The sequence below is a fragment of the Stenella coeruleoalba genome (assembly GCF_951394435.1).
Source record: "Stenella coeruleoalba genome assembly, chromosome: 1".
Taxonomy (NCBI): Eukaryota; Metazoa; Chordata; class Mammalia; order Artiodactyla; family Delphinidae; genus Stenella; species Stenella coeruleoalba.
The window spans coordinates 18,999,165-19,071,253 of record NC_137169.1 but is presented as its reverse complement, the minus strand read 5'-3'; the positions used below and the strand labels follow the sequence as shown (position 1 = coordinate 19,071,253).

General features: G+C 42.3%; 3 protein-coding genes across 17 annotated transcripts in view; 1 reads left to right on the top strand and 2 right to left on the bottom strand.

The window, feature by feature from the left end:
- Positions 1 to 16,813: 16,813 nt before the first annotated feature.
- SRRM1 (serine and arginine repetitive matrix 1) lies at positions 16,814 to 45,981 on the bottom strand. 14 transcript variants are annotated; one of them, XM_079916932.1, is made up of 18 exons: positions 45,705 to 45,981; positions 43,008 to 43,097; positions 42,577 to 42,699; positions 40,276 to 40,446; positions 39,513 to 39,628; positions 38,011 to 38,214; positions 37,354 to 37,548; positions 36,945 to 37,064; positions 34,251 to 34,525; positions 29,076 to 29,156; positions 28,485 to 28,571; positions 27,041 to 27,185; positions 26,631 to 26,672; positions 22,918 to 23,028; positions 20,200 to 20,664; positions 19,426 to 19,621; positions 17,622 to 17,831; positions 16,814 to 17,206 (listed from the first exon to the last, which is right to left on the bottom strand). In XM_079916932.1, the coding sequence occupies exons 1-18, from the start codon at positions 45,723 to 45,725 to the stop codon at positions 17,102 to 17,104; spliced, it is 2,757 nt and encodes a 918-aa protein (XP_079773058.1). In that variant the 5' UTR covers positions 45,726 to 45,981; the 3' UTR covers positions 16,814 to 17,101. The 14 variants fall into 14 exon arrangements, with proteins under 14 accessions (XP_079773058.1, XP_079773064.1, XP_079773065.1 ...); XM_079916938.1 differs by having other exon boundaries at positions 28,485 to 28,568; XM_079916939.1 differs by having other exon boundaries at positions 34,257 to 34,525.
- Positions 45,763 to 58,267, top strand: LOC307175430 (uncharacterized protein; the record flags this gene model as incomplete). Its single annotated transcript, XM_079900534.1, has 2 exons — positions 45,763 to 45,915; positions 57,834 to 58,267. The coding sequence occupies 2 exons, from the start codon at positions 45,763 to 45,765 to the stop codon at positions 58,170 to 58,172; spliced, it is 492 nt and encodes a 163-aa protein (XP_079756660.1). The 3' UTR covers positions 58,173 to 58,267.
- A 13,467-nt stretch (positions 58,268 to 71,734) lies between these two features.
- Positions 71,735 to 72,089, bottom strand: part of NCMAP (non-compact myelin associated protein) — a 42,502-nt gene continuing 42,147 nt past the window's right edge. For both annotated transcript variants that reach the window (XM_079931177.1, XM_079931176.1), the window contains exon 4: positions 71,735 to 72,089. This exon is cut by the window's right edge and continues 2,596 nt beyond it. The gene's annotated coding sequence lies outside the window, so the exon portion shown is untranslated.

Genomic DNA, 72,089 nt, shown 5'->3' with positions numbered 1-72,089 from the left:
GACAAACCAACTAAACTTTCATGCAAGAATGGCCTCAGTTTTTCCATCTGGAAAGTGGAGCAGGGGCCCCGGGCAAGAGACCTGGAACCCAAGAGGCAGGAGAGGTGCGTGGGTGGTGACGCCTCCTGGGCTCCTGTTGCAGGCTGGGCTGGGCTGGGCCTGCCAGCGGGCCTGGCCCCAGCCCCATTCCTGGCTATTGGGCTCCGCAAGCAGCTGGCCTTCACCTGTCACTGCTTAGCAATCCCTATTTGGCCTGGGGGCTGCCCCACCCGCCCTCTGACTCACCCCCTGGGACTTCCCCAAGCCCCTCCTTTGACCTTTGTGTGTGGTGGGATCCTGGAATACCAGGCGGGGTTCAAATGCCAGGACCACCACTTTCTGTCTATGTGACCTCAGGCAAGCTTCTTATTCTCTGTGCCTCCGTGTCTCCCTCTGTAAAGTGGGTATAATAATAGCACCTTATGGGCTTCGCTGATGGCGCAGTGGTTGAGAGTCCACCTGCCGATGCAGGGGACACGGGTTCGTGGCCCGGTCCGGGAGGATCCCACATGCCGCAGAGCGTCTGGGCCCGTGAGCCATGGCCGCTGGGCCTGCGCGTCTGGAGCCTGTGCTCCGCAACGGGAGAGGCCACAGCAGTGAGAGGCCCGCGTACCGCAAAAAACTTTGGCGGGGGTGTCAATTAAATGTGTTTATGGTTTAAGCCACTTTCAGCTGGCTTTTCTGTTACTTGAAGCCGACAGAATCCTGACTGATAGACTCTCCTGAGCCTCAGTTTTCTCATCTGTAAGATGGAGACGATCATTCCGAGCTCACAGAACTGTGAACGTTATAGGAGAGAACATGTGTGGGAAGTCCAGCGGCCTCTACAGAACAGGGGGCTCCCTCCTGTCTTCCTCTGCCCGGCCCAGGACCCGGTGCCCCTCACAAACGCGGCTGCCTCACTTCCTGCCGCTGTGCTGGCCGCAGGTCCCCTATGTGCCTCCCAGGCTTGACGGGGTGTCCCCTGCGGGCCCAGCACAATGGGAACCAACGTCAACCCCAGCCCCGCGGTGAGTCAACGAAAGAGGGAACCAGGGCTGGTTCTCTTCCCAGGCGAGTGGCAGCTGGGAGAGGCAGCTAGACCTCGGGGCTGAGTCAGGCTCTGCCACAGCCTCGGTGTGTCGCCAGCCAGTCCGCCACAGCCGTGCCTCTACGCCTCAGCTATTCTATCTGTAAACTGGGAATAACAATGGCGCCTGCTTCCCAGACGTGCTCTGATAAATTGAGCAGGTGTGGTCAGGTGCTTGGCGGCCACAGGAGCTCGAAAGTGGCAGCTCCCTTAGTCTTTGACTCCCCATGACAGCTTTCTGGTCCTTAAAAGCCTGCAACTCTGGGGATCACGTTATCTAGCTTTTTTTTCTTGCTTTTTTTCCCTTTTATTTATTTTTGGCTGCACTGGGTCTTCATTGCTGCTCGCGGGCTTCTCATTGTGGTGGCTTCTCTTGTTGTGGAGCACGGGCCAGCTTTTTTTTAAATAGTGCAACTTCTTCAGATAAAATCTTGTGCACAGGAACACTCATAGCAGGAACGTTCGTTTGCGATAGCTAGAAACGACCCAAATGCCTGTGGACAGGTCCCTGGGTAAACAATGGTGGTACATCCATCCATACAACAGAACACCAGGCAGCGCTGGAAAGGGATGGACTATCGATACATGTAGCAACATAGATGGATCTCAAAGTAATTATGCTGAGTGAAAGAAGCCAGACAAAAAAGAGTACATACTGTATGAGTCCATTTACATAAAAAAATCTAGAAAATGCCAAATGGCGTGTGGTGACAGAAAGCAGGTCGGTGGCTCCTGGGTAACGGGGGAACTGAAAAGCGGCACGAGGAAACTTTTGAGGGTGGTGGATAAGTTCGCTCTCTTGATTGTAGATGGTTTCCCGAGTGTGCATATATGTGAAAACTTATCAAAGTGTACACTTTAAGTGCGCCAGTTTCTCGTGCATCAGCTCTGCCTCAGTAAAGCCTTAAAAGCAAAACAAAAGTCTCACGTGAAAGCCCAATGCATAAAAGTTGAAAGTGAAGGACAGGGACTTCCCTGGTGGCCCAGTGGTTAAGACTCCGTGCTCCCAATGCAGGGGGCCTGGGTTCGATCCCCGGCTAGGGAACTAGATCCCACATGCACGCCTCAACTAAGAGTTCATACATGTCACATCTAATGAGCCCACCTGCTGCAACTAAGGAGCCAGTGAGCTGCAACTAAGGATCCCATAAGGCACAACTAAAGAAGCCCGCCTGCTGCAACTAAGACCCGGTGCAATCAAATAAATAAATAATTTTTCTTTTTAAGTGAAGGACAGAGCAGCTCTGGGGGTGGGGTGAGGGCTGGAGTACCAGCTCATGCCCTTGGCCTCTCCCCACCACCCAGGAACACCTTCGGCTCGCTCAACCTGGAGCTGCAGGGTCCACTGGGTCTCCACTAAGCACATTTCAAAGAAACACGGACACTTCTGGGAGAGGGGAAGGGCCCTGTATGAAGTCACACAGTCTGAATGGAGTAGAACCAGGGGCAGAAGGCTGGATTCCCCCCTGGGTGGCCGAACTCTTTCCAACAGGCACTGGGAGTGGACTGAGTGTCCATCCATGGCCCCCAGGATGCCCCAGCAGCACAATCAGTAAACGGGTCCGAGATTCACCCTGTGTTCAACCGTATACTAGGCTCCGAGGGGAGCACAGAAGTAAGCAGACCCCAGCTTCTCATCCTTAAGGACCTCTCAGCCTAATTGGGAGCAAGAAAGACCTAGAATTCAGGGAGAATCAGAGACACAAAATTAGAAAGATGGCTTGAGTGTGGAATCCCTGGGCTGGAGGACTGTGACCACCAACCAAGAGGGCAGCACGTGCGCGTTCCTCTGGCGGCCGGGGAAGAAGGGTGAGCGGTACTTTGTGACAGGCACAGCACAGGGCTCTTGCCTCGCCCCAGGGTGAGACTGCAGTATGCCGGTGATGTTCCTATTTCACAGGGGAGACACTGAGGCCCAGAGAGGGGATAGAACTAAACCAGAACCAGAGCCTGGGCGTCCCGACTCCAAATCCCAGTCTCCTTCCAAAGCTGCCCCTCGATAGGGTTGGGCGGGTGGCCATCACTGCTGGGGTCTGGAGTCTGCTGTTCCTCCTGGTAGGGTGGGCACTGGGGGCTGGGCCTTGGGTAGGACAGTGAGATCAGGGCAGGGTGAGGAGAGGATTACAGCCAGCCCTTCGCAGCCTATCCCTGGCTGCGGCTGGGTCAGGCGATGACAGCCTTCCTCCCCACTGAGCCCTGTGGAATGCTTGGAACTCGGTGGTGACGGTCCGGAGTTTCTCTTGCCCTGGAGGGCCCTGGAGTGGAGGGAAGTTCTATATAAGAACTCAGAGCTTTGGCCTTTCCTCCTGCCCTGCCTCTTCCTTTCCAGGGGACTTTGTGTACACCAAGCATGGAAACAGCCACTCTGGGACACTTGGCCTACCCTGGTCAGCCTGCCTACTTCCTTTCCTGATCCAGAATTAAGAAAAACAACGATCCGTAACATTTAGACAGTCCTGCAGTACGAAAGGCATGCTCTCATATACACGCCTTCACTGCAAATGTTTTTCCGCCCCTCCCGAGTTCTTATAATTCAGGTGAGAATCATTATCCCCATTGTAAGGGTAAGGAAACTGAAGCTCAGGGCGCTGGGAGATTTGCCCTGGCCGCAGAACTGGTAAGTGTTCAGAGTTCATTCGAGATCCCAAGTCTCTGGGTTCCTAGCTTTGCCCCACCCTACTCCCACCCCTGTGCTCCTGTTAATACCAAGAGGGAGTGTCGTGTGATGGAAAACACAGGCAGCCTCTGAGACATTCAAGTTTGAATCCCAGCTCCACTGCTTCCTTTTGCTTGCCTTTCCTTGGACAGTTACTTTACCCCTCTGGTTTTCATGGTCCTTTATCTGTAAAAGGGGGTAATAATAGTAACCACCCAGCAGGGCTGACGTGCGAATGGAACGAAATGCTCACACATGAAGTACTTGGCACACGGTGAGCAGAAAATACTCAATAAATGACAGGGGCTATTTTATCCCAGGCCCTGGAGGCAAGACCATGTCTGTCCTGAAGGTCTACCTGGCCCTGTCTCCTCGCTGGCTTCTGGGAGGATCAAATGAGATGGCAGATGGCAAAGGGCATAAAGTGTGTGCCTTTATCTCTGCTAAGATACGAATGACCACACAAGACCCAGATTGTCTGAGTGAGGCTACTTTTCAAATTTCATGTCTCCTCTGGACAGAAGGGAACTAAGAAAATCCTAAAGCATGTTCAGGCAAGTTAGTGTAAACTTCTTTCATAAGGGAGGGCACTGAGGCCCCCAGAGGAGCAGGGACCTGCTCACAGCCACACAGCAAGGCAGGGTGGAGGTGGACCCACAACCCTTCCCACTTGACCATGGGGTTGATTCCTCTGTCCTGCTCCTCCCAAAGGGGCCCGACCTGGAGAGACTTGGAGATTGTTGCCCAACGTTTAAGGGCAGGTCCAGGATGGAAAGGTCATGTCTTAGCAGGAGCCACCAGTGGGAAAATGAATGTGATGGGTCATGAATCAACAGAGCAGTGAGGTTTTCCCACATCTATCTTCACTTGTAGTCATGGAACCCTGGCATGTACCTTGTTTTAGGAAAAGGACTTCTCCTGAAGCCTGGGCCCAGCTCTCACCGCTGTACTTAAGAGGGTCACCGTCAGACAAGGCAGGTCTGGAGAATGAGATGAGGCACTTCCCGTGAGGCACCGGGGGTACTAACCCGGGCTCTTTGATTTGCATGAACCAGAAAACCCAGCTCAAACTGGCTTCAACAATAAGGGGAATAGGACTTCCTTGGTGGTGCAGTGGTTAAGAATCCGCCTGCCAATGCAGGGGACACGGGTTCGATCCCTGGGCCGGGAAGATCCCACATGCCACAGAGCAACTAAGCCCGTGAGCCACAACTACTGAGCCTGTGCTCTAGAGCCTGCGAGCCACAACTACTGAGCCCACGCACCCCCAGCACGTACTCTGCAGCAAGAGAAACCACCACAGTGAGAAGCCCGCACACCGCAACAAAGAGTAGCCTCCGCTCGCCGCAACTAGAGAAAGCCCGCACGCAACAACGAGGACCCAATGCAGCTAAAAATAAATTAATTAATTAATAATAATTTTAAAAAAACAATAAGGGGAATGAACTAACTCATGCATCTAAATTTTCAGAGATGGATCCTCAGGTGTGAGCTTGGTCCAGCAGCTCAAGTGATATCACTATAGTGGTGGGTTAAAACCAGTCCATAATGAAAGGGAACCTTCCTACACTGTTGGCGGAATGTAAATTGGTGCAGCCACTAGGGAAAACAGTATTAAGTTTCCTTACAAACTAAAAATGGAGTTGCCATATGATCCAGCAATCCCACTCCTGGGCACATATCCAGACAAAACTCTAATTTGAAAAGATACATGCACCCCAATGTTCATAGCAGTCCTATTTACAATAGCCAAGACATGGAAGAAACTTAAATGTCCATCAACAGAGGAATGGATAAAGAAGATGTGGTGCATGTATACAGTGGAATACTACTCAGCCATAAAAAAGAATGAAATAAAGCCATTTGCAGCAGCGTGGATGGACCTAGAGATGATCATACTAAGTGAAGTAAGTCAGACAAAGACAAATACCATATGATATCACTTATACTTGGAATCTAAAATATGGCATATATGAACTTATTTATGAAACAGAAACAGACTCAGACATACAAAACAAACTTAGGGTTACCAAAGGGGAAAGGGGGTGGAGGAGGGATAAAGTAGGAGTTTGGGATTAGCAGATACAAACTACTGTATATAAAATAGGTAAACAAGGTCCTACTGTATAGCACAGAAAACTAGATTCAATGTCCTGTAATAAACCATAATGGAAAAGAATATGAAAAAGAATATGTATATATAACTGAGTCACTTTACTGTATACCAGAAACAAATACAGCATTGTAAATCAACTATACTTCAATTTTTTTAAAAAGTATCCATTAAAAAATAAAAAAACAATCCACAAATACTTCAACACTCCCTTCAAACGAAGCCTAATTATTCTCCCTTCGAGTGTGGGCTGGACTCAGTGACTTGCTTCTGGAGGATAGAAAAAAGTGGAAATGAGAGCATGCAACTTCAGAGACTAGGTTCTAGAAGGCACTGTTTTTCCCGCCCCCAACTCTCTGGGGGAAGCCATCTGCCATGGAGAGGCCCACTTGGTGACAAACCGAGGCCTCCTCCCAACAATTATGTACATGAGCCATCTTGGAAGTGGGTCTTCCAGCCCCAGTCAAGCCTTCAGATGAATGCAGCCCCAGCCAACATCTTCCTATAAACTCAGGAGACCCTGAGCCAGAACCACCCATCTAGGCTCTCCAGATTCCCAACCACAAACCGTGTGGAATAAATGTTTCCTGGTGTTTTTTTTGTTTGTTTGTTTGTTTTTTGCAGTACGCAGGCCTCTCACTGTTGTGGCCTCTCCCGTTCCGGAGCACAGGCTCCGGACACGCCAGACCGGGGCACGAACCCGTGTCCCCTGCATCGGCAGGCGGACTCCCAACCACTGCGCCACCAGGGAAGCCCTTTTTTAAAAATATATTTATTTATTTTTGGCTGCGTTGGGTCTTCGTTGCTGCTCACAGGCTTTCTCTAGTTGTGGCAAGCAGGGGCTACTCTTCATTGCAGTGCACAGCCTTCTCATTGTGGTGGCTTCTTTTTGTTGTAGAGCACAGGCTCTAGGGGCATGGGCTTCAGTAGTTGCAGCACGTGGGCTCAGTAGTTGTGGCTTGAGGGCTCTAGAGTGCAGGCTCAGTAGTTGTGGCACACAGGCTTAGTTGCTCTGCTGCATGTGGGATCTTCCCAGACCAGGGATTGAACCCGTGTCCCCTATATTGGCAGGCAGATTCTAAACCGCTGTGCCACCAGGGAAGTCTCATGTTTGCTGTTTTAAGCTCTTAAATTTAGGGTGCTCTGTACACAACAACAGTAACATAAAAGCACAGACCAGGTTCTATTTCTCCATGAAGTCTCTTGGCCCTGCCTTCTGCTTTCCTCCATATATTGGCTTCATCCTCAAAAGGGATCCTCTTTTGGCATAAGAGCGGCTGCACCTCCAGCTCTCACATTCCCTCAACAGACTCTCCAGGGAACAGTATCCCTCCCAGTAGTTCTGCAGAAGCAAAAAGCAGCTCCTCCCCTCTAAAAGCCATGCCGACTTCTGACAAATCACCGGCTCTGGCTGAGGTAGCGTCCGTCTTTGTGACCGAGGATAAGGGAACGATGCATTCCTTGGTCTAAGCCACCAGAGCCCACCCTGGAGCTGCAGGTGCCACCGCAACCCCCAGCCAATCACATGGGATTCCAATAGAGCCAAATATGGCTCTGATGGTGGAAGAGATGAGGAACAGTTGCTGGAAAGCCACATAATAGCCATGACGTCATGGTAGTGGTGGTGGAATACTCAGGAACAGGAAATCTCCCACGGGCCTGAGCATCCTCCAGAGTGAAGTGATAACAGGGCTTAGAGGTTAAGGTGAGGCCTCTGCAATCAGGCAGCATCCGAATCCTGGATCTATACTCACCAGCTTATGTGACCTATCTGGGCCTTGGTTCCTTCATCCATAACATGGAGTTAGAATGCCCAGGAATGCAGGTGGAAGAATGAAATGAAGTGCAGTAAAGGCTCAATAAATAAGTCCTACTGTTCATTCAAATTCTTCACTGAGCACCCACTGTTGCTTGGCTGTCTCTTTCCCTGGCTAGACAAAGAGGCACCCAATGGAAGAGACCGTGGTCATGTCTTTGCCTTGGTAACCCCAGTGCTTGGCGCACAGTAGGCACACACATCTGCAGACCTGAATCATTTGGAAAAGGGAGCATATGTTCTTTTTGGCTCCAAGGGACAGGGCTAAGACCAAGGCCTGTGTGTGGAAGTCCTAGGGATCAGGATTCAATTTGCTCTAAAGGAGAACTTTCAGATAAAAGGAATAGAGATATCCATAGTTATAAAAGAAAATGAAAGGAATATTTATGGAAGACTTACTATGTGCCAGAAACGAGCCTAAGCCTGTTTCTGGTCCTGTTGTGTTTAATCCTCACAAGTCTATGAGGTAAATACTATCATTAACCCATTTCACAGGTGAAGAAACCGATGCAGAAGATGACTGAGTTTGTTCATTTACTCACTCATTTACCAAATGAGTGCCTTTCCTGTGTCAGGCCCTGGGGACTCACCCATCAACAAAGCAGACAAGTGTTTGAATCACCCGCTGAGCAAAGAGCAAAGCTGAGCCATTAGAACCCAGCTGTGTTTGTCTTCAGAGCTCGAGTGCATGACTATTACATGGATTCCTTCCAGAACAGGATTCTCATAAAGTGGTGAGTTTCCTGTCACTGAAGGTGTGCAAGTGAGAACTGGAGACAGCTAGGGGCCAGCTGTAAGGAATTCCAAATTGGGATGGACTGGGTGAGCTGCAAGGGCCCCGTGGCTGTTCTTCAAGCTCTGGAGTCGTCCAGAGAGCCTCTGAGCACTAAATCGGGCCTCTCGCTGACGGGAAGAAAGATAAGGATGGAGGGAAAAGGAAAGAGGAAGAAAACGGGGAAGCGGGAGGGACGGACTAACTTCTAGGGCGTGAGCTCGCGCTGCGGGCACCCAGGGCCCGGGCGCCACCTAGTGGAAGAATGTGAGAAGCTGCTGGAACAGGAGAGAGAGACAAAATGAAGGAGCTGGCGGTAGGGACGTGGACAGAGAAATTGAGAGTGTGACAGATGAACGTGTTCCTGCTTCAGCGTTCCAGACCCTCCTGTGCATAACATTGTATATAATGTAAGATATATGTACATTATAAAATACAATGTAAGCATTTTTTCCTCCACATTTTGACCTCTCTGGAATCACCATGCGTCTTCACAATGAACGGCGTGATATTTAATAGATGGTGGTGCATCCTCCTATTGCCAGCATCCAAGCTTTGATAAAACTTGGCCATAACTCTCACTGATGAAGCCTTCATGATGCTCCAGGCATGAGCTAAGCCCTTGACATACATTATCTTATTGAATCTATGCCCGTTTTACACGAGAAGGAACTGAGGCTGGAGGTGAATCAAGATGGTAGAGTCAGAGGACGTGAAGCTCACCTCCCCACACAACCACAGCAAACATACTGTACCTGTGGAACAATTCTCACAGAAAACCAACCGGAAACAGGCTGAGGGAGGCGAAGTCACTTGCTTAGCCTCACAGTGTGTCTGTGGCTGAGATGCTGCTGCAGAACATTGTTCCTGACCATTGTGGCGCTGCGCTGCTCCCCTCTTTTATGTCCCTGAGCATATGGTTTTATCACTATTTGATTGTCCCTCTGCTCCTACCCCCCCATTCCCGGCCATGTGCCATGAACACCACTGGATCAGGGTCTGCCTTCCATTCATCTCAATTTAATTCTCCTCAGAACCCTGTGAGGTGGGTGCCATTATTACCATTTTATCTGTAGGGTAAGAGTTTAAATAAATAGAAGCATCTAACATTTTTAAAATTATTTATTTTGGGCTGAGTTGGGTCTTCGTTGCTGCACGCGGGCTTTCTCTAGTTGCAGCGAGCAGGGGCTACTCTTCATTGTGGTGTGCGGGCTTCTCCTTGCGGTGGCTTTTCTTGTTGCAGAGCATGGGCTCTAGGCACACGGGCTTCAGTAGTTGTGGCATGCGGGCTCAGTAGTTGTGCCGCACGGGCTTAGTTGCTCCGCGGCATGTGGGATCTTCCCAGACCAGGGCTTGAACCCATGTCCCCTGCTTTGGCAGGCAGATTCTTATCCACTGCACCAGCAGGGAAGCCCTAACATTTAAAAAAAAAAAAAAAAAAAAAAAGACAATAAGAAATATACAAAAGGGAGAACTGTAGCTGTTTTGATGTTGGCATGGGGTAATTCACTTTCTTTTATCTATTTTCCGAATTTCCTGGTTGTACAACAACGACATTTAAAATGTATTCTGCAATTTTAGTTCATGATCTGCCCAATGGAAAAAAGAATATTAAACATTATGTATACATGCTTTGATCCTGATGTTTGTAGCTACATCAGTACTTCTAAATATATGGGGGGGGGAAACCCAGTTTGTTCCATATATTAGAGGAGGGGAGCTCAGGGAAGGTTGAGTGTAGTCAGGTAGAGTACTTGACCTGAGGTAGGTGTCCTTGGTTATATCTGGATGATGGGATTGCCAACAATCTTTTTCTTTTTTTTTTTTTTGGCCATGCCACATGGCTTGCAGGATGTTAGTTCCCAGACCAGGGATTGAACCTAGGCCCCCACAGTGAAAGCGCCGAGTTCTAACCACTGGACCGCCAGGGAATTCCCAATTTGTTTCTTTTTGTTTTCCAAATTCTCTAAAAGTGAATATGTATTTTTTTGAGTTAAAAACCATCATCGTAAATACGTCTCTAAGTCCAAAAAGGATTAGGACATTAGGAGACCAGAAAGGATATCCCAGGCAGAAAATAGCACGAGAAAAGCAAAGGAACAAACGTGGGAAATCACAGGGTACCTGGCGGCTGCTCTGCACATCCTGGCTGTCTGGATGGGTCCCGATGGTCGGTGGCGTGAGCGTCCTCCTCCAGGCAGGGCCCAGACCAGTCAGGCTTACCACTCCCCTCTGCTCATGTTGGCTATGTAAGCCAAAGCCTCCATGCTTAAATTGCTAGAAGGGTCTCTACCCGGTTATGCACTAGGGAAAGAACAGATGTGGGACTTTGGGGTTCACAAAGGCCACTTCTGCACATTGTTTCCTATTTTGGGGTTTTTCCTTCCACATCTCCAATATCCCGAGAGCTACTTCTACCCCTGCTTCAGAGGCACCTGGTTACTCTCAGTCTGTTTCCTTTCGCTACAGCAGAATTAAAGCTGGGTGCCCTCAATAGCCCCCTGGCTGAGGCAGTCTGAGGGGGTGGCATGGCACCTGGGGGAGCCGTGGCTTTACCTTGGGGCAGTCGGTTCCCATGACAAGGCCTAGGCTAGATGGGTGGTTTTCGCATGGTTTTTGGTTGCAGAACCTTTTATCAAAAAGAATCCAACAGGGAAGCTCAAAGTTTAAAAAAAGCAGAGCAAAGCCCTTGCAAAGCTTACCTGTATCATCTCTCAATCCCCCAACAAAGATCAGTACTACTAGTGGCCCCATCCTACAGAGAAAATCTGAATCATAATTCTCCCCACTTAGGACTCTGCAGGGCAGTTTACAAACTGGTAGACTAGGTGACCTGTAAGGTAACGGCTTTCCATTTTGTTGACTGTATCAATCACATTAGAATACATTTTACATGGTAACCCAGTTCACAAGCATACATATGCACACAAGCACACAGGCACACACACACCATGAAATAATACTTAACCTACTATGTGTGATTCACACTTAAATTTACGATTTCATTTTTTTATTTTAATGCTGGTTGCAACTCATTCAATTTTACAATTCACTGCCGAGTCTCAACCTGCAGTCTGCAAAACACTTCCTTAATGAAGTTTCAGATGAAGAGTTGATGACTGGCCTACCTGGTGAGAGGCATCCGTATACTCTGTGCACGTGGCACCACTCTTTAAGAATCAGCACATCAGCTTCTCCTCCCATGATACACCTGAAATAAAAGGCCATCTTGGCAAAAACCTCTTATGATGTGAAGGCCTGCCAACTTAACTATATATTGACAAATGTGGAAGATTTTTGCAAAGAAATACAGGAAAAACCTGTATTTCAGATCCTATCATCTTTCCTTTGAAAACGGATTTGCACGGAAGACCACTTAGGGGTACAGCAATAATTGAGTTCCTAAGAGCCAGAAGACAATGTTTGGTATGAGCTAAGATGGAACTTTCAAATGAAAAATACAGCAAATAAGCTTTCAAAAGGCAAAAACGTCTTACAGACTTTTGGAGCTGGTCTTTCAAAGGAAGGAGCAGAGTTGGGTCCTCAGGACATTAATGCCTTTCAAATTTCAACTTCCAAACTTCTTCAGAGTAATTTTTCAGAGTAATAAGCTCCATCCTTAATTTCAATGCCTTTTGAAGAACCACACATATTTGGGCAGATTTTCTACATTCGTCATCTAACGTGATTCTGTTACAATACCAGACAGGTATATTGAGGAAAAACAGCGTTCTTTATCAGATGGTGGGAGAGACAATATCAACTAGACCCGCATGTACCTTAAGTAAGTCACACTCTCCCTTAGTCTCCTGATCCTCTTCACAAACATGGGAACAAATTTTTGCTTGGCCATAGCCCCCCAGCCCCAGCCTCCAAAATGGGTATGAAAGTTCCACAGAGCACTTTACAAAGGCATTATCAGCTCTACTCTGCAGAAACTCTGAGAGTCCTACAGCCACAATTTCAGAAATATTCTCATACAGATACAAATGTGTTTAATGTGGCACTGAATACTATATATAAAATAGATAACTGATGGGGACCTACTGTGTAGTGCAGGGAACTCTACTCAGTGCTCCGCGGTGGCCTATATGGGAAGGAAATCTGGAAAAGAGTGGAGATATGTATTTGTGTGGCAGATTCGCTTTGCTGTGCACCTGGAACTGACACAACATTGTAAATCAATTATACCCAATTAAAAAAAAATGGCATTGGGGCTTCCCTGGTGGCGCAGTGGGTGAGGGTCTGCCTGCCGATGCAGGGGACACGGGTTCGTGCCCCGGTGCGGGAAGATCCCACATGCCGCAGAGCGGTTAGGCCCGTGAGCCATGGCCGCTGAGCCTGCGCGTCCGGAGCCTGTGCTCTGCAACGGGAGAGGCCACAATAGTGAGAGGCCCGCGTACCGCGCAAAAAAAAAAAAAAAAAAAAAGGCATTGAAGTCTGTCAGCACATGAAAAGATGCTCAACATCATTAGCCGTCAGGGAAATGCAAATCAAACCATAATGAGATACTGGTCCACACCCACTAGGATAGTTATTATCAACATGACAGATAACATGTGTTGGCAAGGATGTGGAGAAATAATAACCCTCATACACTGCTAGTAAGAAGTTCGGATAGTGTAGCTGCTTTGGAAAATAGTCTAGCAGTTTCTTAAAAAGTTAAGTATGACCCAGCAATCCCACTCCCAGGTATATACACCCAAGAGAACATATGTCCACATAAAAACTTGTATGCCGAATGTTCACAGCAGCTTTATTCATAAGAGCTGGAAAGTGGAAACAGCTCAAATGTGCAACTGATGTGGATAAACAAAATACGGCATATCCATATAAGGGAACACCACTCAGCAATTAAAAAAAAAAATGGAGTACCATGGATGAACCTTAAACACATATTAAATGATTGAAGCCAGACACAAAAGCCCACATACTGTATAATTCCAGTGAAATGTCCAGAATAAACAAATCTATAGACAGAAAGTAGTTGCCAGGAGCTGGGGCTGATGGGACTGTCAGTAGAATGGAAAGTGACTGCTAATGGGCAGTTTCTTTTTAGGGTGATCAAAATATTCTGGAATAGGTAGTCGTGATGGTCGCATAACCTTGTGAATATATTAAATACCACTGCACTGCACACTTTAAAATGGTGAATTTTATTAAAAAGAAAAAAAAGAAAAAATTACATTAAATAGGGCTATGATTAATTAAAATCCTTTTTAGACATCCAAACTAAAATTTACCATAGTTACTAGAATGACCACATATTACGTTAGCTAAGAAAATGGGAACCTCTTCGTACTATCATTGCTTTATAGGTATCAACTATCACACTTAACCCTTCAAAAACAACTCTGAAGTAGATTCCACCATTATTTAACTCGGAGAGAAGAAACGGCAGCACTTAGAGGCCAAATAACTTGACCAAGGTCACACTGTAGAAAGCTGTGCTAGAAACCCTGGTCTACCAAACTCTATGTTCTTGTCCACTCCAAATTGTTTGCATGTGTTTTACCCCCAGTGGGCAAATACTAGAGAGCAGCAATCACCATGTCTTCATTTTCTTTACCTCAAGCCCTAGTAGTGCCTTGCAAGTACAGAGGCAATGACGGTCAATTAAACTTATTTACTCATCGGTTCATCGAGCATTTGTCCTTCTACGATGTACCAGGCATTGGGGACACAGTCACATACAAGACCAAGTTCCTAAGGACCAAAAACATCATCTCAGGTGGTAATAATTTCTATAGATGAAAACAGAGGAGACGAAGTTGTTCTTCAGACAAGTGTCTGAAGAAAACAAAGTAAACATGTCAGATCCAGCAGTGAGGACAAAGGCCCCGAGAGAGGTTTAAAGGAAGGGCAAGGAGGTAGGTATGGCTTGAGCAGACTGAGGAGTAGAGATGAAGGTGCCAAACTAGGTGCTACTGGGTCTTGCAGGCCAGAGTAAGAAATTTGGATTTTACTCTGAAGCAGAAAAAAGGAGCTGAGGGTTTTGAGCAGTACTATCATGACAGGCTGCTGGGAACAGAATGGCCTTGTGTGCATGAGGATTGGAGGGTGGACAATGCTGCCACTGACAGTATCAACTCAATTTTGAGTAAATGAGAATGACAGGTACTGAATGGGACAGATAAATCAGAGGATATGTTCAATTCGGTATGCCTTTTAGACATCCAAATGAAGTTATTAACTAGGTAGCTCGATAGAGGTCTAGGTCAGGAAGTCTAGACGGGAAAGAACTTTGACACACAAAAAGACATTTAAGGGACTAGGGATTCAGTGTCCTTGGTGGCATTCCCTACAAACTCCATCACTTCACGTTTCAAAGGATCCACTAGAGATGAAAGAGCTACTGAGGTAGGAGGAAAACTAGCGCTGCATCTAGAAGGTAAACCAGTGTTGCCCCCTAGAACCCAAGAGAAGGAAGTGTGTCGACAAAGGAGTGAATGACTGAGTCAACTCCTGCCAAGAAGGCTAGTAAAGGATGGAGAATTGATCGCTCATTTTGGCAAAATGGAAGTTACTGCTAACCTTAACAAGCAGTTCAGTCAAGTGGAGGAATGAAAGCGTGTTGAATAAATGGGACAAGTGAATAAATGGATTGAATGAGTGAATGGCTAGATAGATTCCAAGTACCCCAGTGATGTTCATTTGTTTGTTCATACTGAAAGGGGTAAATCAGCTGCAACCATCTTAGAAACCGGATATCCTGGGGACTTCCCTGGCGGTCCAGTGGTTAAGACTCCACGTTTCCAATGCAGGGGGCACAGGTTCGATCCCTGGCTGGGGAACTAAGAACCCACATGCTCAGTGGCCAAAAAACAAACAAAAAACAAGCACAAACTGGAATATTCTGTGCATTTCCTACATCACAGAATTATAAAGTCAAAAGGAAGTGATGTGGAAGATCCCTGAAAGCTCTAAGTTGCCGCAGACACATGTAAGATTCTATCAAGGTTGGAGAGTCACTCTAGATACCTTAGTTCAGTCGCTACAAAAGCAGCTTCATTAATAAGCTTTTGCCTTGTTACAAATCACTCTAAAAACCCACCTGTAAAAATAGCCCCTCCATGTCCATATCCTTTAGATAAAAAACTGCCCACTAAGTTTTCCTGAAATTAAGACATGTAGGCATTTTCCTTCTTTTTGCTTCAACTACCAGAAACTATAATCAAATTAACTGCCTATGTGACAACTTGCTAAGCTTAGATTCACTTGCCAAAAATTCCTTCTTTCTTATGAATGTTGTTGTTTTACCTTATACAATGTTATCAACTCCCAAGTTTCCTCAAATTATATTGCTCACACCACACCACACCACACACACCCCCCCCCCAATAGAGGGAGGTTGCTCCAGTCATTTCTTAACCTTCGTTCGCTTCCTGGAATGTGCCAGGCTTCTTCTGTCTTGGGGTGTACAGATACTGTTTGCTCTGCCTGAAACTTCCCCTATGCCTGGCTGACTAGCCCATTATATGTGTTGCAATCTCACTGTGTGCTTTCCCTTCATGGCATTTATCACATTAATTACTAAAATAAAGATGGTAAAACAATTTCATCACCTCGTTTTTCCCTTGTCTAATCCTCACTCTGCCAAAGGTGCCAAGGGGGTAAAGGCACTGTAAGATTTCTAAGGTAGGTTTCCTGCCGTATTGAGATGGGTAAGTAAAAGTGAGTGGCCAACATTTTTAAATTTAGAAATTTATTGTTTAATCCACAAGCTTTATATAGCTTTAGTTTAAAAAAAACAAAAAAAAAACCCAACAAAAACAAAACAAAAACAGTGAAAACAAGACACTATTTCAAAGTCTGGGCCCTTCCAGCTTTCCAAATACAAGAGCTCTGAAAGTTGTATATACCAATCGATAGAACAAGACAAAATTATGAATGGAGCCATGACGTTTCATAAAACAAAATTTTATGTAACTGAAGGATCCTTCCTGGGACTAGTTAACTGCCTTTACAAAAAATAAAAATAAACAGAACAGAGTGAAATTCCAGTGTTCCAAATCAACTTGTTACACATCAATATAAACCCACAGTGTCCTGGCAAACAACATGCTTTCATTTTCTGTCTCATCCTAGAGCTCGAATCCTGATTCATTTCAGCAGAGACTCCACAGGCAACAGGAAAGATTGTGGCATTAAAATATTCATTTATACTTTTGTGGTAGTTCAACAGTGGTCTTATTTCTGGGAAAGCTTGCAAAAACCATACAAGGTTGGAAGCATCATAACTTAAATGGGTGCTAAGACTCAAATGAGAAAAAGGAAAAAAGAAAGAAAAAGTAGAAAGAAAAACCTCTGGGAATAGACAGGGGCATTTAATGGAACCATAAGAATGCCAACAATATTTAAACCCCCTTTTTTAAAAAGGGGATTTTTTTTTTTTTGGCTTAAAATATTTCACTCTAAATGAATTTATGTCAGCTGTCAATGAAAGAATGTCACTAATACACTGTGGACACCTTTTGCAATGTAAATCCATGCCCTTTTTTTTTTACATGGTGAACTTCAACCTAGCAATTATTACAACAAATGTTATAGTCTAAAGCTCAAACACATTTTTAGCAATTTTGAAACTGAATTGCGTACAAACCAAATAAAATTTACATCATAACAAACATTTCCACCTAGGACTGTGGGGACACTTGAGCCTTCCGCATTGATCTCAGGGCCTTTTCACGCAGGTGCTTTTCTAAGTCATCAAGGTTATCTTCAGCCTCACTTTCAGTCTCCTAAAAAAAAAAATATATAAAAAAAAAAAAACGCCAAAAAGGTCATATCGTTAAATCTTGAGACACCGGTGGGAGATGCTGAGTACAGAGAAAAAGAAAATTCTTGTGATGTGTGCACAACTCTATGAATACACAAAAAAACCATAAAATCACTATACTTTAAATGGGTTAAGTCTATGGTATATTTAATTATATTGAATTTCTTTTAAAAAATATACATTAAGCTTTTTGGATGCCATTCATATTCTTATCGTTAGCCTTAGCAAATTCCTGCTCTTGGTAGGTGGTCATAGAGAAACCGATCAGAAAAGAGTTAACAGCTGAGCATCCAATTATTAGAAAAAAATTACTTAGCTACTTCTCAATACCAAATGATTCAGCTATCTGTACACACTGTAAGAGTGTTCGTAAATACCTTCTTAGGCTCTGGCTCTGCCTCTGGTTCTTCCTGTGCTGACGCGGTTGTGGGAGCAGCAATGGCTGCAGGGGTCACAGGAGCTGCAGCAGCTGCAGCTACAGCCTTTTCCTTCTTGTGTTTTTTGTGCTTCTTGTGCTTCTTATCCTTTTTGTGTTTCTTGTCCTTCTTTTTCTTCTTTTTCTTTCCACCTCCTTCTGGGTCTGAATTCTAGAAATCCAGAAAACCCAAAACAATAAAATCAACCTGTCGAACTAAACATTTTATTTCTTCAAGGGAATAAGCAATTGGACTAATCTCAGGATTTCATACGGCTTCAGGGGGGAAAGAAGACCCAGGGCCAATCAATACTAAGAAAAGTACTCCTAAAAGATGGGAACCACCACTGAAAGCAAAGACTTCCAAGAGTTAAAACAGACCTTGAAGATAAATGATTTTTTAAAAATTTCCCCAACTAACTTCACATTAAACCAGGCCTCCCAACCACAAGCTATGAATCAGGTCTCCAAGACTGGCCTGAGTCAGGGTCTACCTCCATATGTAAGGAAAAGCACCATGTGCAACAGGAAGAAAAGTCTCTGAACTCAACTAGACCTGATTTGAATTCTGGTTCCTGAACCTATTAAACTAGTTGACCTCAAATTGCCTGACGTGTTCTGAGGCCTTTTTGTCAACCCAAAATGGGTATAACAATCCTTGATAAAGCTGTTACAAAAGTTAAATGGGAATATCTGTAAATCACCCACAATACCAGCCTAACATGTAGGCTTTTAATAGCTATTATCCTAAATACAAGCGTGTATGAATGCCACATCTCTAATCACTGTCTGATCTATCTCTAGAATGTGGGTATATTGTTCTCCACCACATATATTCCAAATTTAAGCAAAGGGTTGGCTCTGCTATAATTGCATCTAGTCTATAATTTTTAAATCTCACATTTCTAAGCAATTACTTAAAATTCCTCAATCCATTCAGTCTGCACAATAATTCAATCCTATTAAGATGGACATCCACCACTGATTTTATACAATACAGAAAGCTGCCATGATTAGATTAATGAATCACAAAGAAAACAGTTTAAGCTCTGATATTTTAATATCCCAATGATATTTAAGCTTGACAATGTAAAAACAAGAGTGTTATTCTTATCTATGTAGCTTGCCAAAGATCAGGTTATATGGGACAACAAAGTACTTTCCACTCCATCTAACATTTCACAAGTTGTGAGGTTCATTTTTTATTACAGAAATAATGTATTTACACTGTAGGAAAAAATAAGACCATTAAGATGTAAAGAAGAAAAATTAAGATCACGCATCATTCTCCTTCTAACATATAACCACCGTCGACATTTTGGTATATTCTTGTGATAAAGTGTATTTTTTCTATATAAAAATGTAATCAGACTAATAGACATGATCTAAGATTGAAATTTTTATTGATTGTGACCATAACTATCCCAAAACCTGTCAAACACTAGAGAAAACAGCACAAACGCTAAACTATTTTTCTCCTAGATAACAGAATCAAGGGTAATTTTTTTCTTTGTTTTTCTAAATTGTCTACATAATCCAGTCTTCACCACCAAGATAACAGTATTAGACATATCACAAATTAGTGGATGTCTAGAGTACTAAGCATGGACTGTGATGCAAACACCACCACTTAACTTGTGCCTCCTTTTGAAGTCCATCTGAACCACAGAAAGTAATGCTCCTCTGAACTACAAAAGACAAAAAACTCTCTCCTTCCAAGTGACCACGTATAATTATAAAAGATGTCCAAAACAGGGCAGACATACCCTTGCCGGTGATGGGCTTGGTGTTGGGCTTTTAGCCTTTTTAACCGGTACCGCTGGTGACCAGTTGGTAGAGGGTGACTGAGACTGGACAGGGGATGGAGGTGCTGGGGGCTTTTTAGCTGCTGGCTCAGGAGATCCCGAGACAGATCGGGAAGATGAGACCCTCCTTACCGACTGAGGGCTTGGTGAGGCAGCTCTAGAAACAGAGGGAAAAAATAAAACATTTAATATCCAAAAGCACAGATCCTTCTTTCTTAAGAGAAAACCACCAACTACCATTATACAACCAGATAATGAACTTTAAGTATTTCACAGCACTTAGTCTGCTGGTTGATTATACTAACACTTATCAAATTTTTACCACCTAAGTCTCCTGGAGAGTAGTTCAAGCTCCACAATCCTCTATGCATTCTGTTAATGATTCTTCCTGTATGAAATTAGTAATGCCAGTTCCTATATTTAAGACTGCTTTTATCAGTCTTACATAGACATGCAAGAAATATCCTATGCATCACTTCAGAGCTAGGTTTGGAAACAGACTCAATAAGCCTGATATCCCTAAGAACCAAGTAAAATCCTATGGCATGTAGCTTATACCATGAGGAACTATCCTGAAAACAGAAAGGATCTACGAATAGGACCTAGAATTTGCCTTAAAGTTTGTATTCACAACTATTCTTTTCTGTGAGTTCTCAGCTGGGGGGTGGGGGGCTTCCAAGCATAAAGAGCTATGCAAGTTAGTGTTCCTAACCAAAAAGGATAAAATATTTTTACTTTTTTATCTTTTTGGGTTCCGGAGTCCTGGAGACTCTCCTAATGGGCCTAGAACTTGGAGATGGGGACAGCCTTCTTTGGGGTGATGACGATGCTCCTCTTCGAACAGCTGGAGGACTTGAGGAGGTCTGAGGAGCTCGAGGCCGTGGTGAGGGCGAATGCCGTTTGTTTGGTTGTGGTGACCGGGCCTCCCGGGTAGATCGGCTCGGGGAAGACCCTTTCCTATGCTTTGATGACAACGAAGGCGAACGTCTCTTGGTGACTGGGGAGCTTCTTTGTTTGGGAGGTGGCGAATGGGAGACCCGACGCTTTGGTGGTGGAGACGGTGATGGCCTTCGTTTAGGAGGGGGAGGGGGTGAAGCCGTTCTTCTCTTTGGAGGTGGAGAAGGAGAATATCTCCTCTGTATTGGAGGAGAGTATCTTCTTGGGGAAGGTGAGCGACGACGTGGGGGAGGAGAAGGAGTCCTAGGAAAAATAAACGGTCCAACAGAGTAGAAACAGAATGCAAAGAAAACTATGTACTTATACAGCACCACACAGAGAGAGAATATTTCTAAGTGGAAATGTCATGTGTTTAAACTCATTTAAGGTAACAACAACAAAAAAATCACTTAGTAAATTCCTGTTTATCCTAGATGACTACAAATAGGTCATTGTGATTAATGGAGAAATTTAGTTTTCAGACTGAATTCAAATTTGTCAAAAGTCATTTAGCATGGGCTTCCCTGGTGGCGCAGTGGTTAGGAGTCCGCCTGCCGGTGCAGGGGACATGGGTTCGTGCCCCGGTCTGGGAAGATCCCACATGCCGCAGAGCGGTTAGGCCCGTAAGCCATGGCCGCTGAGCCTGCGCATCCGGAGCCTGTGCTCCGCAACAGGAGAGGCCACAACAGTGAGAGGCCCGCGTACCCCCCCACACACACACACAAAGTCATTTAGCACAATCCATATAAAATCAACTTAGTATTTTTTTAGAAGAGAACCTGGCATTGCTCTAAGGAAACTGAAAATCCATTATCACTATGTAGCAACTAGATAACTACATTAGCAAGACTCTGTTGACCGTGTTCAACTTGAACTCAGGAAGTCTGTGCTTTAAAGAGCTCTCCTGTGTAGGGGGTACCCTCTCTAAACTGGTGTTTGGACTCTGAATTAATAATTAGCATTCACTTGCACAGCTTTAAAAGGCATCTCTACCCTGCCCCCACCAAGACAGACTTACATTTTTTGTGCGTCAAAATAGTATTCAATGGAAGTCTACTGCTAGGCAGAACGCATCCCTGTCAAAGTCTCAACTTGGCCTTCCTCTTAATGCTTAATCCCTACATAACCCTAACTTGCCTCTCAGGAATTAAACCTCAATAAAACATTTAGTTCCAATGGCCTGATTTTCTCCTGAAACATTCAAACCTTGAGCTCAAAATATTTTCCTGCCTAAAAATCAGCTTTGGGATAGGCCATACATTGGGCAACACCATAGAGTTTTCCATTTTGCCCTCATATTTAATAACTCTGAACCCCCATTTCCTCACCTGAAAAATGGGAATACCAAGCAAGATCATCTTGAGGAGACATGAAGTACATAAAACATCTACCACTTTACCTGCCACATAATGGCCATTCAGGAGTTGTAGCAGCAACTATACCGCTTGATAATGTGTTTGAGCAATGCTCTTAAAAATTTTTTTCCCCCTAACTTTTATTTTGAAATCATTTTTGATTTACAGAAGAGTTGCAAAATTAGTGGAGACTTTCCACTTACCATCCCATATAACTACAGAAAAATTACCAAAACTATGAAATTAACCTTGGTATTAACTAAAATACTAATGTCACCCCAGTTTTCTCTACTAATGTCCTTTTTCTGTTCCAGGTTCCAAAAATCAGGATCCTACATTGCGTTTAGTTGTCACGTGTCCTTAGTTTCTGCCAATTTGTAACTGCTCCTCAGTCTCTCTCCCTCTCATGATTGACATTTTTTTGAAGAGTACTCATCAGTTACTTTGTAAAATGGCTTTCAATTTGGGTTTGTCTGACAGGGTCAACGCTCTGTGTCCAAAGATCCAGTATCCACAAATTCAACCCACCATGGATCGAAAATATTTGAAGAGAAAAAAAATTCAGAAAGTTCCAAAAAGCAAAACTTAACTCCCCACTATAAAGTTAATATTTTTTCCCTCTGTAATCACTAGTGATCCTGCCTTTTAATTTAACATCTTTATTGATATGTGGTTCACAAATCATAAAATTCACCCATTTGAAGTGTGCATTTCAATTGTTTTAGTATACAGTTGACCCTTGAACGTGGGTTTGAACTCCATGGGTCCATTTATATGTGGATTTTTTTTTAATACTTATTGCAGTACTACACAATCTGCTGTTGGCTGAATCTGCAGATACGGAGGGCCAACTGTAAAGTTATACTCAGATTTTCAACTGCGTGGAGGGTCGGTGCCCCTAACTCCTCTCCTTGCTCAAGGGTCAACTATATTCACAGTGTTCAACCATCATGACTCCCCATTCCCATCCCACCCTAGGCACCATTTATCTAATAACTCTCTATCTCTACAGAGTCATGTGTTCTGGACTTTTCATGTAACTGGAATTGTATACCATGTGGTATTTTGTAAACAGCTGTGCATGCCACTCGAATAAAATATTTCAATCACAAAGATTCAAAGTTGCTCCCTTTAGCTCCCACTAGCCTACGTGATAAAGTACCTGCGTCGTGGTGGTGGTGTGGGAGACCTGCGTCGACGAGGCGGAGGAGCAGGAGAAGGAGAACGTCGCCTTCTGGCAGGCGGTGGGGAGGGGCTTCTCCTCCGTCTACCACTAAACCAAAGAAGAATTATAGTTGATTCAGAGTCAGTAACATTTATAACTAAGTGATCAAGATGATTTAGTTTCAATCATTGTCAACCCAAAGTGCAGCAGCTTTCACTCTATCCCTCAAAGCAGTGTTTTTCAAACTACAGTGTAGTTAGTCAAGACCCTGGGTGAGAACCAGGATTTAAAAAAAAAAAAAAAAAAGGCAAGAAAGAAAGGAAGAAAAGAAAAACAAAGTGCTTTAACTTGTGGTAAGAGTAAATTTTGTATTGTGAAATTTTTGTTTCTGTATATAAATATGCAGTCTGAGTCATGACATAAAACATGACGCAAGGTGAAAAAAGTCTGAAAACACTGCCTTAGAGCATTGCTTTTTAACTAGAATGTACATCAGAAACAGCTTGGAAGCTTATTTGAAATTTGTGTTCACCAGGTTTGGGCTATGGTCTAGCCAGTATATGTTTAAAAAGGTTCTTCAAGTGATTTTTGATTCCTTGTTAGGAACAACTGTTCTAAAGCCTAGAAAAATACAATGTTCAAATACAGATATTTAAGGCCCGAAGTCTGGGTGTCACTGCTCCAAGTTCTTGATTTTTTAAAAAGTATGTTCCCACAGTTCAACAGTTGCAAACTATTAACTAAAAACACTACCCCAAAGACAAAGGACCAAGGCTGTCTGAGCACTAAAGCCACTGGGAGCAATGCGGTTAAAATATAGATAAGAATCACAGACCTTAATTCTGAGCAGTTAGGCATTTAACCAATTAACATAAAAAGCACACCTGAAAAATACAATTATAATCAACTGGACTAACTCATAGTAGTCTCCCAGCAGATATACTAAAATAAATACCAAGCCAGTTTGACATCTATTGGCCAAGTTTGTGTATACAAACAAGTCAAATAATATACAATTAATCCTTAAACAATGTGGGGGGCTTGGGCTTCTGCGCTGGCAGATTCAATCAACCGAGGATCGTGCAGTACTATAATATGCATTTATTGTAAAAAAAAAAAAAAAAAAACCATATGCGTGTAAGTGGAGTCACACAATTCAAACACATGTTGTTTAAGGGTCAACTGTAATTAGTTCTAAATTTCTTGCCCAGTACAGGATTGATGCTTCCTGTGAATCTGGAAGTATTTTCTAAAGTTTACTAGTTTTGATTCCCCATTAAAACTAAGGAGAGTTCATTAACAGAACAATGAAAATTCTGACATTCATTAGTAAATTTAATTTTTAATTTAAATTTGCTTATGCCCTGTGGGGACTAAGACCTCACTCTGAACAGATTTAAAATATAAACTACAGGACAGATAAGCTTCAGATGAAACATAGACACCAAATTATTAATTACAAGAAAGAACAGTAAAGGAGAAGCCACTTTACTAGCAAGGCTAATCTGAGAATTACGGAACCTAGAGAAACAGGGTGGACTACTGTTTCAACAGGTAATGAAGATTTCAAACGGGAAAAGACATTTGGGTTTTGACTCAAAAAAGAAAAACAAAGGTTTACACTCATAAACTCTGAGGCTGAGATGATACAAAGCAGAACTCCCAATGTGTTATCAGTAGGTGTAATAGCAAGAGAGGCTATTACTGTTGATTATGTGATTTCTCTTTTAAAATATTCTCATAAAAAAAATTTAACTCAGATTAGAATCTATTATAATACACTAATGACCTAAGATATTTATTCTGTGCCTCAGTTTCATTTGTAAAATGAAAGGCTTGGAATAACTAAAAGGTCCCTTCCAGTGATGACCTTCAATGTCCTGTTTCCATGTGAGAAAAAGCCAAAAAGAGAATAAGAATAAAACCATAACCTAAAAAAAAAAAAAAACCAAACAAACCAAACTAGCATACTTAAAGGAACTACAAGAAAAATTTGATAATCACTTATAACTGGAATCTTGACACGCGATGGCTCTATGACCTAAAGGCTACAGTTTCTTACCTGAGCTGATATGGCATACATATCTGGGGTTTAAAAGAAGAGGAAGAAGTAGAAGAAGAAGGCTAAACATTTTCTAGTTACTGTGAATACTAGTGCCAACTCAAGCCTTCAACTGTGTATAGAAATTGTTGAGTACAGAGGTCTCCCCCCACCCAAACTGCACGAGAACCAGTTTCAATAAGCCTTAAAACATGAAGTAGCCCTCAGCCCTCGAGTATGTAGGAATACAAAAGTCTTATAAGGACAAAGACAGCTTGAGATCTCTGCAGTGACCTCTTCAGAATCACCTCACTTCACTAGTCAGGCTGGTAATGAAGACAAGAAATTATAGATGCAACAACTATCTTTTTATACTAAGTACGATCAATACACCATTCACTGTTAAGGAAAGAGTGTTCAATACCCAAAGACACATGTTTAGAAGCATGAAAAATGCTGCATTTTTCAATCTTTAAACTTTATATATGAAATATTCAAAGCCAGGCTGTATTTCCCTTCTTAAAAATAAATACTGAAGTGTGATCCCAAACAATTCTTTCTCCATCTCCAAATCCTAGAGACTTGATGGCAATCTCTAACATCATTATCCATAACCGGCGGGGGGGGGGGGGGGGGGGGGGGGGGGGGGCAGAATCTTACCACTAACCTGATTTTGTAAAGCAATTTTTTAGCTGCTGTACTAGCAATTTTACAGAAACCTGGAGTAATCACAGTTGGGAACAGAATACCTTTGTACCTAAATTTTTTTTAAGGTTTCTATTTTTTCTTGTCAAGTAAGTTACTTCCACAGCGCAAACACACCGTTTTGCTCCATCATATACACTGCCAACTGGTTCCAAAGAACCTTTCCAAGAAAACACTCTTATTAATCAGTGAGACTACTTAAAACAACACAGCTTCAAAAACTGATCTATAAAAAGAACAATGTGAACATTTCAGGAAGGATAGTTAGAAATTTAGTGACAGCAAAGACCTCAGAAAGCAGAAGACTAGCAAAGACAGTACAATGTCATGGTGAAATGGTATAGTCAATGGCACAGGTCTAAGATCTGGTTTTGTCACTCTGTAACCCTAAGAAACTCACTTACTACTTCTGAGCCCCTGTTTTCTCACTTATGAGATACGCCTGAATTAGAGATTTCTATGTATCACCTGGCTCTAAAATATTATGGCCTTAGGGTCACAAAGACCCTGATGACCAAACAGGTTCCAAAAGGATATGCAACTTACCTTTCTACTGTAGGAAACACTGAACAGGGCCAAAGCCTCACAGTCATTTTTTAATCTTTTAAATGTTTCTCCCATGTTTTTCTTGCCTTCCCTATAGTCACCACAAAGTCTGTTCCCACTAAATCTAAGGAACTATTACTACTGTCCTATCTCTTGGAAAGACCTCAAAAAACAGAAGACTAACAAATACACTGTAAGTGCACAAAACTCTAAATCCAAATGATGCTCTAAAATGAACACTGTGTATGTTTTTATCATTATTTTGATGTGTAAGAAAATATAATCAAACCAAAACAATTGAGGAACTTCTCCACAGTCATACCCTGTAAACGTCAGAATGGGATGTTACCTAAACAGTAAATTAAGTCACTCAAACTTTGACATGTAATCCTAATTTACAAAATAGCATCTAACCAACCTTTTAGTCACTGGCGATTGCCATCGCTTTCCCATCTGCATCCTGAGAGCAGTGGAAAAAAACAAATGTCAAGAATTCCATTCACCAAATTAATTACTTCAATGGAGTTAAGTATCACTAATGGAGATATATTTTTTTAGATATTCAAACATGGTCGGGAGTTAATGCTATGATTTAACTGGTCTATTCTAGTCATGCACACGTTTGACATACTGGTACAAAACTTACTAAGTTCTCATTAAATAGTAATGACCACGGAACAAAGAAAACCCAAATACCCCCCAAATCTGACCATCTCCTACTGTGAGTTCTTGAAAGCAAGGAGTTAAGCAAATTCTAAATAAGCCCACAGCCCATCCCTTAAGTTATGAAGTTTTATCACAACTACAGAACACCACTGAAGACATTACCGAGGGGAAGTCTCTTTCTGGCGCTTTCGAGGTGATGGAGAGGCACTCCGGGAAGGGGAATGTCTCCGCCGCCTGCCTACCTCACCATTCTTCACATGGGACCTTTTGGGTCGCTCATCTTCTGAGGAAGAGGAGGAGCCAGAATCTATAATTACACAATAAACAGAAATTTACATCAGGTCTATGCTTAAGAGTCTATCTACGTTTTTGGAATCTAAGCAGATGGAGTGTCCAAATTAGCAAATCAAGTCCACTAATATAAGCAAGCACATATACAGCCATCAGTTCTGAAAAAAGGTAATATCGATATGTGCTTAATGACTTGAAAGTCAAGCATACATAAATATACGTTATTATATAATCACGTTATACAAATCATTTCCACAGAACAATCCAACAAGACAGTGTCCCTTATAAATCTAGTGATCTTCCAGATAACTAAGTAAAGCTTAAAAAGCATCTCAAGCATTATTTAATTCTTGTTACTCTATGTACTTTTAAGGCTACTGAAAGTCTTACTAGCATTTGAATAATTTACTTCATATCCCTATTATTTATCAAACAAACAAAATGTATGTGACATTTTCTACAGGCCTGGTAACAGTCAAGAACTGCAAAGAGAAACACTTCATTTGTACATGGTTTCCTTAACTTAAAATAACTAACAAGTCCCAAATACCAAAAAATATCCAAAACTTACATGCATTTTCAAACACTTCCATGATTAACCTCATCTTAAAGAGTTGCAAAAGCTGTATGGCTTTTAACTGACTTAATGTCACTGTGGGATGCTTTGGTTTCCATTTTTATAAATGAAAAGCAAAGGTAGTGCCTAGACTCAGTCACAAATACCAACTAAGCGAATAAAACCAGGATATCTGGTTTAAAAATCAGGTTTCTGCGTACGTACTTTTTAATTCAGAAGTTCCCCTCCTAATTACTATTTTACAGATATACTCACATAAGCACAAACACACAAAAAAACTAGAAATAACCTAAATGTCCAAATAGGCGAGTGGCTCAACAGATGACAGCATATTATCAAAATTTTAAAAATGCTGCAGCTGGTAAATAAATGAGGTAGATCCTTAAGAATTAACAGGGAAAGATGTCTAGCTATAGTAGGTTAAATAGGCAGGCAATATAATCTACAGTTTGAGCCTGTGGGATTTTTTTTTTTTAAACCACAGATACTTATACATGCACAGAAAATTTCTGAATAAAAGCTTTGGGGAGTAAGACAGGGTTGAGGAAAGAAATATACTTTTCCAATTTCTATTCCTGTTTTAACTATTGTACTAACACTTCCTCCTAACATATTTATACACAGGCACAAAAATATTTCTCCTAAGTATTGATACATTCACTACACTTTCGGATATTTTTATCTTAAGTATTTTTATTAGGATATGCAGAAAGAAAAAAATGTAACCAGTGTCCATACCAGAGGAAGACTGCTGGTTCTGTCGTCTGTATTGGCGTCTCTGCTGCACAGAATCTGCTGCAGCCATTTTGCCACCTTTATCTTCTTCTGAAAGATGGATGCATTTAGAAAGTGTTTCTTTAGTCATGCATACAGAAAATGTAACATATTTGAATTGGGAAATGGTCTCCTAAACCTTTATCTGGTTGGGTCAAGCAATACAGCTACTCTTTTTTAATAAAGGAGGAGCTTAAAATGCCAATTTAAATGCTAACTTAGACTATCTTCACTAAATATAATAAAAATAAACTTATTTAGGCATTTGTGACAGTTCGGTCTGCATGCCAAGCACTTTATAAACATTATTTCAGTTAACAACCAAAGACCTAAAGGATGGTACTGTTATCTGCATTTCAGAGATGAAAAAAAAAAAAGTAGAGGCTCAGATAAATTATTAAAACAAACAAAAAGTAGTTAGTGGAGCTGGGGATTCAAACAGGCTGGTATGACTTCAAAGTCCTAGCTCTTAACCATTAAGCCATATCGTATAATTAATCTTTAACCAGAATCTAATTCAGCTTAAAAAAACCAAAACAAACAAAAAACACTTACCTGATTCAGATAACTCTACTTTTCTAGGCTTGGGTGCTGGTGAAGGGGACTCTCTTTTCTCAGTACCTTTATGTTTTGTCACTAAAAATAAGGGGAAGAAAAACCCCACTTACATACATACAAAAACAAAACAAAAAGCAACACATTTTCTTAACAGTACAAAAAGAAGTGTGACTATTCTCATAAATAATTTACTGACAATTAAAAAGTTCCTATAAGCCCCTGTTATCATTACCTGAAGCAGAAGCAAGAATTTGTAAATGTTTGGTGAAAAGCCTCAGAAAGTTCTACAATGATTTTCCAATTTTCAAACTTTCAGATTCTCCCAAGAGAAACTTTAAGAGAAATTGGGAGCTGCTGTTTCTGAGTAGAACAAGCTCTATGCTAATGCATAACATTCAGCTCAGTAAAGTAAACCTCTGTGTGCTACCCTACAACCTAAAACACACACTCTTAACTACAAAGACCTCATTAACATAAGACCTTTTAAGCACCCCCTACAGGTTGGTCCAGAAAAGTAATGAAGATGATAAATGATAAATGCTAAATGACATAAGATCTGATGAAATTTTCAGAGAAAAGTATCTGGTCTGGAGAAGAGGAACAAATTAGTCACCTAAGAGGCTGAAGGCTTTTGATGTAGAGTATAACCTTCACAATAGCATGAGGGACTTAAACTACCTGTAAAAAAGTAGACCTTCACAATGGTAAAAATATTAAATGCTAAGGCTAGAGGATCCTTTCCAAAGATTTAAAAAAATTAAAAAAATAAAAAATAAATAACCTCAACTGAAGTCATGCGGGTAATTGAAATGGACTAGGATCTGAACCCAAGACACTATTTCTATACCTATGGCACAGGCGTTAATTTCTAACAATTGCTATCTCTGTCCACATTATCCATCCCATTGCTTCAACTAATGTCAAAAGTATATACACATGGGCTTCCCTGGTGGTGCAGTGGTTGAGAGTCCGCCTGCCGATGCAGGGGACACGGGTTCGTGGCCCGGTCCAGGAGGATCCCACATGCCGCGGAGTGGCTGGGCCCGTGAGCCATGGCCGCTGAGCCTGCGCATCCAGAGCCTGTGCTCCGCAACGGGAGAGGCCACAACAGTGAGAGGCCCGCGTACCACACACACACACAAAAAAGTATATACACAGATAATCATTAATCTTACCCTACATTAACCTGAAACATTATTTGAGACCATTCCTCTAAGAACTAGACTTGAAAACAATATGATCCCCTCAGTACCCTTACACCTGTTTCTGTTTAATTAACGCAATTAACATGGAATGTTTAACCTAGAATTTAGATACATTTCATTTAACAGATGCTCATTCAGAATACTGTAAAGACTTATTCTAAGGGGCAGTAATTTAGCAATCTAATCATTTTTGCTGAAGTAATCCAACTGAAGAATTTACCACTATACTTTTAAAATACCAGCATTTTATTAATTCTACCTAATAAGCCTTTTGGACAAATCACTGGATTGGGTAAAAAATCCAGTGACTAGTTAATCTAGTGATTATCTAATTATCATGAAATATAGTAGCAAGACTGCATTTAAAACTTGTATTTTAGGGCTTCCCTGGTGGCGCAGTGCTTAAGAATCCACCTGCCAATGCAGGGGACACAGGTTCGAGCCCTGGTCCAGGAAGATCCCACATGCCACGGATCAACTAAGCCCGTGCGCCACAACTACTGAGCCTGTGCTCTAGAGCCTGTGAGCCAGAACTACTGAAGCCCGCACGCCTAGAGCCCATGGTCTGCAATGAGAAACCACCGCAATGAAGAGTAGCCCCTGCTCGCCGCCAACTAGAGAAAAGCCTGCGCACACCAACGAAGACCCAATGCAGCCAAAAAAAACCAACCAAACAAAAAAACTTGTATTTTAAGAAATTCAAAGACATGAAATAGAAATGCCTTTAAATTTTAAGGATTCAAAGCTATTTTTGGGGTCAGTATTCTTCATTTTTAAGTGTCAGTTAATCTTCAATTCTTGAAAAAATATTATAGGCATCTAGTCATAAACCCAAACGTCAAAGTACCACCTTAGAGAACTGGATGTTTGGATGCCGGAATGCATTTTCCTCTGAGAAACATTACAAATGTGGTTATGTTTGCTATATAGTGGTCAAATACCTATTTAGTAAATAATACAATTGAACTACAACATTACATTTTTTCCCCACAGAAACTTGTATTTGGAGTTTTATCCTGATCTAATCTCTCAATAATGGCTTGGGTACAAGTCTTAAGTCATTGTTGATATAATCAGCATTAAACAAGTATCCATTATATACCCCCTACTCTGGTTTAATAAGACTGACTGAATCATAGCATTATTAATATCATACATGTTTCATCAATGTTTGCTTATCTAGATAAAATTTTCACAACTTATTTTTATTAAAAATTTTATTTTTATGTTAATGTTTCATTTTTAGTATTTAAGGGGCAAAATCATTCTAAAATGACGTCTGAAATCTCCCAAGTCAATTGAAAAACCAGAATTTTAAATTTACTTCAATAGTCCTATTAATCATTAACCTTGCAGACTTGCTCAAAAGATCACTTGTAAAGATAAGTCACTCTGTGACCAGAATTAGTAAAATAATCCGTAAGTATCTACAGAGCACATTCATATGGTTATGCTGATCTAACTCAAAATTATTACCACCACCATATGTATAGCTCCCCTGTAAACATACTTCATTAAATATTCCACTGATTTCAAAGCACTATTTTATGTACTAAGATAATGCCAATTTAACTATGACATGCCATCGATTACAAAATGCGTCCTGAGGACTCTTTCAGATGAGAACGTATATTATGCTCCAAATAATTTACCTCTAATTCTCCAAAATACTTTTCCTGCCTCCCTCCCACTCCATGCACCCACTATTAACAGCAGAACCTTAAAGCCCTGATTGATGACTACCCCACGAAACACAAAAGAAAACTCTATCACACTTCAATGCTATCAATGCTTTTATTAGCAATGGAGACTGCAAGAAAGGAATTTCTGAAATCATACTACCCGGTACAGAAGCTGAAAAACTTTACCCTGCCTTCTATTTCCCTCCTTTAGCAATCAAAACAGGCATGTGGGGGTAGGAAAGTTGGGAAAGTGTACATTTCTGAACTGGGAATGAGAACCCAAATTCTAGTCCTGGATGGCTGACCTTGACCAATTCACTTAACCTGAGAACCTATGACAACCTCTGAAGTCTTTCCTAGCTCTGAAATTTCATCACAGAGGGTTGGGATTGTTTTACTATAAAAAGCTATTTATCTCCAAGTAGTTACAACCAATATTCAGCCTCAGTGGACAAAAGGCAGGCTCTCACTACACTACCCACAGTCAATCTCTTTGGCTGGGTTTTGTTTGGACATGGAAGACCTGTCCCATAAGCCACAGGAACGTTACTGGCCCTTTGTCTTCCACCTTGACTTCTCTCCTATGTACATATCCACTGTGACTTGTTTCCAGGAAAGCAGCAGCCCACTCTTCCCGACAACATATCAAGACACAAGAGGTTGGTATCTGTGCAGACCCTAACAAAGGTTAACAAGTAATTCTTAACAATCAACCTATTTAACAAGGATTCAGTCCTCTGCTCAGGTACTTTTATTACCCTTTGGCTATGTGATGTAAACAGAAAAATCATAATCTGATGAGTTTTTGCAAAGTAACAGATGGGAACATTCAAACTATTATTTTACTAGAGAACTTTCTGGCTCCAGACAAAGGAAAGAAGTATTCAGAAGTGCAAAAACTTCACAGGAAAAGAAAAAATAGGTTAGGACAACAGGCATCAGATGTGGACACGGTGACTGGAAACTATTTTGAACAAAAAGTAATATGAGACATGATATTATGAAAATAAGTGATCGTAAGACAACCCTCCCATACTTGTGTCTGAACCTGTAAGACCTAAAGGTTTCTCTATTATTATCCAGTTGCCTAAGTCTAAAGAGCCAATTCAACAAAAATGACCACATAATATTTATGTTATCAGCAAATTAACCTGTTAAGGTTCAGAAAATAATTTGTACATTACTCTTTACAAATTACCATCATCTGTCAGTTCCCCCCTCACTCTGATAGCTTGTCTATACCTCACAGTAACAGATCAAAAAAGCAAAATTTGCCTTTCTAGAACTGCCACACTGCAAGGTTGTGGGGCCAGTGGGTGGTGGTAGGGTGGACACAAATGAAGCAGCAGGGTGCTGATTAGAAATCCTGCTCTCACCAACTTCATAAAAACATAGTCAAGATTTTGCCTGAAGTATCCCTGATTTCTTCATTTATAATCTGAAAATTTAAATGTGATCAGAGCAACCCCAGTATATATTAATCTACAGAATGCTCCTTAACATCCAATTACTATAACAGTTCTTTTAAGATCTCCCCTCCCCCACTACTCACTTATCACACTGTGTATATCATTCCAGTCCTAAGCACCAAAGGCCCAATTCAAATGGATACCATAGTTTTTCTCCGTGTATATTTAATGCTAAAGAAACAAACCCCAATGGACCACAACCTTCACTCAGACTAACATGGCATTCTACTTGCCTGGCAGGATCACAGATCATAAATTCCTCAGAAATCAATCTGCAGAATAAAGCAAGGACAATACTCAGAAGAACCCTGCCTAGGGCCTAAATTAAAAAAACAAATCAGCTTTTAGGAGGACACCACGTCCCTCCCTAGGAAGTACAATGTGGCCAAGAAAGAAATAAAACAGAATATGAAGTCCTCAAAAAAGATATCAAACAAAAAATCTGCAGAGTAAAAAAAAAAAGTTAACCGGTGTCATAGTAATAAAAAGATCCCTTACCATGACAACACAAACTTCGGTAAGCTACCCCAACTCAAACAGCCCACGGCTGGTTAACAGTACACTTCACCTACTCAGTGCCAGAGGGTACTGCTAAAAACAAAACACTTTTACATGTAAACTCCATTTCAACAAACAACAAGAACTTAAAGCAGGAAAGAAAAGGTGAGCTTCTAAGCAAATTTATAAAAAACATGACATACAATTATTACCCAGCAACTTCATACTTTGAAGGGAGTAGGGGACAGCAACAACTGACTAGGTATTTTGTGGCCAAATGAAGAAAGAACATGTTGTTTTTATGTGCTTGATTTTTACCTTTACCTGAAGTTCTCCCTGGAGAGACAGAAACACGACTTTTCCTCGTACGGTTTGACTGCTGGGGTGTCGGGGAATGACGAGTTTTTGGTGGTGGAGTTGCTGGAGGTGATGGCCTGTGCCTTCGCCTCGGAGGACTTGCTGAAGGAGATAACCTACGAGTTTTTCGAGGGGGGCTGGATGTCCTCTTTGGAGGCTTCTTTGGCGGTGACCGGGAACGAGATGAAGAAGAGGACGAGCTACTCCCGGACAAGGATGCCGATGAACGCCTTCTTCTGTGGAATAAAGTACTCATGTTCATTAACTGCATACTTACAGAAAATGACCTTACAGGCATGTACAGTTTACACAACAATACAGCTATTTTTATCCAACTTTTGAGTTTATGTAGCTAAGTACACAAATGAGGTTTTTTTTTAATGTGAAACAAAACCATAACCTAGGACAGGAAACAGCTAGTTCTGAGACTAACTAAATAACTTATTCTGATAAATGCTTCTGAGTTGTCTTTCCAGTAGTTATAAAATATGTCAAGTGCTATAAGAGAATAACTAACCAGTCTCTTCCCTCCTTAGGAATAATATGAGTGTTTTGGAGTTTGCATACAAAATTTGGGTGGCAAAGTATTTTTTTCATTTAATAACACAATGTCATGCAACCTTTATGTTGCATTTTTTAAAAAAACGTGCAAGATTAGGAATTCATTTAGCTACATAAACTTAGAAGCAGGGGACTCTCGAATTCTGCGGCAAAATTTGTGGTAAGTTCTGTTGCAATTATGTGTACCTGCAGAATTCACCTTTGGCGGAAGAATTCCTGAGAACCTGAAAAAAAGAAACCCTACCTTAAGTGTGAGATAAAAACTGGCTGAAAGGGAATCTTACACAATCTGCAAATTATCTTGACCGTTAAATGGCTCAGTAAGCAATTAAAACAGGCTGCTTGCAAAACTCCAATATAAGAAGTAGCTGTTTCCACTGATCTTATGCTAGAAAGCACCAGTATTACTTTTTCTCCAAAGGAGAAACAATCAATTTTAGAAAAGTGTGATGCCTAAATTGACTGACCATTTACATCTTCAGTCTCAGTTATCGGTAGTAACATCAATTCCGTAATTTTTAGTATTAGTTATAAAAAATGGTTCAATATACCTTGACAAGCCCTCCCCAAAGAAAAATATCTTGTTTGTTTTTGCTTTATTTTGGCCACACCACGTGGCTCGTGGGATCTCAGTTCCCCACCAGGGACAGAACCCGGGCCACAGCAATGAAAGCGCCAAATCCTAACCACTAGACCACCAGGGAATTCCCGAAAAGTATCTTTTTTAAAAATATGGGACCCTAGGGGCTTCCCTGGTGGCGCAGTGGTTGGGGGTCTGCCTGCCGATGCGGGGGACGCGGGTTCGTGCCCCGGTCCGGGAGGATCCCGCGTGTTGCGGAGCGCCTGGGCCCATGGGCCGTGGCAGCTGAGCCTGCGTGTCCGGAGCCTGTGCTCCACAGTGGGAAGGGCCGCGGCGGTGAGAGGCCCGCGTTCCGCAAAAAAAAAAAGGGACTCTGAAAAACCTCAGACTGCAGAAACAAAATTACGGACCTTACTGCTTCCCCTCTTTTATTTCCAAGTTGATTTGGTTCCTTGAAAATACCTTATAGACTCAAAACACAAAAAATTCTATCCTAAGTATAATCTGAAGCACAACCACTAGTTCCTTCAAAAAAACACGTGAAATGCATCATAAAGAACGCACAGGGGCTTCCCTGGTGGCGCAGTGGTTGAGAGTCCGCCTGCCAACGCAGGGGACACGGGTTCGTGCCCCGGTCCAGGAGGATCTCACATGCCGCGGAGCGGCTGGGCCCGTGAGCCACGGCCGCTAAGCCTGCGCGTCCGGAGCCTGTGCTCCGCAACGGGAGAGGCCACAACAGTGAGAGGCCCGCGTACCGCAAAAAAAAAAAAAAGAACGCACAAAACTCTGCTACCAGTGCACCATGCCTCCACTTAGGGCAGGTGTAGCAACAGTCTTTTTGTTAAAAGTTATAGATCCTAACATTTTACCTTATGCTAATTTAAAAATGATTTTTAAAAAAGAACACTGGTATTGACAGTGACTTTTATGCCCAGTCTCTTCAAAAATAGATACCAAACTGCTAATAACGGTTAAATCTATGGAATGGGATTGTGGGTAATTTTCAATTCATCTCATTTCTGTTTGAATTGTTTACAATAAGTACTCTTCTTTAATGTGAAAAAGACACATTAAGAAAGGTATAACGCAAATGGGTTATTTTAATACTGGTAAAGCACTTTACTGGCTCTGTAGCCATCTATATTCAGAAACTAGTGGTAATTAAAAGCCAAAGGGAGAAGGTGGCTAATTCCCTTACTTGATAGGATTTCTTGGAGGGTCTGAAGTGGTAAAGATTATTAACACAAATAACTGGTAAGATTAACACAAATTCACCAATAATTTGTTTTTTATTTTCCAACACTAGACTAGTGTTATCACTGCACAAATAACAGCATTACATCTCAAATGAGGTATCTCTTATTAAGACATTACCTATTATTACTCATGAGTTCTTTTTTTCCAGGGGAGCACTAATTCAAAGATTAGCCTAAAACAAACATGGTGTACTTTTGTACATCTGACAATTTCAAACTGAAAGAAACCAAAAAAACAAAAAATCCCAAAACTCTCACCGTCTCACTGGAGATCTACTCCTTCTGTGCCTTGGTGGAGGCGGCATTCGTCTCGGTGGAGTTCTTCTTCGAGGAGATGGCCGTCTTCTTGGGCTTGGCCGCCTTCTAGGTGAGTATGATCTGCCATAACAGAATTAGAATCTGAGTAAATCATGAGCAAGGAATGAATTCCTTAAAATAGTTTTCTCGACAGCTACATTTAAAAAATGGATTTCAAGGGACACAATTTTCTACTTGTGTAGAGATTTTTAATGGAACCTAGAAAGTGTCCCTAAATTGTTGCTGGAAATCCAAAGCGTAACATTTGTGCTAAATGTTTTCCACAGCTTTGATATAATTTACCTAATTCTACCTAGGAGAGTAGCACATAAAATCTAAGATCTATGCAGATCTTAAAGCCACTACTCACCTTGATCGGGATCTATGGCGCCTTCTCGGTCGAGTATGAGAAGGAGAGCGAGAACGTGTCCGGGATCTTGACTTGGAACGCGACCGAGATCTTGGTCGGGTCTTCTCCTTTTCCTTTTCCTTTTTGGAGTTTTTCTCCGGAGAAGGTTCTTTAGGCTCTGGTACTGGTTCAGGCTTGGGAACTTTCAGGATGTCACTGTGTGGGGGGAGAAAAAGCTTATTTTGTGCCTTTTCTATTCAGACTCCTAAGTCTTAATACAGTAATATAAAAAAGCTGTTTCTTTAAGAAGTTTTCAAAATCCATGAAGACATCTAGAAAGATATATACACATCAGTGAAATCCAGTGAACTAACAATTCTAATCACATACATTTTTTTAAAAGTGCAAAGCTGTCCACAATAGTGGGGGAAAAAAGGGCAAGTTACAGTATATAAAATATCTGAAGCAACACAACCAACAGATAGCAGTGGTCACCTTTGGGTCACCTTACTTATACTCCCCTATACAATCTGAATTTCTTTTCAACAAGCCAACTTTATAATTTAAAAAATCTACAAGTAAAACAAGTATTTTTTTTAACACACAGGTATCATATTTACGGTCACTTAATAACAGCCTAAAATTGTGATATTTATAAATGAATTTTTATGTACTTGCCTAGTAGAAGTGGCCTCTTGTACTGAAGGTTCTTTTACTTTCACTGATGGCTCTGGGAGCTCTGGAGTTTTTTCCTTCTTCTCTGGAGCAGGGGAAGGACTCCGGCTCTTGGTTCTGTGACGGGGAGATCGAGAATGACTGCGCTTTCTCTCTCTCCTGACAGGGGAAGATCGTCTTCTAGGGGAAGGAGATCTGGATTTGCGTCTAGGATGAAAGCAATTTTTTTTCAGGTTTTTTGAATAACGTGGACTGGGGAAGACGGTCAAAAGGAGAAGTGAGATTAATCTTTTTAACTACACTATTATTGTTTATATCTGAGAAGTTCCTTATGGAAATAAGATATCCTATCACACTTACTTAATAGGGAAAGGGCCAAGACAAAACCAGAAAAACAAGCAAATGAAGGATAACAACATTCTCCAGTATACCAGTTATAACAGAGGAACACATTGACGTTAGGACTCTAGATTTAGGTTCTCAATCATTCCCAGAGATGAGAAGACCAAAGAACAACTTTTCAGAGGAAGCAGATGCATAAAAGGAAGGAAATATATAATAAGTCAAACCTTAAAAAAACAGAGTTTAGGTGCAGACAGATCCCACCAGAGTTCATCAGGTAGAGTCTAGGTATTCCAGAAAAAATGACTAGTGCAATTAAAGCAAAATGTTCTTCAGAAGAGGATAAATATATCAAACTTGCGTAAGATAGCTTTTTTGGAAGAGAAGCTCCCTTTCCATTTCAATAATAGTTTCCCTAACCTGAAGTAAAACAGTAGACCTGGTTCATCAACAAACAGTTATCATTATGATTTGTGCATAACTCTAGAAATACTGCTTCCCTCATAAGCAGCTTTTAATATCAAGTATATAAATAAAGGGGACAAAAATATTACCTCCTCTCTTTACTAATTCCAGCACATTTATGAAGAAATTAGCAGAACCCTAAAAATGAAAAGCCTAATGGAATTCTCACCACTCACCACAAATATAAAGCTGAACTGTGGAGCTGAAAATGGGAACCTAACCACAGTCTCAATGGAAGGAAGAAGAAAGCAAATATCTGTTTTGGGTTCAGCACAACCATCTAAGAAACGCAGAACAGGGAATTAGGTAAGTACAATAGGAAGGGCTAGTGGGTACAGATTTCTAATTAAAAAAATAAAGAAAAAAAAATCGGAGTAAATTAAAATAATAACTCAAAATAATTTAAACTAAAGCAATATGAAAGATAAGTCTAGATTTTGATTTAGGAATTAGGGGGTTGACTAATTCACCAAGATTTTAGAGATAATTATTATAGTCAAAAGATGATCTCTCTCAAAAAAAAAGATGAAATATTTTAGTCCAGAGTCAAGCCATAGCTCACCATGAAAACTGTATGATGGAAGAAATTCTCTAAATAGTGCTGTTAGCTTCCTTTTTAACTGTGTAACTTTCTGGACACAAAATACTTTAATACCTAACATACTCATAAAATATTAGGTATGCAGATTGTACTGTACCTTCTTGGGCTTCGAGACCGCTCCCTCTTTTCTCTGCTGCTTTCTTTTTCTTCCTTATCCCTCTTATCCTTGTCTTCATCTTGCTTTTTCATAGATGCCAACTTTTCTTGTTCAATCTGTCAAGATCAGGTTTTCAAAGTAAACAGTTGAACATTTGAGATCAACAAGCAAATTGAAGACTACACCTGATAAACACCAATGTTAAATATAACTGTCATTTCATCAGCCCCTGGTTTTCAGCAAGACTGTTCTTTCTTCATCCATACTACACACTTTAAGATTGGTACTGAATACTTGCTGAAAATTAATCCCTAACAGATGAACTAAAAAAAAAGTGGCTGTTTTCAAGCTTACTTTAAAAAAAAAAAATCACATTTATCTTTTGTGATTTAACATGTATTGCCTATATGAACAGCTTGTGCTTACCTTTTACACTGTTATTAAAGTTCAATTTTCTTTTAAGCTAGATGTACTATACATACATACATATATATATACATACATATATATATATATATTTTTGTTTGTTTGTTTTAATTAAATCTACCAAATCATTGGACTCTGGAACAATGACATTCTAAACTCTCTGTTTGGGTAGCGGGGTGGGAGTGGGAGAAGTAAAGAACCAAAACTGAACGTTCAAATATATCACAGCAAAGGAAAACATAGTTATCCTAGCTGGGACATGTAAAATTTACAGCGTCTCAGCAGTCTGGATACTACTCTCTCAAATCAAACATTACGAAAAAGAAAAGGCCAGTACCTGTCTCTGTTTTATTTCTTCTTTCTTCAGTTCTAGGAAAGCAGAAGGGATTCCAGCGATGTTTTCTTGTGCACTTAAGAGCAGGGGCCACAGTTCTCCCATAAATTCTCTAGCATTTTTTCCATTCAAAAACCCAGTCAGGTTGATTTGCATCATTTTGGAGTCTGGATTCTGCAAAAAGACATGACAGGAAGAGAAACAGGTTACTTCAAAACAAACCAACTGACCAACCTAAAACTCATTTAAATTAGTATTTTTTAAGTCTATCATAGGGGCTTAGATACATATATATTCTTTACTATTTTAAAAATAGCTTTCCCTAGTAGTTTTTCAGCAATATAATCTCTAGCACAGATTACCAAATTCTCTCTCACTCTACCAAAAGCCATCAAGAGAGCCTGTTAATCCTTTGTGGATTTCGTAAGTATTTTTAGACTATGGCTGTTAGTGGGCCTTACATTTATTAACTTTAAAAACCATCATGGAACATCCACAAATTCTTGCATTTACTAATAAGGAAAGTGTTTGCTTGCCTGGAAATTTTCCCTCAATGAGAAATGGAAAAGTACATAAACTGTTCACTTCTCTCTAACACTGTAGATAGCTTTCTATAGAATATCTACTGTCCAGTTATGAAAACTAACAAGTTATGCATGCACTCTAACTTTTGAAGACTAAGCTGAAAGCCTGACTTCTACATAAGGAAAATCTATTATAACAATGCCTTGAATTCTCAACTGTCCACAAAGAGCTAAGAGGTCAAGATTTCTCAAAAATAACTGGATTTTTAAATGCTAAATCTGTTGGTCAAGCAACAAGGTCCATATAACAAGCACAGCTCAATAGCACAAAGCAAGTACAGATTCCAGGTGTCTTCAGTTTCTTCTTGGAACCTTGGGGGTTTGGAATCGCCAAGTCCCCTGTAGAGAAAGATGTTCCCTTGGCTTGCTTCCGACTCCCTACTGCAACTCAACCACCTTGAGTTTAATGTTATATCATTTATCTAAATTGCAAAAGACGAACAAGCAATAATGAGTACACAACCACAAAAAAAGAAAAGATTGTTTAAAAAAGTTCTAAACTTTAATCTCATGCTCACTACAAGGGGAATACTACCAGATACTTAGGTTTTTAAAATGCACTAAAATACAAATTAGTAAAGCATTTCTCTAATAAATTCTATCTTTAATCATCATTTAAAAAACGTTTTCCCATATTCCTGGTTTTCTAAGTAAAATGTATACATTTAAAAGGAAGCACTTTCTTAAAATTAAATAGTATTTGAAAGTATTCAAAATAAAACGTAATTACCAAATTGTATCTTAAAAATAGAAATACCTTATCAGTTGAAATGCCAACTGTTCTGTCAAAACACAAGGGCGAACTCTTTGGGAAAAGGATTAATGTAAAAGTAAATTCACATTGGTATATTTGCCAAAAGGTTATACGGTGCATCTTACTGTCCTTTGGGTTGTCGTGGCAAAATAGCAAACTATTTTATAATAAAACTGTTTTTAAACATCAATTCTATCGTCATCTCATATTATCTCACGTATGAAGAAAGGAACAATTACATTTACTGGCTCTAATAACACTGTCAATTTATTTCAGTCTGAAGTTTAACTACAATGTAAACAAAAAATTCTGTGCCTAAGATGTAAGTGATGACTAGCTGACATGCAGCTACAACTAAAAACTTTAGTTCCTTGATTATTTTAAAAACAATATCCAATCAAATCAGAATTGCCCCTCATGCTTCACATAAAAGTCCATCTCATAATAGTATTTTTAAAGAGCAGTGTATAGATTTACCCATTGCTCTTTCCTGTTTGTATTTTTTTTTGTTGTTGTTGTTGATGTTCGGCCACTTTACACAACTCACCTCCAAACACACACTGCATCATCAAGGGAGTTGGGTCAGAGCGACATTGGGACACTCACTCTGCTGTGACCTAATAAGGTGATGGTGCTATACTTCAGACGCAAGGAATAACTTCCATTTTGGTTCAGGCCTTTTAAATCATAAATCACATTATCATTAGAAAATTGCTGTCAAAGTAACTTAACATGTAACAGCAAAATTACAAACAATAAGTTTGATTTTTCACCTGTGTAGCTTTCAAAACTATGTACCTTCACTAAACTTCCAGCCTTAATAGTTGTTTACAAAGTGAATTCTTTTCACAACAAACATTGTAAAATAACCCTCCTATATTTGTACTCCATAGAAAAATTCAGTTTCCATAGATTCACAAAATTATGTCACATATTCAGAAATAAGAGCCATTTGTATATTATTACCTTCACTTCCAGCTGGTTGAATATAAACTCAATCACAACATCATCTTCAAACCCAAGGATTTCCGTTACTCGTTTTGTTATCCAAGGCTTTATAACCTCCAAATTTACTTTGCTCATGTCCACCTGATAAAACATGCAGGCAGTTATTATTGAATACAACTTCACAACCCTAAAAGAAAGCTCACATAAGAATTTTGTCTAATGAAGTTCCTTTTGGCTTATGAAATTCTTTTGTTTAGCATGGTACAATTTAGCTCATCCTTATTTGTTTGCCCTAGTCTCTGTGTGTGTGTTGTTGTGGCTAAAAGATGGAAAATGTTTAATTATAAATGTTTTCCTTAGTATTCATGTTACAGTCCATCTCCAAAACAACCAAAATGTTTGAATCAACCGTGCTATAAAGGTGTAGAACAGTTTATCCGAAAGAATACCTTTTTTTCTAGGCATTCTGCGAATTTCAGCTGCTTCAGTAGCTTCTTCTGTTTGTTGCTGAACCGATTATCCTGTTCTGCACTTGTTCCCTGCAGGAAGAGAAACACATTTCAATTAAGAGCTCAAAGTTAAATTCCTGCTTTTTATCAGCTAATGATGGCTATGACCTTTACAGCTGAAAGAGTAATCAAGTAAACAGAAACACCATCGCTAATATTCATAGGTACAAAATGTATACTCTTTTCACAACAGAGTTAACATTTTGAAAACTTGACTATTTAAAATTTACAAAACATGTGCTCACTGTAACAAGTCAAACAACATGCAGACTACAGCATAAACCTAACATCTCCTCCACAACCAAGTTAAGTTTGAGGTGTATCTTTTTCACCTCTTTCTATGCTAATAGACATTTAAGGGTTTTAAATGAAATACAGAAAATGCTAACACATACTTTTAAACAAGACCATTAAGTTTCATCCTCTTCTGAAAGCCAGTAGCATGCTTGCAAAATTATTGTGGCAATGCATATAAACAGGGGGAAAAGGAGAAAGAACAGCCTGAGACTATGTTGCTAGTTTTCACAACTTTCAGAACTTGGAATGCAGGAGAAATATAGGTTTACCTTAATAAACTCAATTTCTGTAAAGAAACTGGAAAAATGAGAGCTTACAAATACTACATTAGGACATCAAGTAATCACTAGTCTGAGTTTTGTCATTCCCACTGGCCCAATTAAATACGGAAATAGCTGGGTGTGATATGAAACCTACTGATTGGTTCACGGATTTGGCCACTGTCCCTTGGAAAGTGGTCAAGAAAATTCTTTTAGGAAGGTAAAGAACCTGTATTAGAATCCCAGCTCTGCCACTACTTAAGCCATATGACCTCAAAGTTACTTAACCTCTCCAGGAATGTTTCCTTACTTGCTAAAAACTGCCTTGCAGGGCTGTGTACATCAGAAATGATACACATATGGTAACTGGCATGTGGCAGAAGTCCAGCAAATGAAAGCTACTATTTCTACCTTAACTGAAAAATTCAGTTTACTACCTGAATGACAGTGTACTAAAAGGATAACTGCCCTAATATCTTTTAACTCAGAGCTTAAATCCAATCCAATCAACTCCTCTAGGGAACTGTAGGCAGTATATAAACACTGCACCCTTTTCTTCCAGATTTTTACCAACACTAAAAGCAAACCTCGTTTTTAAATTTGTCAGCCATCTTGCTCTTTTTCTTTTGGAATTCCTTTCCATAGGAAATAAAAAATCAAAAGAATAGGCTATGTTTCAAAATATTCCATTCAGACTACAAGAAATATTGAGTATTTACTACAAAATACTTTGATAGAAATTACAAAATGGAGAGTTCATCTGCAGTGTGAAAATTTGATAATCTCAATTGAAACTATCATTACATAAATAACCATAGTACTGTTTGCATAACCTAAGAACAGTCAAATAACTGTCTGCGTTAAGTCAAATGCCTGTAATAACACTCAAAACTTTAATGAAAACCTAGTTAGCACATTTAAAGTCAACTGAAAAGGAATTTCAATGCTGGTTTTGGAGTGTCTAGAGCTATCTTTACTAAAGTCCCGGTCTTCCCCTCTTCTAACTTTTCCTTTAAGAACACACATACAAACTGCATATTATATGCTCAGAGAATGGAAAGAGCCAACTTACATGACATATAGATTTTGACTTAGACCAACTGGTCTCTATACGGTCCGTTCTGCATTAAAAAGAATTTGCAGACTCTAGTCCTATTAGTGTCACTTGCCCACCCATCTAGATCTCGACTGGGTGCTCATTCCCTACAGGAGTGAAAAAGGGGACGAACAGGCTCCAGCACGCGCCCAATAAAGCACAGGCCCTCAGGGGCAACTACAACGAAAAAACGTCCCCGTCTGCAAGTGAGGCAACTTTCCTCCAGCGGACTTTCAAAAGAGTAAAACAAACGGGGAGGGTGAGGGGTGAGGGACGGTGAGCGGGAAGAAGAGTTGATCCACCCCGTTCCCCCGCCTCCATATACGCACATACTTTCTGTTGCACCCTCTGCCCCGAGAGTCTCAGATTCAAACGTTCTAACCACAAATTATCGGCGTTACCCTCCCTGAAGGGATATCAAATTGGGCGGGAGCTCCCGCGAACTCTGACCCCGAGCCTTCGCGAAGGCGTAGACCAGGAAGGGGGGGGGGGTCGGCGCCCGCTTTCTCAAGAAAAGCGGCTTAACGCTCCTTCCGGTCCACGCTCTCCTGGGGCGGTACCCCCAAACCCGTCCTCCCCAGGACCCTGCAGCCGCCGGTCACCTCAGGGTTTCCCTCCGGCCTCCCCCCAGGGACTTCCTCCTCGCGGGTCCGCTAGGCCCCAGGACCCGGCGACGCGCACGGCTCGGCCCGCAGGCCCCGCCAAGCAGGCGGGCGGGCGGCGAGGTACCGCTTCGGGCCATTCCCGCCGCCATTTTCCGGCGACCGTCGCCGCCGCGTAGTGGGGGACGATTCCGGAGGAGGAGACTGCGCAGGGGCGCACCGGTCCCCGCCGTAGGGCAGAGGGGAGCGTCCGTTGGCACCAAGGATCCTTAGGATCTTCGAAGCTTCCGCTCGCTGGCTACCCCGTCCCGAGCTCAGGCCTCCTTTCGGGCCTTACCGATAAGCCCCTCACCTCACCCCAGATCCCCGCGTTCCCACTTACGCGGAAGAATCCCGCGTCCATCTTGCTGCCTCGCTCGGAGATCGCTCCCTATCCCAAGATGCACCGCGCCGCCGCGACGGAGGGCGGGACCGGCAGGGAAAGCCGAGCGCCGGGACGCAGAGCGCGCCGCTCCACCCGACCCACCAGCCGACACGAGGCCGCGCCTGCTCAGTGTGGCGAGCGCCCGGCACGCGTGCGCACGCGCGTTCAAGTAGGCGGGCTGCTACCAGGCTCAGAACCTCCCCAGTGGCCAGTCCGGGAGGAAAGCCTCGCGATCGCAACCAATGAGGGGGGGGCGGCGGGGGGGAGACAGAGATAGAGACAGAGAGAGGACAGAGAGAGAGCGAGAGAGACAGAGAGAGAGAGAGAGAGAAAGAGAGAGAGAGAGAGAGAGAGAGAGAGAGAGAGAGTGTGTGTCGTCGGGTCGCCCCGCCCTGCGAATCCTTTTGTGGAGCTCAATCGGCCTTGTTCCCGGAGCGTGAATTGACCCATCCTTCCACCCGTAGTGGCGGAGGCCTCCCGCCCTGGGGGACCCATGGAGCGATTGAAGAGAAAAGCTGTTACCTCAGAGTGACGCTAGTGGGGCCGCCCGTGTCGTTATGAAAGTTGTGACTGTGTTGTTTTTACGAGTTTGCCAGTTACGGAGATCGGCCCTGAAGTAGCCGAGCTATGCAGTATGAGTGAAATCTGCATTCTGGCCCTGCTCTCGGCTTTCCGTCCCGTCTCCGCACAACTCCTTAGCTTTGGGGAGAAGCTGGAACTGTGGTTTAGATGAATTTCGGTTTCGGCTGCCGTGTCCCCACGCTAGCGGGCAGGAAGCTGAGGAGAAACGTGGCCCCCGGACAGAGCCTGACGGAGAAGCGGCCTGCCTCCAGGCCTCGGGGCCCTCGGAGCCCTCGGCCTCCGCCTCGGTGGCCCAGCTCTGCCTCCCCAGCGCCCTGCTCCGGCAGCGAGGGCTCCGGCATCGGATGCCTTCTGCCAGACTTGCCCTAAGCGCTCTCTTTTTCTCTGAGAGGGAGCATGTGACCGTTCTCTGACCATCTTTTGTAAAATACCCCCCACCACACACGCACACGCAAGCACTCTGGCCTCCCTTTCCTGCTTTTTGTTCATAGCGCTCATCTTGAAACTATGTGTTTACACTTGTGGAATACCAACTGCCTCCTAACAACGTCATAGATTTCCAGCTCAGGTCTCTCTCCCGAGCTTCAAACATGTATCGGCAGCGTCCTCCTGGACGTTTCCACTTGGATAGACGGCTCCTGGTTCCTCCTCCTGTCTCCCGAACACCCTCCACCCCGCCAAAAACCGACCCGCTCCTCCCAAAGTCTTTCCTGCCTCGGTTGATGGCAGTATCTTTCCTTTTCTTTAAGACACAAGCCTTGGTTTCGTTCTTGACTCCTCTTCCTCTTATACCCCGGTTCCAAACTGTCAAGAACCCGTTCTGCTATCATCCCGCTTCAAAGCACTGTCATCTTTGGCCTGAACTTCTGCCCTGGGCTCCTAACTGGTCTCCCTGCTTCTGCCCTTGCCACTCAGCATCTATTCTAAATGCAGCAGAGTGATCCCGTTAGAAAACCTTAGGCGTATCATTCTTAAGCTCAAAACCTCCCTATTAATAGTCCCTTATTTTTCTCAGAGCAAAAGTGGAATCCGACCTGATGCTCCCCTATTTCTTCTTTGATCTCATCTAGTACCCTAACACTGGTCACTGCTTGAACTTCTTAAGCTAGCTCCTGCCTCAAGACCTTTGTAGTGGTAACTTTTGCTCTTCCCCCCAGATAGCTACTTGCAAATTTCAAGGTTTTACTCAAGTATCACTTACTCAATGAGGCTACCCTGACTGCCCCATTGGAAATTGCTCACATACTCTCTCTACATCCCTGATGTCTCGCTCTCTCTCTCTCTCTTTTTTTTTTTTTTTTGGCTGCGTTGGGTCTTAGTTGTGGCACACACCATCTTTTTGTTGTGGCTCGGGGGCTCTTCCTTGCGGTGCGTGGGCTTCTCTCTCGTTGCGTTGAGCAGGCTCCAGAGCGCGTGGGCTCTGTAGTTGCCACACACGGGCCTAGTTGCCCCATGGCACGTGGGATCTTAGTTCCCTGACCAGGGATTGAACCCGCGTCCCCTGCATTGGAATGCAGATTCTAAACCATTGGACCACCAAGGAAGTCCCCCACTGATGTCGCTTAATCTACTGTTTTTCCCCATAGCATTTATCACCTTCTAGTATTTGTTTACCTATTTTTAATGTGTTTATTATCTGTTCCCCACACTAGAATGTAAGCTCCATAAAGTCAGGGCGTCTGTCTTTTTTGTACACTGATATGGCCCTAGCACCTAGAACAGTGTCTGGCACATAGTACAGGCTCAAATAAATTTTGCTGAATGAACAAAAGCTTTGCCAGAGGGTCGAAGATGGGGAAGTAACTGGTTTCCACATAACAAGCCAGTTAACCAGATGGGACTATGAAATCACAATGCACATCTTATTACTATTCTCGATGATTCTGATTAGTCGTTCTGTTTTACCCTTCCTTCACTGTTTCTGTTCTTTTGCTGCCAATCTTGTAAATGCTGGTTTTCTTTCTGGTTCTGTCATTGACTCTTTTGTCATTTCCCTCAAAAAAGGTGACCTATCCGTCCTCTCTTGGTTTCAATTACCTTTTTGTCTCTCAAACCTGTATATATCAGGCACAGGTCCACCCCAGACCTATATTTTCAACTTCCTGCTGACATTCGCTTGGATGTCTGTAGGCACCTCCAACTGAATTCATCTACCCATCTCACCCTCTTTTCCCATTCTCAATGAGTGAGCACACGTTCCTCCTTGTCATCGTTCTTCTCTTCACACTCTATAACCATCACATCTTGCCTTTTCACCTCAGTCAACTTCTTTCTGGCCCCGTTGCCTCTTGAATTCAGGCAGTTTGGGTTATTGTCTGGATCATTGCACTGACCTATTAACCATTTTCCCTGCCTTCAGGGTTGATGTCTCCATCCTATATCCAGAGTGATTTTCCAAGATGATAATCTTGATTCTTTCACTCCCTTGTTTAAAACTCATCGGTGGCTTCTCAGTTGTCCTCCAGATAAAGCCCAAACTAGTTACTGTGACTTACAAAGTCCTTTATGATTTGTCTACTGCTCCCTTCTCCAGACTCATCTCCTGAGTTAATCTGCTCCCTCTCCCCGTGTCTCACTTCTTTTTTTTTTTTTTTTTGCTTTAAGCTTTAATTAAATATCACCTATTTCTGTGATAGCAACATCTATATAAATAACATGAGGCCAATAAAATTGCATAGGATTCTGAAAGTCAAACTAGTCTCTATCTCCCTAGTATTGTCACAACACTAAGAAGCCAAAAGGAGAAGAAACATAGTATCAGGAGCAATTTGTTTTGTACATCTCACATGGTACAGTTTGTGATAGGTTTATGGAAAAGTCAGGTTGCCCTTCTTTTTTTTTTTTTTTTTTTTTGCCGTATGCGGGCCTCTCACTGTTGTGGCCTCTCCCATTGCGGAGCACAGGCTCCAGACGCGCAGGCTCAGCGGCCATGGCTCATGGGCCCCCAGGCGCTCCGCGGCATGTGGGATCTTCCCGGACCGGGGCACGAACCCGTGTCCCCTGCATTGGCAGGCGGACTCTCAACCACTGCACCACCAGGGAAGCCCGCCCTTCTTTTTTTTGACATTTGTTTTCTTTTATCAACATAGATGTCGGTTGCTTTTTTTTTTATACAGCAGGTTCTTATTAGTCATCAATTTTATACACATCAGTATATACATGTCAATCCCAATCGCCCAATTCATCACACCACCATCCCCACCCCCACGGCATGTCTCACTTCTAAACTGCAGCCACACTGAACTACAGACACGAGTCTAATGATGAACAGGTGAGGTTTCAAAAGTCAGTTTTTTGTCTGTAAGTTGGTAAGCCAAAAGAGACTAAGAAGTGACTCAAATGTCACATCCTCAGGTGAGACTTTCCTGAGCAGCCTTCCAGAAAACAGCAGAACCCTTGCCACCACCCATCCTACCTTGCTTTATTTTTTCTTCATAGTACCTGACATTGTTATCTATTTTGTTTACATGCTTACTGTCTTTGCCCTCTTAAAAAAAAAAAAAAAGCTCTATGAGGGCAAAAATCTTGGCCATCTTGTTCACCACCAAAGCCTTAGCGTCCGAACAGCATCTAGCACATTCTTGGAGGTCCACAGATATTTGTTGAATGAATGTATGAGTGAGAGTCTAAGGCTCAGTCACCAAAAGCATTTCTACCAATGAGTGAGTCTGGTCTTTGAAATATAACCATTGATTCTCTACGGAAAAGTTCACATTGAAAAATCTGCTGAGGCAGAGAAGGCTCCTCCCTAGAGGTGCAGTGGAGAACTACAATACTTGGCAGTGAAGGTATTTGCAGACACCATCTCCTATAAACTCTGATTCTGTGCAGATCAAAATGGGCCTTAAAGCCAAGAAGCCATCCCCAGGGTGGCTCTTTGCTATACCTGGTCTTTAAGTCCTCAAACTGAACTTCCAAAAGCTAATAGGCATCCAGCCTTGCTGCTGATCCTCTAGGTATAGGCTCCATTTCCTCTACTGCTTTTCCTCATTGCTTGTTGATTGCTGTTAATGGTATAGGGGTTTCATTTGTTGCCTATTGTCCCTGTCCTCTAGACTCACTCCTACTGAAAATACATTCACCGCTGTGCTCAAAGACACCTTCCAGAGTAAAATGTATCAGCTTTTATCCATCAGTCATTTTTATCTCCGTTATGAGATTATTTTAGTCTATAGCTTGTTTGGTAAATTTGTTTCATTTTGAGATTGATGAAGAAATGTTTTGGGAATAAAGGAAAATAAAAGCTTAGTTGAATTTATCAATAATAGATCAAGCTGTCAAACTATAAGAAGATTTCTGTTTGTGTTTGCATATATAAATATCTAACGTAAAAGACATAGAAATAGCAACCTGGGGTTTTCTGAACCTCACACTTTCCTAGTCTAATAGCAAGGCTCACTAGATGGCGATCTACCCTTTCAGGATAATATACCTCTTTGGCCAGGACTTGTTTCTAGAAATAAGTAAATTATCACAAAGACATATGGTTTGATTTATTGTTTTTTACTGAGCCCTTACTCTGTGCTCAGCATGGTATTCTTAGATGTAGTAAGAGATACAAAGGAAGTTTAAGACAGTCCTCAGAGAACTTATAGCCAGAAAGATAACAGCAACAGGCAAAGAAGAAAACTGTAACTGTCTGCTTTCTAGCCCTTAGAAGCTCCTCCACAGATACTATGTTCAGACATTGTGTCGGCACATTTTTGAAAGAAGGGCTTGAAGGACAACAGAAGTGTCCGTCAGATGGGGAATAGGAGCCATAATTAGGAGAATTCTCTTTCCCATCTATGTTTTCTTGTGTTTCGATGACAGTATCTTTCTTTTATGTAGGGCCTCAAAATAATAGCACTTGCCCTTTTGTGGGGCATACTATGTCAGGCTTCATGTTAATGCTTTAAATGCCTTAGATAACTCAGTCCTCGCAATAATACCTAGTAGGTTGTTATGGGCTGAATTTTGTCCTCCCAAAATTCAATGTTAGAGTCCTAACCCCAGGTACCTCATAATGTGATTGTATTTGGAGATAGGGTCTCTAAAGAGATAATTAAGTTAAAATGAGGTCATTAGGTGGGCCTTAATCCAATACCATTGGTGCCCTTATAAGAGGAAATTAGGACACAGACACATATAGAAAGAAGAACATGTGGCCATCTACAAGCCAAGAAGAGAGGTTTCAGAAGAAACCAACCCTGCCAACACCTTGATCTCAGACTTCTAGCCTCCAGAATTCAAGAAAAAAAATGTCTGTTGTTTAAATCAACCAGCCTGTGTTACTTTGTTGGAGCAGCCCTCGCAAGCTAATGCAGAGGTATTATCTCCATTCTAAAGATGAGTAAAGTGAGACTGAGGAAGGAGAAGTTAGTTGTCGAAAATCACACAGCCAGCATATAACAGAACTCAAGTTCAGGGTTTGGTTTATCGCTGAGGGCTGAGACCACAACATTACAAACGACTTGACACTGAGGGAGGGAATGTAGACAGACCTTATCCTACCGGTCAGTGAGTAAGCAAACAAGCCTCCTCAGTCTGGTCAGTGAATGCCTCCCAGTCTCACCCAGGTGAGAGGAAGGGAAAGCCAGAGAGGCCTGGCTCAACTTTCTTCACCTTTGGGCTCAGAACTCTTCTGGCAGTGGTGGCCATAAGTGGCCAGTGATGCAAATCATTCTTGACTTCATTTAAAATGAGCCACAACTCCTGTCATTCTAAGAGGTCTTTCTTTTTTCTCTTTATCCCCCATACCCAAATTCCCTAGCTGGGCAGGGTCCTTATCACATTGTCTTGTAAATGTAGGGCTGGCTAGAAAACAGCCACAGGGAAGTCAGCAAATATAAATTTGGATCACACACCTTCCCTTTCGGCCTCGGGGAGTGGCTGAGGGGCTGTGGTCCAGTGACCCATGGGCAATGGATAAAGACATTCAGGCCAGGTGTAGAGTGTATGAATTATGACTTGACCCACTGCTTACATCCCAAGGAGGGTCACCGTGTCATCAACAAATCAGGATTGTCTAACTTAAACGAACCTACAACCAGATGAGTGGGGGTGGTAGAGCCAGCATGTGCACTCATCATATCTAGACACCTACTCCCACAGTAGGAGTGCCTGTCATTCCTCCACTCTCCTAAGGTCCAGGCAGCAGCTGGAAAAAGGCTGAGGAGCTTCCATACCTGCAAGGCAACTCATGGACCATCACAGGCACCCAATATAGGTTGAGATGCTATGGGCTTCAACCTCATGCCAAAGAAGTATGTATAAATGTAAAGTGAATTAATAGAAATGTTAGTCTAGAATAGGTAGATTAGACATTTTATATTGGAAGTCTTTTGTTATATTAAATAATCCTATAATAAAAAATACAAAAATTTTAAAAGGCTACCTCTGGTTTGTTTCTATTTCTTATATAAAGCCAACTAAGTGAATACAAAACAATTCACTGCACAGACACTCTGTGGTTTGACACCCTAGAGTTGTTCTTTCCTAGAGGCCTAATTTTTATTTCCTGAACATTTAAGAGACACACCTGGACTGTTCTTCCTGCTTCACCCCAAGCTCCTCAAGATGGTGAATCTGGGCAGCCTGATTAAAAAAATGTAGATTCCTGGGCCTCACCCCCAGAGTTGCGATCTCTGTGGAAGGCAGGAATCTGCATTTTGAATAAACATCCCCAGGAAATTCTGATAGGGAATCTTACTTTGGGAAACACCGTTTTGATTTTTCACTAAGAAGACCCTGAGAGCTGATTCTGAGAGCCAGAATCCTCTGCTTTAGACTCTCAGGATAGTTTACGTCCCATTACCAGTTTTCCCCTGGTAAATCTTTGCAGAGCTCCACAACGATAGGCCAGTGCTTACTATATCCTCCAGAGGCTCCTTCTACATATAGTCCAACCCTCACCCTCCCACAGCTTTCTCTTCTTGTGGAGTAAACATAATTTCTCCAGGGTGGCTCTGGAGGGACTGCGGAGCCATCAAAGCCCCCTGTCTCAAACCTCAGAGAAGACTGGGGGCCTCTGACCCAGATAATGGACCCCTCACAGTTGCAGACCACTGCCAAATACCCCCTTTCAGTTGCAACTGGAAAACTGTGTCCACCTCTTGGTGAGTACAGAGCCAAAAGACACGACAAAGCCAAAGATCAGAAGAGAGGATTGATTACTTGCAGCAAGTAAGGAGAACACACTGGGGATCTTTCCTAAAGCAGCATGTCCCAGAACAGTAAAGTTGGGGAAGTTTTAAGCTGAGGGTACATGCATATTTATGAAGGGGCTTGGACAGTTGACAGAGTCCAAACTTTAGTTGATTGAAGTCACCAGGGTCAGTAAAGGTCAACATCATCGTCCCTTAGTTTCCGGTTGATCTGGTGGTTGAGTGCTTCAGGCTAACCTTTACCACTGAAAGATAACTGGGAGTCTTCACAACTGATATGTTATCTTTGCTATTGTTACTTCTCTTGCCTGATAGCAGGTAAGGTTTCTGCATTCTTTTGTTCCCTTAAAATCATTAATTACTGAGACCTGTTCAAGGGCAAGCATTGTAGACAGGATTAGATCACAAATGGCATCAGACCGAAATTCTCTGGACCACCCAGTTCCAGAAACTGCCCTGGAGACATTCCGGACCACCCAGTTCCAGGAACTGACCTGGGGACTTTGAACCCAGCCCAGCCTTCCCGCCTTTCGAGGGGCGGGACTAACGGTCCCCCAGGATACCCGAAAAGACCACCAAATAAGGAATACCCTGCGCCCTCCCAGATTCACCACACCCCTTTCCCTTCTTCCCCTATAAAGTCTTGCCCAACCCTCGCCCGGGTGTGACTTCTCTGGCCCCATTCCCTCGGACCAGTGAACCTCGCGCGGGAGCGCACCCTAATAAAGCTCACTTGAAGCTTTCCTCTGTTTCGCGGTGCCGTTTGTTAAGATCCGACCTTACAACTATCAGCTCTCTAAGAACGGGTGTCTCAAGTCTGAGCTCCACTTGACAGTCTTGTTTCTGGGAATATTACCCCCAAACTGGGTTTGCCTCTTGGTGGGTGTCAAGCCAATAGACACAACCAAGCCAAAGATTGGGAGAAGGAGGGATTTATTATTACTTGCAGCAAGTAAGGAGAACACCGGGGATCTTGCCCAAAGCAGTGGCTCCCGAAACAGCAAAATTGGGGATGTTTTTTGTTTGTTTGTTTGCTTTTTAATAGGTGAACCAGATATTTGCATGTTTGATCACATAAAGAAAATATCCATATAGTTAAAAAATGTTATCAGTTGTATAGTATAGATGCCATATAACAAATGTCTACGGGGTTCATCTGAAATTCTTTAACACTACGGACAGAATATAAACCCAAGTTAGGGTGAAAGCTATTCTTTCCGCAAGCACTTATGCACATCTTTTAAGATCGTCTAGGACAAGTTTGTAACAATGATAATAATACCAAGAATAACGATGATGGTGGTAACAGCTCACATTTATTGAGTTTTTAGCATATGTCAGAGCTGTTCTAAGTATTTTACATGAATTTATTTAATCCTTACACCAACGTTATGAAGTTAGAACCGTTACCTTCAAAACTGGGGAAGTTTTAAGCTAAGGGTATATTCATATTCATGAGGGGGCTTGAGCAGAGGAGAACTCAGCATAGAATTGGGGCAAAGGTTAACAGAGTCCAAGCTTTGGTTGATTAAAGTCAGGAGGATCAACATCACCCATCCTCCATGTGGGTGGGGACCTTACTTCCTGCAGAACTCAAAGATATATTATTATATATAAGATCATTAATTACTGAGACCTGTTCAAGGGCAAGCATTGCAGCCAGGCTTAGATCACAAAATGGCTTAGGCCAAAATGGGTTCTCTTAGGTTGAGAAAGCCATTCCTGGTTCTCTTTCTCCAGGGACCCCCTAACCTAATCTGCTTACAAACGTTGCCTTGAAATTCAGGGTTATTTCTCCAGGATATCTGAACCTCTAGAAATATTCTACCACATTGATAGATGGTCCTCTGTGATCACTCTGGTGTGAACTGAACGCAGATCACTTTCCCCCCTGCCCCGCCCATGGACATTTGTGAATCCAAACATGTGTATTGTGTCTGCCATAAACTTCTGACTTGTGATGCCATCTTCCTGGGAAAGGGAAGTGTTTGAAGCTTTGATTCACAAAAATTGGGTGGGAAAGAAGGGTTGAGTCCTATTTAGATCTCTTGGGTTGTTATGAAGGTTGCTAAAGAAAATTGGGTTTTATAGATAATTTAGTTAATAGCATATGTTCCAAGGGAAAAGGCTTTTTAGTGGGCCAAATAAAAAAATTTGCTCCAGGGACTTCCCAGTGGTTAAGACTCTGTGGTTCCAATGCAGGGGGTGAAGTTCCATCACTGGTTGAGGAATAAGATCCTACATGGCCAAAAGATTAAAAAAAAAATTACTCCATTATGGAAAAAAGAAAATGGATAGACAATCATTGTTTGATCAGATAAAGAAAAAAGGATTTCTAGACTCTTGGTAGAAGATGCTCAGACTCTCAGATAGAAGTCAGTTGGGTAGGTGAGTAGCTAGTTTCCAGAATAAGTCTTAATCCCATTAAAATTCATCAGAAACTTGTTTTAAACATTTTATCAGAAATTTTGCTTTTGTTTCTCCTAGAGGAAAGCTGTGAATTAGATCCCACAGAAGCATTTTTCCCTAGATCAAGTTTGGGACAATTTATCTTTTACTATGATTAAATAAGTTTATATTTCTAAAATGTTTAGCGTAGTCCTTGGTATATACAAAACTTTAGAAGTCTTTGAGAGAGAGAAGAGGAAGAGAAAGAGAGAAGAAAAGAAGAAAGAGAAAGTTATTAGAAGCTACATATCTCTCTTTTTAAGCCTTAGCGCTTAACTCTTGTTAAGAAAAACTTCAAAATTTGGAAATAGGCTAAAAGGAATTATTGCATTTCTTTTTAATATTCTGGGGTATTGCCTAGCAGGTCCTATCAGTGATTATCCAGTTCTTTAGAGGAGTGTACTTTCATTTCATTTATTATTTACTATTGATTAAAACATGTAAAAACTCTGAAAGCCTAGATGTTAATTTGTAGAAGACTGAGAGCAATGCAAATGCTTTTTGTCCAATGGCAATACAAAAAAAATTTTACCAGAAAAGATAGCCACAAAGATTATGGTTTTATTGCCCTTTGGGCATTAATTTGTTTTCTTTTTTTTCCTGATTTTCAGTCTTTCATTCTCTCTGTTGAGATGATATCCATTGATCTGTTTTTTTTGTTTTGTTTTGTTTTGTTTTTTCCCCCTGGCCACACCACACAGCGTGCAGGATTTCAGCTCCCCGACCAGGGATTGTACCCAGGCCACAGCTGTGAAAGCCCGGAATCCTAACCACTAGGCCACCATGGAACTCCCATCCATTGATCTGTTTCTAAGTTCACTGATCATTTCCTTGGTTGTATCCAACCTAATGTTGATCACATCCAAAGCGTTTTTGATTGTGGATACTGTATTTTCAGTTTGGGGATTTCCATTCTTTCTTTCTTTCTTTTTTTTTTTAATAGTTTCCAAATCTCTCCTGAAATTTCCTATGTCTTCAGTCACTATGTAGATCTTCTCCTGTAGACTCTAACAAATTTATCAATTTTATCTCAAATTCTTTGTCTGCTAGCTCCAATGTCTGGGTCATTTGTGGGTATCTTTATATTGACTGATCTTTCGCTTTATTACAGGTCACAGTTTCCTGTTTTGTTGAATGTCTAATAATTTTATTATGTATTTGACATTGTGGATGATATGTCATAGAAACTGTATTCTGTTATCTTCCTCTGAAGAATGTTGTTTTATTCTAGCAGGCAGTTAAATTACTGACAGATCACTTTGACCATGCTTTGTTAGGCAGGTACATTTCAGGAATTGGGGTCTCACAAAGAAAGGAGAGAAATAATAGGGCAAAAATAAGTTTTTGAAGAAATACTAGCCAAAAATTTGGTTTAAAAAACAGTACCCAAAGATCCAGGTAGCTCAACAAAACTTAAGGAGGATAAAGTCAAAGAAAACCACACCTAGGCACATCATTATCAAATTGTTGAAAATCAAAAATAAAGAGAAAATATTTAAAGCAGCAAGAGAAAATTGTTGCATTGCAAATAGGGGAGCAAAAATAGTTGCATTGCAAATAGGGGAGCAATGGTAAGAATGACAACTGATTTCTTACTGGATTGGAAGCTAGCAGATGTTGGAACTACATCTTTAAAGGGCTCGAGAAAAAAGAAAAGTCAACCTAGAATTCTATATCTAGTAAAAATATTTTTCAAAACTGAGAGTGAAATCAAGATGTTTTCTGATAAATCAAAGCTGAACCGATTTTTCACCAGCAGACACTCACCACAAGAAATTCTAAAGGAAATTAAGTAGGTTGAAAAGGAGTGATAACAATTGGAAATTTAGATCTATAGAAAGGAAGGAAGGGGGGCTGAGTTCCCTCCCTGTTGGTTGTTTGGCCTGGGGTGACTCAGCACTGGAACCCACAGGGTCCTTGGTGGAGCTGGTGGTGGACTCCAGGAGGGCTCAGGCCAGGGAGTGCTTCCCAGAACTTCTGCTGCCAGTGTCCTTGTCCCTGCAGTGAGCCACAGCTGACCCCTGCCTCTGCAGGAGACCCTCCAACACTAGCAGGTGATAAGAATGGAGGTGAGCCTGATGATGCTGAACTGGTAAGGCTCAGTAAGAGGCTGGTGGAGAATGAGGTGCTCAAGGCTGTCCAGCAGTATCTGGAAGAAACACAGAACAAAAACAAGCCAGGGGATGGGAGCTCTGTGAAAACTGAAGAGGCTGATAAGAATGGCACTGACAGTGGCAATAACAGGAAATGAGACCTGAAGGCAGGCAGGCCCCCGCCGTGAGACGCATCCGTGAGAAGCATCCCTGCTCCTTCTGCCCAGTCAATGGGCTAATCTGCATTGTGCTGTTTAAGAGTGTGTCTCTTGTCCAATCTGTGGAGATTGCCTAACGCTTTCATGATTGATGTGTTTGCATTCCTGAAACACAACAGAAGAAAAATGGAGTGCTGGGACTATCAGAGGAAATTAATTTATGAAGGAAGAATGGCACTGGTTTCAGTTGCCCTCAGCCGGGGCTGTGGGAGAGAGGAGTTTGTGTTATGCCTCGTGGACTCAAATTAAAGGCCATGGAAGGGGCCTTGCTGTAAATGGAATACTGCCATTTATATTGCTTAGCAAGGCATTTGACTACTTTATCTGAGGCCAAAACATACACAGAGCTAACGAGTGCTACGATTAAAATGATCACTGTTGAAATTTTTATCCATATAGTTAGTCCATAATGTTTCATGTTTGTCCTATGTGAGCTGTTGCTATGCAGTGATCTTGTTTCATGTAAACGATATATTTTTGGTGAAATGCAACCTTTTCTATACATGTGGGCAGCATTTAAAGGTTTCTTTTTAACCCTCTTTTGATAAGTCGGTGTGCCATATTGAATGTTTTTCATTGGCATTTGCACATAAAATGTATCATATAATTTTTTTCCCATAGGCCAGAAAGCTTTTGGAATCCAGGACTTAATTAATGAAGCTTTGTGCGAGAGAGGATGGGTCTGCAGTCCAAAGTGAAACAGATAAAGGAACTTTTATTAAAGCCTGAGACTCAGGCCAAAATTAGGAAGGAGCTTTTTGAAGGAAGTTTCATTAACAACAGTTATGAAGGAAATGGTGTTGATTTCAGCGCAATTTTGGCTTAAGCTCTACATTGCTATTGTGGTACCAGAGTTTATGAAGTCTTTTCAGCTCATTAAATAGCTCTTTGGTAAATATCGAAGAAGTGTTCTGATAGAGTCTGCACAACAGCAAACCAACACTGGTAAGGAATTAACAATTTCTTACCAAAGAAAACTGATTCTGCATTGTTATTTTTAAGCTGAATTTGTGTTTTAGAATGTTTATCTCTATAATATCGAAATTCATTTTATAGAAAGGACTTCTTAATTAGCCATTGTGAGATGTTCGTTGGTTCTTTGCAAATAAAATATAGACCGTGGAAAATCATTTACAGACCAAAAAAACCAGTATTTTAAGGGTAACTTGTCTCCTGTTGACATGATTTTTGTTGTTGTTGAATCAAAAGAAGCATTGTTCACATGTATCTATGCCTAGTGTTACTTTTAATGAGACTTTGAATGTTTATTGATCACCAGTACTTGAATGAACATTTTAAAATGTAATTATTGCAATCACTGGTTAAGAATGTTTTATAATGTCCATATGTGTTATTTTTCAATGATCAAAATGTAATTTGCTTTTTCATTTCTTAATGAATGTTTGGGATTTTTATTTTCTACTTTTCAGAAGATAAGCCCCAGGTCTTACTGTATCCCTCACAATCTGAATTTGTTTGCACTGGTTCATTTCTAAAGAAAATTCTTGAAAAATTTCCCTCCCATATGATAATCACTGGTAACAGCTTTTCTATAGTCAGTGCAAAATTACTGCTACTAAGAGATCATGATGGAGGGTGAAATTATTAGAGATCAAATATGTAATCATTTCAAAGATAAAATCCAGTTTACTCATGGATTTTAGCTATTTTTTCACTGGGTAAATTATGCTACATTTATTTATAAATGAGTTTATGCATTTTCATGCCTCCTAATAAATGTATTTTTTTCCTGTTAAAAAAAAAAAAGGAGAGGAAAGAAGGAAGAACAATGGGGATGGTAAATAAGTGGATGAATATTTAAAAATACAACTTTTTGTTCTTTTCTTAAATTTCTTGAATGTCAATTGACTTCAAGGCAAAACTAATAACAGTGTAAGTTGGGATTTTTTTTTTAACACATGTAGACATAAAATATGTGGCAACGACACAAAGGACAATAGGGGTGTAAGTGAAATTATACCATTGTAAAGATGTCAGTTTTCTCCAAACAGATTTATTTTTATTGTCCATTACCCAATAAAAATCCAAACAGAAGTTTTGAGGAAATTGCAAGCTGATTCCGTTATTTTTATGAAGACAAATGTCCAAAAATAACCACTGCTAAAGAGCAGTTTAAGGTGGGAGGACTTGACCTCCTGTATTAGTTAAGAAAATGCAGTATCTTAAGTGAAGTAAGTCAGAAAGAGAAAGACAAATACCATATGATATCACTTATATGTGGAAACTAAAATATGACACAAATGAACTAATCTATGAAACAGAAACAGACTCACAGACATGTAGAACAGACTTGTGGTTGCCAAGGGGGAAGGGGCATGGGAGAGGGATGGATTGGGAGTTTGGGATTAGCAAATGCAAACTATTATATACAGGATGGATAAACAACGAGGTCCTACTGTATAGCACAGGGAACTATATTCAATATACTGTAATAATCCATAATGGAAAAGAATGTAAAAAAGAATGTATATATATGTATAACTGAATCACTTTTCTGTACAGCAGAAATTAACACGTTGTAAATCAACTATACTTCAATAAAAGAAATTTAGAAAAAACAACAAAAAAACCAACAACATAAAAGCAAACATATTGACAAACTCACCAAAGAAAACAATAGCATAGAAAAAGCCCCACATGTATATGAAAATTTGACATAAGACAGAGGCAGCTTTGTAGATATTAGAGAAAGGATGAGTGACACCGAGGCAACTGGTTATGCATATAGAAAAAATGAAATTGGATTCATACTTCACCCTACACATAAAAGTTCATTCCTAATGATTAAAAACTTTCATGTGAAAGGCAAAACTTAAAAAAAAAAAAGCTTCAAGAGCATATCTTTAAGGCCTAAGGATAGGAAAGATTTCCTTAAACAAGATACAAAAAACCTGCTAACTATAAGATAAAAATAGGAATAAATTTGAATACATTAAGTAAAAAGTGTTTGTTCATCAAAAGATACCACAAAGATGGGACTCCTCTGGCAGTCCAGTGGTTAAGACTCTGCACTCCCCATACAGGGGGCACGGGTCTGATCCTTGGTCAGGGAACTAAGATCCCACATGCCACATGGTGTGGCCTAAAAAAAAAAAAAAGATATCATGAAGGGAGTCAAAAGACAAGTTGTAAACTGGCAAACTGGGAGAAGATATTTGCAACAAAATTATTGAAACTGAGAAAAGATTAACATCTAGAGTAGATACTGTTACAAACTACCATAAACAAGAAAAAGACACACAACCCAACGCAAAGATGGGCAAAGACTTGAGCCAGCATTTCACAGAACTTATCAACATATGACAAGATGCTCAACCTCTCTAGAAATCTAGGAAATGCAAATTAAGATCACAAGGTACCAGTTTACATCTACTAGACTACTCAAAATTATGAAGTCTAGTGATACAAAGTGTTGAAGATGTGGATGAAACAGAACTCTCATGTACTGCTGGTGGAAGAGGAAATTTTACAAACACTTTAGAAAATAAGTTGGCATTATTGAATAAAATTAAAGGTGTGCAAACCTTATGACCCAGCATTTCTACTCCAAACAATTGTATGCATGTACCAAGAGATATGTATAAAATATTCATAGCAATATCCTTTCTACTGGCAAAAACTTGGAGGTAAACCTAAATGTCTGTCATCAGGATAATGGGTAGATTGTAACATGTTTCCAAAGTGGAATATCATGCAGAAAGAAACAAAATTATGTACAGCTACATGCAACAAAATAGATGAAACAGAAATATAAAGTTGACTGAAAAAAAAAAGAAGTTGCAGAAGACTATGCACACTATAAGCTCATTTATGAAAAGCTGAAAAAAAACTAGCAAAACTAAACAATGTATTATTTTAGGGAAGCACACATTTATGACAAATTTATTTTTAAAATGAGGAACATTCAGGAAAATGGTTCCCTGGTGCGGGGTGGGTGAGAATAGAGAATATGATAGGGAAAGAACACAGAGGTAGATTATTAAACAGCACTGGTAATGCTGCAACTCGAGTTGAGTTAGAGTGGTTCAGAGCCATTTTTTAAAATGTTACATATTTTATTTGGTATTTTACAAATACAACACAATGTGGGGGAGAAAAACTCCTGGCAATATGGTTAGATCGTTGAACTCAATAGCTGGGATGCAAAAGACAATGGACTCATATTTTCAAAGTGCTGAAGGCAAAGAACTTTGACACTAGAATTTTATCTCTGGTTATACTGTCATTTATTTATTTATTTTTAAAATAAATTTGTTTATTTTATTTATTTATTTTTGGCTGTGTGGGGTCTTTGTTGCTGCACACAGGCTTCCTCTAGTTGTGGTGAGCGGGGCTACTCTTCATTGCAGTGTGCGGGCTTCTCATTGTGGTGGCTTCTCTCGTTGTGGAGCAGAGGCTCTAGGCGCGCGGGCTTCAGTAGTTGTGGCACGTGGGCTCAGCTGTTGTGGCTCGCGGGCTCTAGAGTGCAGGCTCAGTAATTGTGGCACATGGGCTTAGTTGTTCCGCGGCATGTGAGATCTTCCCGGACCAGGGCTCGAACCCGTGTCCCCTGTATTGGCAGGTGGATTCTTAACCACTGTGCCACCAGGGAAGTTCTATACTGTCATTTAAATACTCGAGGAAAATAAATATTTATTCAAGGTCTCAGAAATGTTGCCATGTAAAGACCTTCTCTGAAATCCCTCCTGAAGTAAGCATAAAGCAAGAAGAGAACTGAATCCAGGAGAAAGCAATGAGATATGGGGAATAAAGGAGAATAAATGAATTAATAAATTTTATTAGTGTCTAAATAGTGATTTCTCCCCTTCCCTCCCTCTCCCCCCTCAAGAAAAACAAAAAAAACAAACAACAACAACAAAAGAACCCAAAGGTTGCAAACATCAGAACTAAACTCTATGTGCTCTTAGCTGGTAATCAGAGAAATGCAAATGAAAAGAACAATTAGATAATATTTTATATCTGTAATAATGCCAAACATTAGAAACGCAAGGTACTTCAAAGGGCCAGGAAGGATATGGAGGAAACAGGATTTTCCACAAATTGTTGATGGGGGTAGGCATATATTATGTGTGCTTTCTCCCTGGCAGGCCTTTTGGCTGTACTTAGTTGAATTAAGCATATCTATGTTTGTCCTGTGACTCACCAATTCTACTCCTGAGTATACATACCATCCCACTCTCTCCACTCCCCACCCCCAAAATACCGAAAAGGTCTTTCACGCAGGTTCATAAGGTGTAAGTTGCAGAAAGTTTATTTCATGCTGTGTATATAGCTGGAGCTGCAGGCAAACCGTGTGTCCCCCGTCAAGGAGGCGGATGAGGAAATGTGGCATTTGATGGCACACTAGGCAGCGGTCAGAAGTAACGAACTGGATTTACATTCAGCAGTACGGTTCGATCTTAAATATGTTTAGTGAGAAAGTAAGAAGCAGAATATCTACACGATATTTATGTAAATTTATGTACATTCAAAACATTTATTCTTAAATGAACACTGTATATTTTTCAAGACACTTTCATTCACCCCATCATGTATTCAATAGTATTTTTTTAAATACTGGTTGTCTGTCAGGCACCACTCTTGACGTTGGGAATATAGCAGCACACTAAGCAAAATTGTGTTTTTTATGGAACTTATATTCTACTAGAAGAAGAGAGATGACAAGGAAAAATAAATGAGGAACACAGGATGGAGATTGCGGGTGGAGGAGATGTGCTATTTTATACAGGGCGGCTGTGGAAGTCCTCTCTGATAAGGAGACCTTGGGGCAGAAGCCTGTTTTAAGAGGAACAAGACTGGTTATGTGAGGGAAGAGAACTCCGGGCAAAGAGAACGGTTAGTGCAAAGGTCCTGAGGTGGGAGAACGTTTGGCATGTTTTAGGACATTAAGGAGGCCAGTGCATGGCCCGAGTAGAGTGAGAGAGGGAGTTACAGGAAGTGAGAGATGTAGTGGGCGAGGTCACACAGGACCTTGCAGGCTGTGGTAAGTGCTGAGGGTTTTGCTTGGAACAAAATGAGAATCCATTAGATGCTTTTTAGCAGAGGAGTGAAAACATCTGGCTTATTTTTACAGGATCACCATGGTTATTGTGCAGAGGCAAGACTAGAGGCTGGGAGAGCAGTGAGGAGGGATTACAGTGATCCAGGGCACGGTGCTGGTAATTTAGAATAGGGTGGTAGGAGAGATGTGAAAGGCAAATCTTTAGAGAAAAAAGAAAAGCTGCCAGAGAGTATCTTCAAGAACTAGGGATGGGAAATATTTCAAACAAGGTATTTTCAGAAGTGTTAACCATAAAAGAAACAAATTACATTTGTTCCTCAAAAGATACCACCAGGGCTTCCCTGGTGGCCCAGTGGTTGAGAGTCCGCCTGCCAATGCAGGGGACGCGGGTTCGTGCCCCGGTCCAGGAAGATCCCACGTGTTGCAGAGCGGCTTGGCCCGTGAGCCATGGCCGCTGAGTCTGCGCGTCCGGAGCCTGTGCTCCGCAACGGGAGAGGCCACAACAGTGAGAGGCCCGCATACCGCAAAAAAAAAAAGATACCACCAAAAGTAAAAAGACAAGTTGCAAACTGGGAGAACAGAGAGAGTTTTAAAAAGAGCGGACAATTTATTAATAAATGGGTGTGAGGGAACAGGAGGAACCTGAGATGTTGCTGAGGGTTCACTGGGAGGGAAAGACTGGGGAAGAGTAAGTTTAGGTGGAAAAAACAGGAGTTTGGTTTGGTTTATGTTTGGGATGCCCATTAGACATCCAAGTGGAGGTATTGAGGAGTCTGTTGGCCATTTATCTAGAATAGAATTCAGGGGAAAGTTCTGAGGATACACTTTTGGGAGTTGCAGTAGATAGAAGGTATTTAAATCGTGGGGTTAGATGAAGTCACGTAGAGACCATAACAGCAAGAGAGCCTGAGACCAAGCCCCGAGACACTCCATTATTTAGCAGGAGGGAAGGTGGTGCGGAGCCAGCAAAGAGGCTGAAAAGGAATGGCCGCTGAGGTTGGAAGAGAACCAAGAGAGCATGGGGTTCTGGAGGCTAAGCGGGGAACCATTTCCAGAAGGAAGGAGCAATAGGCTGTGCCCGATTCTGCTGATAAGCTGATAAAATGAGCGAGGAGGACTGAATAGTTTTGGCAAAGATAATTTAATGCAATGATGGGGTTGAAAGCCTCACTGCTAGAGAGAGCTTTAGAGAGACCAGGAAAAGAAGTGGGTAAAGCAAGCAGAGACAGCACTTTTTTTTTTTTTTTTTTTTTTTTTTGGTGGGGCTGAAGATACAAGGACTTTATTTCATCACCCCTACTCTCCATTCAAACAGTAATATAGGGCTTCCCTGGTGGCGCAGTGGTTGGGAGTCCGCCTGCCGATGCAGGGGACATGGGTTTGTGCCCCGGTCCGGGAAGATCCCACATGCCGTGGAGCGGCGGGACCCGTGAGCCATGGCCGCTGGGCCTGCACTTCCGGAGGCTGTGCTCCGCGACAGGAGAGGCCACGACAGTGAGAGGCCCGTGTACCGCAAAACAACAACAACAAAAAACCCCAAAACCCCCCAGTAATATAAAAAGAATAGAGACACACACACACAAATCAGGCCATGAGATTAGCAGCTAATCCCCCTCCTCCCTGTCACTCCTGGATCCAGTTATGTGATTGAAGTTTAACTGATGTTTATCCTCACCTCCTCCTGCTTCTCCCTCTGTCCAGGGCTCTGGTCTTCGCTGGAGCTTCCACCAGCAGGTGGGAGAAGGGAGGCAGACCTTGGAGAAGCCTGTGTGTGGCAGCTTGGTCCTCCGAGAACAGGTGGGGTGGGGACACGGGGTGGGCTGCCGTCCGCTCTCTCTCTTCCAGCCTTCTTCGTGGCCCCAGGCAGCCCTCCAACCCCAACAACGTGGCCAGCCCGTGCCTGATGACACCGTCCCTCTGGCCTCTCAATTTCGCCTCTACAGCCCCTGTGAGACTGCCAAACCCTGATGGTCCTCGTGCCAAAGCCTCCGCTTCCCTCAGATACAGCTCTTTCCCTTAGCAGAGCTCCCTGGCCAGGGCGTCCAACCTCCACAGACCCCTGACCTGGAGGAGTTAGAGGCTAGAAGTTTGGGGCAGAGGTGGGGGCAGTTTATCCCACCTGTCACTCGAGTGGACCATCATCAGCATATGACAACCTGCCCCAGCATCTCCAGGAAGGGACTGCAGTGGTGACACCTCCCTCAACAGCTCAGGCCACGCGGACATGGGACGTAGTTGCTCTGTAGATAAAGCAGTGAGCGGCAGAGCCCAGCCAGGACCCGCCCCGCCTGCACTTCACTGCCCACGCCCCTCTTTGAGTTAGGAGCGTAAGGCTGCACACACCAGCGCCCCTATTGCCAGACTGGACCAACAAGGCATAGTCCCCGACTTCTTGGGGCACTTCTTGCAGTGGGACAGTCACTGTGGTCAGGATCTCCAGCCCCCGACCCCCCGAAATGAAGCACCATGGCCAGACCACCCGCGAGGTTGGTGCCAGTCGGCAGCCAGATTCAGCTACCCCAATACATGCAGGTCTGAACCTGATTTTTCCCCTTCAGCATTCTGAGGTCTCCTGGGCCCATCTTTGCGCCCCGTGCTCCCTCCTCTCCTCCTCTGAGACCCCTCCCCACCACTTCCTTTTCTTCTTCCTCTGAGCTCTGCTTCTCCTTCAGAGGATGCTCCTGTCTTCCACATCAGTGACTTCCATGTGTGACCCAGAGCATGTGCTTATCCTCCCACCTCGACTCACAAAGAGAGGCGATAGTTCCACCGAGGACCCACCATCTCGCAGACAGGACAGGGCCCTCCCAGTGTGCTCCAGACAGTGGTAAGAATGAGGTTCCAGGGCAGGGGGCATGAGGTTGAGGAAGACATCTCCCAGGAGCCCACCCCAAGCAAAACTGAGTAAAATCTGGAGTGGAAAGCAGTGTCAGGGGACCTGGACTCCTCAGGGATAAGGAAGTGGAAGAAAAATGGAGCTGCAGAGATCGGCACTGTGGCCCCAGTGCATAGGCTGTGCTCATGGTCATGTCCATGTCCTCTGTGGGAGAGGCTGTCATGGCAGTGGCCATGGCTATGGCCATGGGGCAAATCCTCCATGCTCGTGATCGGGAGTGTGCCCACGCCAGATGCTCTTGTGAGTGTGGCCACGGGCACGGGCGTGACTGTCCTTGGTAGAAATCCACACCTGGGTGCCTGCGGCTGTGACCACAGAAGTTCTCATGCAGGCCTCCATGACCCTCATGTCTGGTCACCAGAAGCCCCAAGGCCACCCAGGTGAGCAGTCCTACAGCCACCCAGTGCGGGTCCCTGGGCCTCAGGCCACCAAGCTTACCAGAGGGACAGAGACAGTGACTCCACTTGACCTTCAGCTCTATACCTGTGTGGGGTCAGCTTTATTCCACTCATGCCCTCTGTCCACTTCTCTGGTCGCTCCTCCATTCCATTCTGTCCCCACCCTCATTGTTCCCAAGACTCTTCCTAAGAGTACGCCGCAGACAGCACTTTTGAAGAATTTTGCTATCAGGGAAAGCAGAGAGGTGGCCCAGTGCCTGAAGGGGCCCGAGTGGTCAATGGAAAGTTTTTGCTTGTTATTTTTAATGAGATAAATTAAATAAATGAAAGGGAGTGTCTATGGTGGAGATGAAAAGTAGGAGTGGCGATTCAGGGTGAAGTGGAAAACGTAAAATAAGAAGGGGCTCACTTGGTCAGAGATGACGGCGCCGTGAACTTGGAGAGAATGGTGGAGGGGCCAGGCAGGGAGGAGAAGCAAACACACAGAACAAAACAAAACAAACACCACCCTCTTCTCCCCTCCTTTATTATGCAGAGAAAACTGCCCAATTCACAGATTCTTCCAGTCAAGGTTGTGAATACTGAGACATAAAAGTTTTGTATCTTTTTTACTCCATATGCCTCCTAAGACAAGAACTGGAAAGCTAGAAAGAATGCCTAAATTGGTTGTTGTATTTCTCTGAGATCAATTAAGGCACTGCAGCATCTTTAAGAACATCTGGGGGCCCAGGTAACATTCATTCAAGCGATTGAGTTGAGGCAGGAAGGGACCCTCTCTGCTACTATCTGGGCTGTGATCAGGTAGAGGGTTTCATGTCACTAGAGACCTGAAGGTCATTCTTGTTTTTACCTGCTTCTCCCAAACGTGGGCAGACAGTCAAGAGTCCAGGACAGTAGTATCTGCTGAACCACAGTAGTTCGCCTCTTTGCCAGGAAATTTTCTGTATGGGGAATGGGTGTCCTGGGACAAAGGGCTACAGAGCTGATACAATGCCCCCCTGTGTGTTCCCATCCAGTGGGCCGGAGAGGATTCCTGGAGACATTTTTGTTGGGTTACTGCACACCCACAAATAGCTACTTAAAAAAAGGAAAAGAACAAAACTTCACAATTAGAGGGCTATTTACAAAAGGCATTTAAAAATTAACAGACACACAGATGCTCCTGTTACTTTTTGCAATAGACTTGAAACTGTTCTCCCAGCCTCCAGTCTCTCCCACACCAATCCATTCTGCACATTATAGCAAGATTCATCTCCTTAAAGCACAGATCTGATCTGGTCACTTCCACACTCCAGCACCTTCTGTGGCTCCCCATTGCCCTTTATTTATTTATTTAGATGGCTGTGTTGGGTCTTTGTTGCTGTACGTGGGCTTTCTCTAGTTGTGGCGAGTGGGGGCTACTCTTCGTTGCGATTCACAAGCTTCTCACTGCAGTGGCTTCTCTTGTTGCGGACCATGGGCTCTAGGTGCACGGGCTCAGTAGTTGTGGCACACTGGCTTCGTTGCTCCGTGGCATGTGGGGTCTTCCCGGACCAGGGATCGAACCTGTGTCCCCTGCATCGGCAGGCGGACTCTCAACCACTGCGCCACCAGGGAAGCCCAAAGCTGTTAGTTTTTAAAAAGGCAAGCCGCAAGCTGACAGAGGACTTATATCCAGAATACATATAAAACTCTGACCAGTCAGTAATGAAAAAGGAAAGAAGCAAATACAAAAAATGGACAGACAAATGGAAAGATAACTTCATAAAAGATGAACCCTAATGAAATTGAAATGGCCAATGAACATATGAAAAAGCGATCAGTTCCATTAATCATCAGGGAATACAAATTAAAACCATAATGAGCACCCACTGCACACACATCAGAATGAGTGAAATGGAAGATTCTGAACATATCCTAGTGTTAGTAAAAGATGGGGAGCAGGTGGTTAATAAAAGATGGGGAGGGCTTCCTTAGTGGCACAGTGGTTGAGAGTCTGCCTGCCGATGCAGGGGACGCCGGTTCATGCCCCAGTCCGGGAGGATCCCACATGCCGCGGAGCGGCTGGGCCCGTGAGCCATGGCTGCTGAGCCTGCGCGTCCGGAGCCTGTGCTCTGCAACAGGAGAGGCCACAACAGTGAGAGGCCCGCGTACCGCAAAAAAAAAAAAAAAAAAAAAAAAAAAATCCTACCCATTCTTCCAGGTTCTTTTTAAATACTCCCTCATTAACATTCACAAAGTCACAAAGTCTCTGGGATAAGAGTAATTGGTGGCGACTTACTTCCTCTATGATTTCACAGCACTTTGGGATCCTGTGATCACTTGCCTGGAAGCATGTGCATGGAAAGAGCAAGAGCTTTGGGGACCTGGGTTCTAGTGCCGGCCACTTCCCATGTGGGTGGCCACGAGCAAGTCCCCCACAGCCATATAGTACTTAGCTACCAGCAACAGGAAGTGACCCTTGATTTCAACAGAAAAGGGAATCAGGTAGTTGCTAGAATTCCTGGAAGGCTAGAACCAGGCTCAGAGATATGATGCCCGGTGTGATGCTTAAAATCCTACTACAGAACTAGTTTGGTACAGATACCATGGCTGATGTTGTCAGGCACAGCTCACGTAGTCAACGTCAATGGGCACTGGGTCTGGACTCAGGAATGCCCCTGCCACTGCCGCTAGAATCCCTGATGTGGCTGCCTCTTGAAGTGGAGGGTGCCAACACACCTGCCACCAGAGCAGATCCTGCAGTTCCTATCCCTCGAGGTTGCCAACTTCTGGATTCAAAGTCTGCGGCACAGGTGTCTGATTGGCAAAGCCTAGGTCATGTGACCTCCCCCTAGCTGCAAGAGACTCCGAGAAAATGAGTGTCTGGCCTTTCCAGTTTTTATAACAGGAGGTGGTCTTGTCTCTTAAAGTAGAGGACTTCCCAAACGCAGGAATGGTCACTGCTGGGGCTCAGAGTAGCCTGCCCAAATACACCATGATGGCATATTGATTATTTTGAATTAAAGTTACTTGAGAAACAGCTAGTAGAAAAAAAAATGATATTAAAGAAAACCTCTCTGACCCCCCTGTTTCTCCCTGATAGTGGGAAATAAATCTCCCATGGGAAGGTATCCTCCTTATACCAGGAGGATAAAAAGCATCCTTATCACCAGAGTTAGGGAATTCAAGGCTAAGAAATCTGTATAAAGAAACATTGTTACTTCTTCATTCATCTGCTACACCAAGCACGAGCCCCTTTGTTCCATTGAATCTTCACAAATAATTGCTTCTTTGTCTAAAAATGATATTGCATAAACAGCCTGCTTTGGTCACTTCAGGGGTCCCATTTCTATGAGACCTCCATGCATATAAATTTATTTTTTTTCTCCTGTTAATCTGTCTTATGTGTATATATATATATATATATATTTTTTTTTTTTTTTTTTTTTTTTTTTTTGCGGTACGTGGGCCTCTCACTGTTGTGGCCTCTCCCGTTGTGGAGCACAGGCTCCGGACGTGCAGGCTCAGCGGCCGTGGCTCACGGGCCCAGCCGCTCCATGGCATGTGGGTTCTTCCCAGACCGGGGCACAAACCCGTGTCCCCTGCATCGGCAGGCGGACTCTCAACCACTGCGCCACCAGGGAAGCCCTGTCTTATGTATATTTAATAATTAGACCAGTCAAATGAACTCGACATCACCAAAAGAAGGACACATGTCCATGACATCACCTACAGACAAGCTACCTCCCTGCACCTGTTTCCTCATCCAAAAAACAGAACTAATGATGGCTCTATGCAGGGAGCTGTAATGGTTAAAGGAGCTGGTGGGTAGGAAGGACCCATCCTACGCCTGGCTCACAGCAGGAGCTTAGTTAATGGTAAACATCATTATTGGTGATTTGGGCTCCATTCTAATGTCTCCTCCACTCCCCAGGGTCCCCAAACCTTGGCTTCTCAGCCTGCTGTGAAATGGGATTCTCTGCATAATATTTCATCAAGTTAACACATTTTCTACCTCACAGAGCAGCCCATCTTTCCCACCATCCTATAGAAGTGAGAACGCAATGTTTGAAACAGCTCCGGCTTTCCCTCAGGGCACTGTCTACATTGTCAGGGGAAGGAAGTTTCTAAAAAATGTATTTGTTATCTCTAAACTGAATTGAAATCAACTCAACAAATGTTTGATTTAAACTTTTTTATTTTTAGACATTTTTCTTTAAGCGTTTAATATCATTTATTGATTCAGTGGCCAAATAAGGCAGCATCTGCTCTGTTAGGAAAGGCACCTGTCAGAAAAGAAATTCAACTGTGCTGCAGGATCCCTGTCTCAGGAGGCCAGCCGCAGACTCCCTGAGAGCAGGGACCATGCTTACTGTATTTAGTAGCACCTCAACTGGCATACAGGAGCCCTTAAAGGATGTTTACTGAGGTAATCGTCATCAGTTAAAAACAAAACACAACGCTTTTCTTTGCCTCCCCCTCACCTCTCTACCTCCCCCTTCCATTTCCAAGCTTTCATTTATACTAGAGGGATATGTTCTTCTTTCTTTCAGGAAGATTCCACTGTGGACAGAAGAGTT

Excerpts from the sequence above, each read along its gene's own strand:
- SRRM1 (XM_079916932.1), bottom strand. The coding sequence starts at position 45,725 with ATGGACGCGGGATTCTTCCGC. Across the intron at positions 34,526-36,944 it reads AGTAGATCTCCAGTGAGACG|AAGAAGGCGTTCATCGGCAT; the intron begins GTGAGAGTTTTG and ends TTTATTCCACAG. Across the intron at positions 23,029-26,630 it reads CAATCGCCAGTGACTAAAAG|TGGTAGACGGAGGAGAAGCC; the intron begins GTTGGTTAGATG and ends TCTTTGGTTTAG.